This window comes from Zootoca vivipara, chromosome Z1 (genome assembly GCF_965207765.1).
Source record: "Zootoca vivipara chromosome Z1, rZooViv2.hap1.1, whole genome shotgun sequence".
NCBI lineage: Eukaryota > Metazoa > Chordata > Lepidosauria > Squamata > Lacertidae > Zootoca > Zootoca vivipara.
The window spans coordinates 46751063-46823151 of record NC_142583.1 but is presented as its reverse complement, the minus strand read 5'-3'; the positions used below and the strand labels follow the sequence as shown (position 1 = coordinate 46823151).

Here is a 72089-nt window from a genome sequence, read left to right as displayed (position 1 = left end):
CTCCGCTTGTCCGTTGGTCTGCGGGTGTCTAGCCGTCGACAAGCTGACCTCCACCTGCAGGAGGTTCATGAGCCGCCGCCAGAACCTGGAAACAAATTGGCGGCCACGATCCGAAATAACCCTTAAAGGTAATCCATGCAGTCTGAAAATGTGATCAACAAACAGTTTGGCTGTCTCTTCTGCCGAGACTGCCCTGGCACACGGTATAAAGTGACACATTTTGGACATGAGGTCCACCACCACCAACACTGCAGTCTTACCCCTGGACGAAGGCAGATCTGTGATGAAGTCCATGGACACCACTTCCCACGGCCTGTGTGGTGTGGCTAAGGGCTCCAGCAACCCTGGTGGCGCTGCTCTGACCACCTTCGCCCGCTGGCAGGTGGTACAGCCCCTTACATAGTCTCGAACATCTTCCCTCACCCCTGGCCACCAGAAGTGTCTCATGACTAGGTGAGTGGTCTTGTCCCTTCCAAAATGCCCCGCTGTAGGGTTGTCGTGCATCTGCTTGAGGACCGTACGTCGAAGCTGGGTGGTGGGTAGGTACAGCGCACCCTTGTAGAAAAGCAGCCCTCTGCGTTCTGCAAAGTCTTTTGCCTGCTCCCTCCCCCCTCTCAGTTCTCTGAAGATGCGGTTGGCAAATTCATCCGCTGCCGTCAGTGCTGTGAGTTCTGCCTCGCTCACCACTGCTGCTCCGCAGGACCATGCCGACGGGGGGAAAATGTGCCTTGGGGCTGGTGGCGCCTCCTCCTCCATGTACTCTGGCTTGCGGGAGAGGGCATCCGCCCTGACATTCTGCTCTCCTGGGATGTAGTGTATGGAGAAGTTGAAGTTCGAGAAGAACTCCGCCCACCGTATCTGCCGCTGGTTGAGCACCCTGGCAGTTCTCCAGAACTCCAGGTTCTTGTGGTCTGTGCACACCTGGATGGGGTGCTTGGCGCCCACCAGGAAGTGTCTCCAGTGCTGGAACGCCGCGTGGATCGCAAGAAGTTCCCGATCAAAAACTGTGTAGTTTCGCTCGGGCTGGGTCAACTTCCTGGAGAAGAAGGCACAGGGTCTCCACTCTCTGTTGGCGTCCAGTTGCAACAAAATGGCGCCCACAGCCTTATCAGAAGCATCTGTTTCAATGCGTAGGGGCGCGTCCTGAACCACGTGGAACAGGTTCTGGTCTGAGGCGAACACCCTCTTGAGGCTTTCGAACGCTGCTTGCGCCTCTGGTGTCCACCTGAACTTCTGCTTGCCTCTCAGGCAGTCAGTGATGGGAGCCGTAACTCGAGAGAAGTTCTTGATGAACTTCCTGTAGAAGTTGGCAAAGCCTAGTAGGCGTTGGGCATCTTTGCGCGTCCTGGGGCTGTGCCAGTCCAGGATGGTCTGCACCTTGTCCTTGTCCATTGCCAGCCCCTTGTCTGACAGCTTGTAGCCCAGGAAGTCCACCTCCTTGGTGTGAAACTTGCACTTCTCCAGCTTCACATACAGGTGGTTCTCCTTCAGGCGCTGTAACACCTCCCTGACGTCCTTCACGTGCTGCACCGGGTCGTTGGAGTAAATAAGGATGTCATCCAGAAAGACCAAGCATTTCCTGAAGAGTAGGGACCCCAGGATGTGGTGCATGAAGGCCTGGAAGCATGCTGAGCCCCCTTGCAACCCGAAGGGCATCACCAGATATTCAAAAGAGCCCAGAGGCGTGAACATCGTGGTTTTCCACTCATCGCCTTCCCGGATCCTGATCAAGTTGTACGCCCCCCTCAGGTCTAGCTTGGTGAAAATCTTGCCTCTGCGTGCCGCTGTCAGGAGATCATCCACTCTGGGCATGGGGAAAGCCACTGGCTCTGTCACCGAATTCAGCCGTCTAAAATCCACCACAAGACGGCGCTGTTGCGTGTCTTTCTTGTCCACCCAGAAGACCGGGCTGCCCCCTGCTGCCTTGCTTTCTCTGATGAACCCCCGCTTGAGGTTCTTGTCGATAAAAGCGCGCAGATCCTCCAGTTCCTGGTCTGACATGGCGTACAGCTTGGCTGGGGGTATAGTTGCCCCAGGCACCAGGTTGATCTGGCAGTCAAAAGGCCTGTGTGGGGGCAGGTGGTCGGACTCCGCTTCACTGAAGACCTCCTGCAGGTCCCAGTATGGTTTGGGTATCGCCTCACCCCCTTTGACGTGCATGGTGGCCACCGTGGCTATCGGAGGCCCCTCCCCTGGTTGGTGCTGCATGCAATGTTCCAGGCAAAAGTCCGATCCAAAAGTGATGCATCTCTGATGCCAACTTATGGAGGGGTCGTGGCGCGCCAGCCAGCTCATGCCCAAAACGATTGGGGGGTCTGAGATGGTGGTGACGTTGAATGCCAGTGTCTCTGAGTGCCTTCCAACCGTCATTCTCATGGGGGGGGTTTGATGAGTGATGGCCCCTCCCAGCAGCTCTCTGCCGTCAATGGTTGCCACGTGCAGAGGAAAATCCAGCTGCAGAAGCTGGATCTGGTGCTCTTCTGCAAAGTTTCTCGAGAAGAAGTTGGCTGAGGCACCACTGTCAATTAGGGCGAGGACCGTCAATGGATAGCCATTTGGGAGCGTGAGCGTCACTTCTAGAACCACTCCTGCTCTGGGAGGGGTGGGCTGGCTCTGCTCCTCTCTGTGCGGGTGGGTGGGCTGGGGCTGTTGTCTGCTGACTGTGCCTGGCTGCCGCCCCTTGTCTCCTGCAGCCAGGCTTTCCCGTTTCCCTGCTGTGGTGCTGCGTCAGTGGGGGAGGGCACAACCGTTCCCGCCTTTCCTTGCCACTCCCTGCGATGTGGGCAGTCTCTGACGAGATGCTGGGGGGAGTTGCAGAGAAAGCAATTCCCACCCCTTCCCTCCTTGCGTCTTGGCGCCGCTGGGGTTTGAAAAGCCCGCGCGCGCGCGCTATCAATCTGCATGGGTTCCTGGTCCTGACTGGCCCCAGGCGTGGCTTGAAAGGGTTGTTGAGGGAGTGGCTTCTCCTGCGACCGTGGGAACCAAGCCCGCTTTGCGCGCGTTGCTTGCTTGTCGCTCCATCTGGATTCCTGCCTCACCCCCACCGCCAGAGCCGCTTTGCTCAGTTGATCCATATTACTGGGCTTTGGACCTCTCGAGAGCTCATCCTTCACCTCCTCATGCAACCCCAAGTAAAACGCCGCTTGCATTGGGGCAGACTCCAGATCCCACCCCAATCTGTGCACCAGCATGGTGAATTTCGCCCAATACGCGCGAACTGTCATATTTCCTTGGCGTAAATTATGAAGTTCCTCCTTAGTCTGGTCCATATGACTATCGGACGAATACATCGTTTTCAAACCTTCTAGAAATAGTTTGACAGTCTTCATGCAAGGATTCCTTGTTGCAATTAACGGTCTTAGCCACTCCCTGGCCGCCCCTGTAAGGTGCTCCACAATAAACGCTACTCTGTGCTCATCATCAGGGAACTCATCGTGGTGCAGCTCAAGAGCATACACAATCTCAGTCTCAAAGCCCTGAAACTCCTTCGGGTCTCCATTGAACTTGCTTACTAGGGTCCCGGCTCTCCTTCCTGGCAGCACTTGGACTTGGGGTGCCCCTCCCGCCTTGTTTTTCTCTGCATCCAGCTTGTTTTGGAGGTCTACCGCCACCGCCCTTAAATGCTGCTCTTTTTCCTGGAGCTCTCTCACCTGTTCCGCAAGTTGTAGCCGGTCGTCCTGGACCTTCTTAGTCTCCTCTTTAGCTGCCTTCAATTCTCCCTGCGCCTGCAGCGACAGCTGTTGCAGTTCTAGCTGGGCTTGCTCAGCGATCTGCCGCCACTTCTCCGCCTCTGACACGCTCATCCCGGCAACTCCAAAGTAGCCCAAAAATGATTAGGAGGTTGCTGTCACAGTGGCCGGAGTGGACTACTTCAGAGTAACGACGCTACGCAGCTCTGCATTTTATTCTTTTATTGGTGCTGCGTATTTACAGTGCTCAAGTCATTGCTATTTACACGGAGCGATGTTGTCAGTCGGTTTCAGAACCTCCTAATGGCTTTTGGCGCGTCTTTCTCCAACACAAAAGCTTTGGCAGACCCATTCTCTTGCCCCTCCTCTTCCTGCGTAATTCTGGAGTTGGGGGGATGGGTCTTCCCCCCTTACTTGCCCCTTCCTGTCCCACCTGGGACCCTGGCTCCTCTACCTTGCCTGAGCCTCGGACACGACTTCCTGCTTCCCCACTGGAATCGGAACTCTCCCTGCTTTCCCCTTTGCTCGGGGACGGGCTTGAACTCAGGAGGGGAGGGACTTCGCGATATCCCCTGTCCCTCACACAAATAAACCCAAACAAGAGCTCATACCGAAAGGTCAGCCAAATAAGAACAGTTTGCATGTTTTCTTCAACAGACACCACAAGGTTTCATCACAAGTATTCTTCTAAGACCAAGGTCAGAGCTAAGAATGCCCTACACTAGCATTGCATAGATCAAACCTTGCTTTATGAAGTGACCCAAAGTCTGACCTCAGTGTCTTAGATTAATGGAAGAGGGAAAATTTAGAGAGAAATCAAGATAGCAGAGCCACAGATTATGATGGTAGTTGTTTTCCAGTAACAAGCTCTGTTATAATCAACATAACTGCTATTCAAAAAGAGATTTGAGGATTCTGTGGGGAGAAGCTTCTTGAAGAGAATTTAATCAAATTACTACAGTGAATATGTGAGCATTACATGCATGCCTAGGGTGGTTGTATCCTTTTATTTTGAAAATGTCTAAAATAAAGCACAAACATTTTTTTGGGGGGGCATGTTTTCCCCAAGCCAGTACATACCATAAAGAGCCTTAATAAGTCAATATGTTATCTGTAAATTAAGCTTCATTATCAATAAATTAATTTAAAATTAATGCTACAAGAACTACGTAAAGAGAGAAGTTACCTACCACAGCTTCTCCTTTTTTCATACCAAAACAGGTAACAACACCATCATGATCTCCAATAACAACCTTAAAAGGAAAGTAATAGGAAGTTATGTCTACATTACTCATTTAAGAGTGCAAAGGAAATACATTTATACGTATTTCAAAAATCTATAGAAATATAGAACTATATCTCTGTAATCCATACTTTTCCCAACTCAACTCCAAATGTGTATCTAATATTTCAACTTGGATGTTTCCTTATGGTCTAAAACTCAGTATGCCTAAGATAAATCCTTTTCTTCTCCAAATTGCCTTCCTTTCAGCAACTCTTCACATCCATTAATATCACCATCCTGCTTGTTGTACAAACACAAAGCTTTGGCTTCACCTTTAAATTCTGCATCTCTTTGATTTCCCATATTCAATCTGTCACCAAATTATGTTGCTTTCCCAATACAGTGGTACCTCGGTTTATGAACACAATTGGTTCCGGAAGTCTGTTCATAAACTGAAGCGTTCATAAACTGAAGCGAACTTTCCCATTGAAAGTAATGGAAAATGAATTAATCCGTTCCAGATGGGTCCGTGGCGTTCATAAACCGAAAATTCATAAACCGAGGTGTTCATAAACCGAGGTTCCACTGTACAACAAATATCCTTTCCTTTTGGGGCAATTCTCTCTATTACCACTCTGGTTCATTTTCAAGCTATGGCATACTTTGACAACACAAGTGTCTACTCTGCAGCCTTCCCACATAACAACTCAATCCATGCACCTCTATCCAAAGCTATGCTGCCAAATTTTCTACTTCTTTTGTCATTCAGAACACGCAATACCCTCCTCAAATTCCTACAGTGATTTCTGGGTTCTCATACAAATTACTTGCCTTTAATGTCTCCATTCCCAACTCAAAAAGTATAAAAACATTTTGCATTCATTCTTTCCCATCTTTTTTATGTTGTGTTCTTATGTTGTCTGCTCCACCATCAACACTTACATTACAAGCTTTTGAGGAGAATGGCTCTGTGACTTAGATAAAATGATATTTTATATGATTTTGTCATCAGAGTACAATTTGTGGATGTAATCCTTCCCAGACAGAAATATTTCAAAACAACAAATTTCCATACCTTTTGTGTGGCCTTGCGTCCTGATGCAGGGAGCAACTTCATGGTCTTCTGAGATGTCACTCCCACCTAATTGGGGGAGAAAAACATTTCATTATTAATGCTTCAACTCTTGTGGTATAAAGTGGATTGTCATGTACCACAATACAAACAATACAAAGTAGTTGTTTCAGGGACTTCCGGTTGGTCGCGACGCCATCGCGGTTGGGGGTCCGTTCAGCAGAGCGGACCTCGGCACTTTGGAGAAAGGGAATACCGCTCCAGCGAAGCGGATTCCCGTTAAAACCCCCAAGTCGAGCGTCTTGGGGCCAGGTTCGTCTGGCGGGCGTCAAAAGCGGGCTCTCCCCCCCGGGAAAGGCTCTGTTTTGAGCCCCCGTTAGCGGTGGGATCGGAGCTGCGACGCGACAGACATTAGATCACTAACTCCAATCTGCGAAGCTGCGGAACTGCGAGGCTACAGCGACCAATTCTCCCAATATTTGGAACAAAATCGTAAGTTTGGACTTTAATTTGGATTTTGATCTGGACAATTGGCTAAAGGCAAGAGACCTAAAAAACGGGAGTCAAGTCTCTACCCACTGAGGAACTGGGGGCAGTGTTTTAGCCCGAAGCCAGAAGAAAAAGGATATAGAGAATTTAAAAAACCCAAAGGAATGTACAATTCCCCCTCCTAAAGCAGGGTAAAGGAGGGGAAGATCGGAATAATGCAGACCCTGCAAAAATAAGTGAGATATGCGTAAGAAACACCTTCTCAACCCTGGAGTCGGCACCCCAGGAGAGGCAGCGAGATTCCTATGTGAGGGAAGGTTGACAGCTATCAACAATGAACGCCAAATAATTTGTGATGAAAAGAAAAGAGATATAGTGATTGTTTTACAAGAACTTTGGAAATTACTTTTCAGCCATGTTGGACTTTTCGGTATGGGAACTCTGATCCTCCATTGCTCTTTGTTCTCTTATCTCTCTCCTGCCCTTGTGTGAGAATGTCAACATCCGGGACATCTGTTTTCCAGAGGAAAGTGCTAAAACTCCTGGGAGACATTGTAACTGGGCAGCAACAGCTCAATGCACAGTTAAGAGATATTAGGGAACAATGCCAGGAACTGAATAAAGCTACCCATAATGGGCTTGATAGTGAGAAATCAACATTTGAAGACAAATTGCAAGAACATACAGAAGAGGAAGAAGAAAATGCCCAGCAAGAAGGAGAAAAAACTGACCAGGATCTAGGTGATGGCCCTGATCCTCTTGAACTGGAACAACAACAAGTGGAATCGATTTCATGGGAAATGTGGGAAAATGTGAATAGGCAAGGGAAAGAATGTGGGATGATGGAGGGGCAGAAGGAGGGGAGGACAAATGCATGGGTGGTAAAATGGGATAGATTGGGAGTGGGATGAAGATGTTTTGAAGTAAAAGTAGGCTAGAAAAGAAAAAAAATGGTTATGGAATTTGGACTGGGTTTATGGAATTTGATTTTGGAATTTGGATTTATTATGGAACTGCTGTATCAAATGGGGGAAGGAGTCCAGGAGTGATGAGGAAGTAATGAACAACTAAGGTTAAAAGAAATATATGGAAATAAGGAAAGGACTATTTTTATGAAAAATCCTTTTGGGGAGAAGAGCAGGCTAGGGAATTAAAAATATGATATCTGTTAGAAAAATGTTTTTATAAATTTTGACAATGGTATGATCTATGTTTAATGACGATGAGTAGGAATTTGCTTTCTCTTTTTTTTACAATGAAACTGTATTGAATGATTATGAGAAGCTATGAAAATCAAGGGGGAGAGTCGGGGGGAAGTCACATTTTTTGTTCTGTATTTCTTTTTGTTTTTCCTTTTGGTTAAAAGACATGTATGGACAGATAGTTGGGCGGTTGTCCTCCTCTGTCTTCCCTCATTGCCCCGGGGCTCACCGGTGGCAGGTGGCAGGGGTGGGCTTCGGGGGGGGGAAGGGGGGAGGAGATAGGCCCGGCTATAAAATGAAACGCCTTCGACCGTCCAGCCTTCATGGGACTCTCTCGTGGCAGGAGGGGGCTTGTGGGGGCGGGATGGAAGAGGGCGAGAGAATATGAAATGTATGTCTTGTTTTATTTTATAAAATTAATAAAAATTATTATAAAAAAACAAAGTAGTTATTTCAACATGATTAATATGAAAAGGTATATTAAGATTTTGTCATAAGTGTAGTGTTTCTAACAGCAAAATCAATACAAAAAAGGATCCTGTGGTAATTATGGTTATGGACATGAATATGGTTGTCATAAATTGTTATAGATTATCATAAAAGCACTTACAATACTAGGGAGTAGGCTGACCAAACACAGTGGAATTTAAATTCAAGAAAGCATGGATAGGGCTGTGCCGATATTGTAGCAAAAGCTTTCATGGACTGTCTTCACTTGCCACACAAACACATACACAGGTATAGAAAAACCTGTCAATAGTGCCCAAGGATAATGAAATGCAAGATATACTGACTGTGACAATTCTATGTGAAGCTAAAATACAAGTGAATACAGTGAAAAACGGTGGTTGTGTTATTACCAATTATTGCCCTTGTGTACAATAGCTGTGCCTATCATATATCATTTGAGCTCTATATAGTGATGCATGAAAAAGCAGCTCTAATAGTGGGGTAGGAGCACTGAAAATAAATTCACATCTGGCAACCAATGCACCCCCTTTGGTTTCAGATAGTACATGGGTAGCTGAGTCTAAAAAGCCCAGGACACAGATTTTCTTGGCCCTCTAGTAGCTATGGTGGCTCATTTCCCACCATGTAAATGTATTTTGCATTAACTCAATTCTGACCAAACTAGGGCTTCTGGTGTATATTTTGCTCTAGGGGGGATTAGTTTGGTCAGAATTGAGTATCCACTTCCAAACATATGTAATGTCTTCAGAGAAATCATGTAAGGTTAACTGCCTTGTAAGGGTTAACCATGAATCAGGGACAGGAAGTGAATTAATACACCTTTTACCACCTTCTCCTGTTGTATTTTATGCCTGTTGTGAACAGGTTTGGGAATGGCAAAATAAATCTGTTTGTTTATTTATTTATATACATTGCTGATGTGTTACTCCATCCTAGTTCTACAGAAGATATACTGATGCATCTGTTTGGAATCACTCCACCAATAATAAATACAATTCAGGTTTTTTTATATTTAACAGGACTTTTAAAAGCATGTCTGCAGACAAAAACTGTTTTCTACATTCTATTATTATTCCATGACGGCTCCATGTTTTAGTAATGTTAAAACACAATTTTTGTCAAGCAAAACGCAACAAAACCACAGTAAACAAACAGCTGAATATCCATTTATTTCAATAAAGGGATTGTGAAGAAAGCTAACAAATGCCTGACCCACACTCTCATCCTGACAAAAAACAAGCAAACCTGTGTGACACTTAAAAGCCTGCACACTTTAATCTCAAATTAACCTCTTCTGTGACATCACTTTTCTCAACGCACCATGTTGAGAGCTGTCTATGGCAGCATCCTCAATGACAGGACTATGGTGGTGGTTTTTTAACTCCTACATCTAAAAGCCAAGGGGTTGACAGGAGGGGTGAATCCGGATGGCTATTTGCTCTTAAATCAGAGGTGTGACACTCCAGATGTTGTTGGACTGTATATGACAGGCATGGGCAAACTCGGCCCTCCAGATGTTTTGAGACTACAGTTCCCATCATCCCTGACCACTGGTCCTGTTAGCTAGGGACGATGGGAGTTGTAGTCCCAAAACATCTGGAGGGCCGAGTTTGATTATGCCTGATATAGGAACACGTGTCAAACGATTAGTCCATCATCTAGCTTCATACTGTACTGTTGACCCTGACTGGCAGGGGCACTCCAAGGTCCCAGTATTTTCCAAGCCCTACCTGGAGATACGGACCATGCTGGCCCTTCTCCAACCCCTCATCTACCCTGACCCCTGGGCCTGCTGGCTGGAGCTGTGAGGCTGCAGAAGAGGCACCCGAGGGCCACAGGTGAGCCCGCGGCGCTCCTGCATTTTGGGAGGGCGGCTCCTCTGCCTTTGCCGCAAGGCCATTTAATTATTCGAAACGTGAAGAAGCTCTCCGCATCTCTATCACCGGTTAATTTCTGCCTGTGAAAGGAACATGTGTCCGCAACGGCGTCAGGGGGGAGGGGGAGGCGAAGAACGTCGCTCTCGTTCTCGCGCGAGGCGAAGCAGTGGGGTTCGCTGACTGACGCGCGATCTCCCCCCCCCGCCCCCCTCCACACCTACCTGCAGATAATCCACCCGGCTCAGGCCCAGGTCCATGGCGGCGAGCCTCCCGCGCTCTAAGAAAAGCAAACCGTTATCCCTCTTCCCTCGTCCCGTGCGCTGTTTTCACCACACAAACATCACAGCGAGGCCTAAAAGCTCCCGCTAGGCCCCCGCGTCCCCATGGTAACGTGGCCGGACTACGCGATTGGACACGGCCTGAAGGGAGGAGGCGGGCTCCGCTTTGAACGCGCGCCCTGTGATTGAGCAAGGAACGTGCCCATCTAGTTACATATTCATCCGCTTGCGGGATTGGTGTTAAGGCGAGGAGGAGTCGAAAGTCATCTAGGAAAGCAAGCGGGGACCCATGGCTACGCGGTGCTGCTCACCTCGCGGGAAAAGGCGAACACATCTTGCATAAAAACAAGGGAGGTCTTGCACACAAAAAGTGCGGGGCTCTCTGGGCCGGGCAGCAGAGCTGTCCCTGGGCAGGAATGTCCCTGCTCGCCCAGATAATGTTATTTATATCGCCGACTGAACCAACCATTCCGGGTCTCTGTTCTGCCGCCGCCCCGCGCTCTGGGCTGCTGGTGCCCTAGGCAGGTGAATCTGACCAGGGAGAGACGCGGCTGGGCACCTGGAGGGGTGGGGTGGGGTGGGGCCGGTGGTTGGTCGGGCTGCTGGAGGGGGAGATCGCGATGTCACAGGCATCTGCCACCCCAAGCAGGCGGGATTTTTAGAAGAGGAACGGAGGTGGCGGTGAGGAACACCGAGGGGAAAATTAAGAGAGGTCAAAGACGAACAGTCAAGGAGGTAATGATCAAGTGGGCTTTAGATACTGTATTGGAAAAACCATTAACTTAACAACATGGGAAGAATTATGGCGAAAGAACTGAAAATTTACAGCCTGTGAAGTATTGAGGGAAAACCTAATCAAGACGTTTTATAGATAGTACTTAACACCTACCAAAATAGCTAAAATGTATAAGACAAAAACAAATCTGTGCTGGAGGTATGGTAAAACAGAGGGGACACTTATACATGTTTGGTGGACCTGTGAAAAAATCAAAAGCTTCTGGAACACAGTGTATGACGAGCTTAAAAAAATGTTTAAGTATAACTTTATGAAAAATACAGAAGCTTTTCTACTAGGGATAACGGGACACAGGTATAGCAAGAGAAGATCAGAAAATATTCCTCTATGCCACAGGAGCGGCAAGGATCCTAATTGCTAAAAAACTGGGAAAAAATAACTTTTATATAAAAATATATATTTTAAGAAACTTAGACTGTCAGCCCAGCCTACACATGAAAAACTTAAATACTGTCCACTCCAAACAATCAGAAAAATATTGTTTCTATTCTATTCACTGAACTTCTTGAAACTTAGCACTGAAGGGGTTGATTCTGTATTCATAGGTTTGTAGAACAATAGGATTAAGGTCTTTTTCTCAACTCTGTTCATGTTATAACATTTTTGCTGGGAAGAAGAGGCATGTGATCTCTGTTGAGTCAAATTCAGTTTTGAGAACTGCAAAAGTAAACCAAGCACCTGTGATAATATCTTGAAGGCAGAGAAACTGCCCAATAATCTTACAAAAACCTCTGGAAGAGCATGACATTGTGAATGGATTAATGGAATTTATTTACCCCCAAAATTAAACATATACAACCTTATTCTACATAATTAAAAAACTAATCTTTATTTCATGATGGAATAACCTTTGGGTGGTAATATATTTTCCTCAAAAAGCATTTTATTTTTTAAAAAATCCAATTTAAATCAAAAAAATCGATTTAAATAAAAAAAATCCGATTTTTTTGATTTTTTTTTAAAAAATCATTTATTTTTATCCACCCTGGAAAAATCTTATTTATTCATAAAGGAAACAGTTTATAAGAAGTAAATAAGGAGGCCAGATACAGGATAAAGGAAGTCTTTTATTTGGTTGTTTATATTGTTGTATGTTATGCTCACTGTATGTTATGTTCACATTTAATTAGTGTGTATTTGTGTATTGGGGTGGGTGGTTTGTGTTAAGTTGTAAATAAAATTCCAATAAAAATTAAAAAACAAATTAAAAACAAAGGCAATTGTCACAACCACAGCCCAATACCATACATTTTTCAGCTTTGCAGGAAATAACGAACAGTTTTCCACAGGACAATATCAGTGCACAAATGAGCAGGTATGCAGCAGACATTGCATCTCTGGCTGGGGAGTTTAAACAGTGTTTTCAGGATTTAGCTGCTATTGAAAAGGAGATCAGCCTTTTCTCCTCTCCATTCTTTGTTGACCCAAATGATGCTCCAGATCAGCTGCAGCTCGAGGTCATTGAGGTACATCAGCTGTAGCTCGAGACACATTGTGACACTGAGTTACATAGTCGTCACCAACAGCTCTCTCTTGTGAACTTTTAGCACCAACTGGATAACAGCCGGTTTTAAGAGATTCGAACATTGGCTAAGAAAATGCTGAGCTTGTTTGGCTCAACATATTTGTAGGAGAAGACATTCTTCGCTATGAACTTTAACAATTTGCATTTAATTTTAATGGCTCAAAGAATGTCAGGCAAAATGGTTGGCCCTCACGTTATGTTCACTTCATCAAATCTGGCTCTTTGAAAAAAAGTTTGGACACCCCTGTACTAGAGGACCGCAGATCCATATTGGACTGATTTTCTTTTGTTCCCATGCCCTGCATTAAATCAATTCCTCAGCCCTGTAGTTCCAGGTCGTTTGCACCAATCCTCCATCCATCCATGCCCTTCCCCTCAATGTGCTTGAGCGTTCCTACTCACTACTGACATAGTATTAAAAATAAAAGAGTCAATAAAGTATGAATATTTTATTTAACAAGTACGCATCAGAGGCATTATTTAGAACAAATGTAACAAAATATCAGCCCTGCATAGTATCTTAAAATTTAAAAAATCATCTTTACCACATGAAAATGTATATTTTGACAGTTCACATTAGTTAGAAGTAAAAAAAAAATACTTCCTATTCTGAAAGCAAATATGCAAACTTATATAGGTATAGGTAATTTTAACGGCACTATTACTATTATAGCCGCATTTTTATCTCCACTATTAAACATTCAGTTGTCCATGCCATGGCTTGTTTCTTAAGAAATCTGATAAATCAAGGGGTGTGATCCAGTGAAAGTTAAGCACTTAAAAAGGTTAGTCCAAGTATCCATACTAGGAAGCAGCAGTGCAATCCTACATGTGCCCACTCCAAAATAAGCTCCAGTGAGTTCAATGGAAGCCATAGCTGCCAAGTCTCCCGCTGAAAAATACGGGATCAGCAGCGGCACGGCACCGGAAGTCACTTCTACGCATGTCTGGACATGCGTAGAAGCAACTTCCGGTGCCGCCGCTGCCCGGTTTCTGGTGCCCAGACATAGGCAGAGCAGCACCCGAAATGGAGCCTCCCTGGCAGGTAGGAATCTGGGGGATTTCCGGGATTTTTTTCTATTCAGGATAACAGCAGGAAATGCATTAAAATCCGGGGGTTTCCCGCGAAAAACGGGAGACTTGGCAGCTATGAAGGAAGCATGTATAAGATTGCAATCTAAGGCCCACTAAACTTTGGGGACTTGCTTCCAAGGAAACATGCACAGGATTGTGCTGTGTGTGTGTGTGTGTGTGTGTGTGTGTGTGTGTGTGTGTGTGAACATCAGTGTGAGAAGCACATGCCACTGAAAGCGATGGGAGTTCAACGTGCTTTGATTTTAACTGGATCATATGCAAAGTACTTTCAAGTAATCTTTCACTGAGCTGGCTGTATTTTGGTTACTACATCTCCCATCAGCATGGTGGAGGACATATGCCTTACAATCCTAAACATGTTTACCTCCCTAGTAAGCCGGTTTAGGATTGCAGCCCTAGTCTTCAGTGTTGTTTTTTCTTTGTTCAGTGCAAATGATATACATTTTATTGATAAAACTATTTGCAATGCAAGATTGTTTAGATACAGTTGCACCTTATTAAATAAATGCAAAGTATCCTTTATAATACACATTAAATAAACTGATTTTTTTTTTGCATGTAAATTCTTAAATCTTCTAAGACGGTATTTCAAATAAAGCTGTACATAAAGTTATTTAGTGCTAAAAATCTACAATACATTTTCAAGTATAAGTCACTCATAAATATTATTGCCAATACTTGTGCTGTGGTCAAAATCCAGGGATTTGAGATCATTCACATCTTGTTAAATTTGGGTTGAGTTTCTCACTGAGTTTATGGATGAGAATTGCCAACTCCTCTGTTGCTTGAGACTTGTCTTCGAGGAGTTCATAGCGAAGACTGGAAATATCTTGCTTAATTTCCTTCAGTTCACCTGTGTAATTAGTAAAAAGAAAGTTGTTGACACAGCTTACAAATACCAAGCATTTGACTTAGCTCCTGCTTGCAGGCTTCCAATGGGCATTTAGTTGGCAACTGACAACAGGATGCTGGAAAAGATAGCCCACTGCCCTGATCCATCAGACTCTTCTTATATTCTTAGGTTGTAAACCAATGCTGATGAATTATATAAGGAGCTGCTTTACACAAATTCTATTATGACTGCAAGCTTTACTCAACTATTCAGTAAGATTACTCAAAGCTTTTACTGTAGTCTTCTTTGAACAGGTGGGGCTGATAACAAGCAATGATGTGTCCTCTACCTGTTTGATTATTTAACTGCATTTTGAACACAGAACATGATCCAGCCACTTTTACATTCCTATTAATTTCAGTGGTTGAAATTAATGCTTTACATTCCCTCCTGAAATGCTTGATGCTCCCATTTTGATCTAATGGATCTTATTGGTGCTTAGCTTTGGTGAGATTCACATGAAAAATGCATTATCAAATGGAGTACCTCTGCTAAAATAATTTATTATTCAAATTTATGACTGTTTAAATACACTGGGTTGGAGCCAGCTTTTGTCATGCTTAGCATACACCACCTGCTGAAATTAACGGGACTTAAATCTGTTCAAAGCATGACTGGACTTAGATCCAAACAGTCTCTCCATATGGGCTATCTCAGGTAACAAATAAATGGTATTATTATTTATTTAAGAATGTGGCATTCACCCAAAGAAATAAACAACTACCAGACATTTAGAAGACATCTGAAGGCAGCCCTGTTTAGGGAAGTTTTTAATGACTATCGTTTTAATGTACTTTAACTCTTTTGTTGGAAGCCACCCAGAGTGTCTGGGGAAACCCAGCCAGATGGGCAGGGAATAAATAAATAAGGAATTGGATGGATAAGGAATTGGATGTTTGTAGATTACATGGGCAAGAAAGGCAGCATTCAAGCCAGTCAAACCTGAACTTTGCCTTTCCCTCAAATAATTTTTAAAACTCCAAGGTCATTCAATTCCATCAGCAAGCCCAATAATCCTATGTGTGTATAATTCTACTCATGCATGTACTAAATCCCATGGTGTTCAAAGGGTTTGCTATCAAATGCAATGCACAGCATTGCACCCTAAAAAGTGCTAATGGGAACTCTTTGTTCTAGTATGCTGGGTTGATTTCAACCATGACATTAAAAGTTTTAGTATCTTCAGCGCTGAGACACCTTTGCAGAAGCCCTGATTAAATCCAACATCAGCACTGAGAAGTATGACATTTGAGAAAAAGATGAGGAATCTCAAGGATGCGCAAAGGGAAGAATTCATAGCAAAATTCAAAAGTGTCCATTCCAATCAGTCCTCAATTTATATAACAGTAGACTAACAAGACATTAGAAACTGGATTGAAATAAATGTAACTGGGTCATTTTAAAGGACTGCAATTCACTTTTCTGTGTGTGTGGTCTTCATGTGATGTGTGAAAGAAATAAACTTCAACAAAAATCTAAGTATGCTTTTATTGTCTTGACGGTCTAAGATGCAACTCTCGTGCTTCTAAGCCAAAAATAACAAATAGCATTAATTGTATTTCCCATACTCTTACAAACACTTCATATCTTATAGCAGCAAAGCAACATCCTTGAGGTATTTAGGTCATGTATATTTTCTTTTTCTTATTAGCTAATTTTAGAAGAGAATTCAACTCATGTGGGTATGTTTTTAAAGGTCACTAGCACTGGCATTTGGGGTTTTAAGTATTTTTAGCTGCTTTGTCTTAAACTACTTTATTTTGTCAAATTCAAAAATAAAGCAGTTCAGAGTTTACAGCTCTACAGAATTAGTTTATAGCATTCGCATGCAACTATTCACCTTCACATTTGTTGACAGAAGTTTAATTTAGCTCAAGAGATTTTACAGGGAAAACATGTGCAGCTTGTCTCCTACAATAAGCTGACCAATAAAAAGAACCCCTGGGATTGCTTCCTCCATACAGATTTTCATGAGTTTGGACTGAGGCAGGTTCATGATTTTAAATATTTACCCTGGGAGCCAAAGAGGCAAGGATCTCTCTCACACATTCTCCAGATCTCTGGAGCGTGAGTTGGCTGCTGTAGGGTTTTTCTGCAGATCGAAACCTTCACTCAAAGTATTAATCCCCCCATCACATTATCTTTCATAACTAAAGACTCTAACCTATTCCAGTTTGGAATAGGAGATGGCTATCGGCAAAGCCTTCTTAAGCTTCAGACAGATTACTTCACCTGTGCCATTTAAATAGCTTCTGAGCCTCTCTCCTATTATGAGTACACATTTATGAAAGGCAGAAAGGCAATTTTAAGTATGCCTGCATTAAGTTTTTTAATCAGCCACATATGTACAAAAGTGGATTTACAATCTTATTTCAGGTTTCCTGAGGGTTTTTTTTTTAATGTCATCTGTGAATCAATGCATTCTATTTCAAGTGCATTTTTAGTCTCCAACCTGCCTTTTCCCCATAGTACACATTTGGGAATTACATTTTTAAGCATATTAACATCCTCCCTGTAAGAAAATGTGAGGGGAAAGTATTTTTAGTTCCACCAGTGCAGGTTTCCTTCACAGTCCCCCCTTCTCTGCTTGCTGTTTGTTTGTTTGTTTGTTTGTTTGTTTGTTTGTTTGTTTGTTTAAACCTTCAAGACACCAATTACCGTAAATCAGATAAGGAAACTGTGGCACTCTAGGTGCTGTGGGACTTCAGTTCCCATCAGCCGCAGCCAGCCTAGCCAGTGGTCAGGGTTTAACAGGAGTTGGAATCCAACAACATCGAAAGGGACACAGGTTCCCCATCCATAAATCTTTTCATGTGTTTTCTGCGTTGAGTCTGAAGAAGCTCACTTATTTGTCCAAATGTCATAAGGTTCATTATAATAACATTGCGGGGGGGGGGGGGAGAAGCATTGTCCTGTAAATAATCCTGACATCATACATGAATTCAGTGCAACAGATGGCTAACATGACACATATTTTGAAACACCTGTTTTTATCTTGACAATTTTAATGTTTCACTTTAAATTTTTGCAAACCACTTAGAGCTTTGTTTACCATCCAGCGGTATATAAAATTTGCTGAATCAATGTTTAAAAAGCGAATAAATGGTGCCTGCTTCAGCAAAGAGTTTATTTTAGTTTCTGGTGAACCAAGAATAAAAATTTTAAAAAAGGAAATATGTTTCTACAGTTGCTGTGTGACTTGCTCCCAAATTCTGCTAAAACATCTGGTAGTAACTATAGTTGAAGTTGTGGGGTAAAGGTAAAGGGACCCCTGACCATTAGGTCCAGTCGTGACCGACTCTGGGGTTGCGGCGCTCATCTCACTTTATTGGCCGAGGGAGCCAGTGTACAGCTTCCAGGTCATGTGGCCAGCATTACAAAGCCGCTTCTGGCGAACCAGAGCAGCACACAGAAACGCCGTTTACCTTCCCGCTGTAGCGGTCCCTATTTATCTACTTGCACTTTGACGTGCTTTCGAACTGCTAGGTTGGCAGGAGCTGGGACCGAGCATCGGGAGCTCACCCCCATCGCAGGGATTCGAACCGCTGACCTTCTGATCGGCAAGCCCTAGGCTCTGTGGTTTAACCCACAGCGCCACCCACATCTAAGGTAACCACCTGTATAGGTAGTGCTTTTTGTGTGTGTGATGGCAAAGGTGCCCAGTACTCATATCTTGATAAAAGTGCTGTGGGCAGCAAATTAAGAGGTGATGGTAGTCCATAAAAGGCACTAAGTGTACAAGTTACTGCAATATGATCGGACTCAGTAGTTACATTTTGGGGACAGCATTCAGAGTCTTCCTACTGTACAAGTAAATTTAGAAGTCTGCAGTAGCTCTTACCCTCATTGACTTCGTCATTTTCCTTGTCTACTTGTGCTTTCAGAACATAACGTTTTATAAGTCTCTTCATGATTTGCTATTGGAGAAAAACAACAACACCACAACTTTTTATCATTTCATGATGCTACCAGGCTTTGAATGTCATAAAGGTAACAGTACAATCAATTCTTTCTCACATACACAACTCACAGAGCCACATAGACTGGAAGGGATCCCGACCCTGCAAGACGCCACACAGAGCCATTTAATTCCCCTCCTCTGCCCCAACTAGACATGGATAAAAAGGTAAAGGAAAAGGACCCCTGACAGTTAAGTCCAGTCGCAAACACCACTGGGGTTGTAGCGCTCATCTCGCTTTATAGGCCGAGGGAGCTGGCGTTTGTCCACAGACAGTTTTTCCGGGTCATGTGGCCAGCATGACTAATAACACAACACCACATGCCTGGCTGTTTCAGTATATAGAAGGACCTTGAATATCTCTCGTACACTTATTTCTCCCTGAAAATATGTAATAACCAACCTTGCAACCCTTGGGTTCCCTCTGAGGGCTGCAACCCCTATTCACCACAAGGTGTCAGCAAAGGTTGCTCATTGAATCCCACCTTTTTAATCGTGAGGTGGGGCATTTTGTGCGGGAATGACTTCTTCAAGTCAAACCGCTCCCTCAAACACAGTGCCCCCCCCCCCATGCCAAGAGCCAAAGCGCCTGGACTGAGAAACAAGAGGAAGGTTATTACCATGAACAAGCATAGAGAAGGGGACAGTATACACTGACTGTGACAAAACACTTCCTGTTCAATTATGTTTTGGCACCGTGTCTGGGGCTTTGCAAGACAAGGGTTATGTACAGTAACTGCAATTTGATTACTCTGGAAAAGCCAGGCAAATAGGTTTTGTAGCAGCACTGGGTTTTTAAATTATTATTATCTACAACATCAATTAGAGTTAATGGTTTGTAGTAAAAGGATAAGGCGTCAAGAACTAGGATGGATGCAAGGCTCCTACTGATGAGTTTGTTTTCAGCTTGTCAATTGGTTATGTTTTAGGCTGTATTTTTTTGTTGTTTATATAATTATTTATTACATATATAGGTCACCTTTCCCTCAAGGTTCTCAAGGTGGTTGGGCATAATTCTCCTCCTCCATTTTATCCTTACAAGTCACCCAGTGAGCTTCATGGCTGTGTGGAGATTGAAAATCTGGTCTCCCAGGTCTTAGTGCCACACTCTTAACTACTATACCACACTGGCTCTCTATTTTTATCTTATTTAGTACTGTATTTATTGTATGTGAGCCTTCTGAGTGGCTGGGGAAACCCAGCCAGATGGGCGGGGTATAAATAATAAATTATTATTATTATTATTATTATTATTATTATTATTATTATTATGCACTTTGGTAGAAAGTCAGCCTATGAATTCATTAAGACAAACGTTTTCAACCTTTTTGAGTCCATGGCTCCCCTGACCAACTACATATTATACTTTATACCGGTACTAATGTCATATATCTGATGTTAGCCGCCCTGAGCCCAACTTCGGCCAGGGAGGGTGGGATATAAATAAAAGTTTATTATTATTTATTATTATTTCTGAGGCACCCCTGTGGGGCTCAGGAGCCCAGTTATGTCACCCTTCAGAGCTGGCAGCCCCTCACACCTTTTTGAACACCCTCCCTTGTGAAGTGTTCCCTCAGAGTCCTCTCCTTTCCCCTCTCCTTGGGAGTCCTCTGGTCAGCCGCTGCCGCCGCCCCAGATCTCAGAGCTGTGCCCCCTGCCCCAAAGAGAGGTATCTCCTTACACTGCCCCACAGGGGCCTGGGATTTGTCTGTCTATTCCCAACAGCAAGGGCTGGTGGACTGGCTGACAGACTGGGCTCCCTTGCCTGCTTGCATGCTTATGCCAAGGCCACTTCAGCTCCTGGCAACCAGCATCCCCTGGCCAGCCCCAGAGGCACCATTCACCCAGGGGGGTTGTAGCCAGCACCGCTGCAACAAACAGCTTTGCAAGCCTTTGGGAGGCAGAGACGCAAAAGGGCATCAGAGGAGAGAGGGAAGAAAAGAAGGACGGAGACAAGTGTTGCCCGCAGCACTCCTGACCATCATTCAAGGCACCCCAAGGTGCCAGGGCACACTGGTTGAAAACCACTGCATTAAGAAATCATAAGTGCGAAAAGAAGTTCCAAAAAAGTACATGCATACACCTCGAAAGGAGTTTAATCTCCCCCAAACAGCCCAACAAATGCTGAGCGTGAGCCATAGAACACTGAGTCTTACTTATAAAATACTGAAAGGGAAAATGAATGGGCAGAATGAACCACTCGAATCCCTTACAGTTTGCAGAACTGAATTTTGGAAGAAGGCAATCCTGCCTACATGGTTGGAACATTGGAAGCTGGAAGTAGAGCACTGGTGTTATGGGGATGAAGACAAACTGCCACGTTTTTATTTCAGGTCTTACTTGTAGTGATGGCAAAGGGACAACTGTCACAAAGGTTTCGGCAGAGGCAACATTATGGCAGCTCCACAGAGTTATCTGCTCTCATTGGCAGATACAACACAGAGCCAGGAGCCAGGGAAGTTGCCTCCTTAACGAATTAAATAATAAATAAGTCCCATTATAGGGAATAATGCAGCTAGGTCAGTACAGAGATCTTCATGGTGGTGGTGTTTCCACCTGTTTCTGGCTTCATTTGTAACCTTTTTGTCCGCTGAACAAAAAAACCAAGCAAACAAAAATGTGTTCACATCACATGCCATTTCTGTGAGTGGGGAGAAATTATATTTTTTTTCCAGGACTGTTGTCAGGAATTGTCAAGCTGGGCCAGTATTCATACTCCCCTCCCTTGTATGCAATCATAGCAGTCGCTGAAGAGCTGGTCTGCATTTCCAATTCAGAAAATAAAAATCCCACGTATTCTATGGCTCAAGGTCAGACTTATGTCAACAGGAGAGAGAAAGGGAGAGGGAGAGAGAGAAGGGCATGGGAAAAATATTTCATATCACTGTATCTGAATAACATGCTTGTGTTTGTTTATGCAGATTGGTATTTAAATTATTCATGTTCCATCACTCTCCTGGATCCTTTCAATATGGTCTATCTTGCATTCTGACCTTTTGTTAGAACAGTGTTCCGTAAGCTTAGCATTCAACACAACTGGTGCTTTAAAAAATGATGTTGATGAATCTGTTCTTTCAGCACTATAACTCATTTTTCTATGAACCCTCTTTGAGAAAGGCAGTCAAAAGCACATCCTATGCCTTACATTTTCAGTCTTCTGTGCCAGCTTTTGACCAGCCGAATCTAAGGTTTTACAACTGAAATTGTTCCATCCTCCATTTAATAATACAAATTGGGCTTTCAACACAATGTTGCAGCATACATAGTGTTTCTGTAGAATTCCAGTCAGATAGCATGCCCCTTTTCCAGAACACACCATTTTATTCCTCACCCCGATTTTCCAGGGTCCACCACCACCGATAGTCAATCAGGGTTTGGCAGCCTCTGAGCATTATCTGGTCTCACTAAGTTAAAAAAAATAAATGTTTTCCTGCTACCCATAAGGCTCCCCCCCTTTAAAAGCTGTTAGGTAAAGGTAAAGGGGCCCCTGACCATCAGGTACAGTCGTGTCTGACTCTGGGGTTGCGGTGCTCATCTCGCTCTATAGGCCGAGGGAGCCAGCGTTTGTCCGCAGACAGCTTCTGGGTCATGTGGCCAGCATGACAAAGCTGCTTCTGGCGAACCAGAGCAGCGCACGGAAATGCCGTTTACCTTCCCGCTGTAGTGGTCCCTATTTATCTACTTGCACTTTGATGTGCTTTCAAACTGCTAGGTGGGCAGGAGCTGGGACCGAGCAACAGGAGCTCACACCATTGCAGGGATTCGAACCGCCGACCTTCTGATCAGCAAGCCCTAGGCTCTGTGGTTTAACCCACAGTGCCACCTGGGTATGCTTATGTTCTCCTGAGCCTCCTAATACTTCCCTTTTGTATATGCGTGGTTGATGTGTTGGCCACACACTTGGAGAATCAGTTTTGCTTTTAGTATCTGAAATTTTGATGGTTCTAAAGGTTTTTTCATAATGCAGATATACAAAATGTACTTACTTGTGAATTAGGTCAGTTAATTAAAATGAACCAATCAATTAATTAACTGAACATTCCTAACTGAAAGCACTGTGGGCTACAGTTCAGGGGTGTGCAGCTTATCAGCAATGAATTTTCTGGCACATTTCTCAGCATTTTCTCCCGGCAGTTTCTGCCACACAACCTCAAAACTCACCCAAGTTTTAATAAGTCATTTGGGGGTTTGGCATCAGAGCAGCGAAAATAGCAGCAAGCAGGAAAATTATTCCTTCCGGCAAGCTCTGTGCTAAGCGATTAACAGATCTGTCACAAAATATTTATTTGTGAATTGGCAGTCCAACTTCAGAGCTGCATGGAAACTTGTAGTTTATTTAGATAATCATGGCTGCATGTACTGCCCAACTAACCACTCACCTGATAGCGTGTCGGCTGATTGAGAATGCTATTAAAGCTGTGTGATTCAAAAACCCTCGAGTTGGATTGAGAAAAGAGATTGAGCTAGGAAAGAATAAATCTAAAATCAGAATATTTTCCATGGAATTTGCAAATGTAATCTGGCATTGCTTTATTGCTACTGATTACAGAAATGTATATTTTTCAGCAAAAACATTCTGAAGGAAACAAGCTGAGCTCTGATTCCACAAACTATTTGTGCATGTATTTATTCTTAACTTCAAGGATGTGCTCAAATAAGAATATATATTTTACCTATTCTCTGAACTGGAATCAAGTATGGAAGACAAATCCAACATTCCACACACTTAAAGACTAGCTTGCACTGGCTACAGGGGCATAATAAGGGGGGGGGCGCCCCGGGTTCCACTCTGGGAGGCGTAACAAGATGGCCCCTGCCTCCCCCGCAGCTGTAGAGCGGCCAAGGGCGTGTACAGTCTGTATGGGTGCCTCTCGCGCACAGTCCATACGGGCTGCTGCACATGCACACTCCATACGGGCTGCCACTCGCGTGGCAGGCCATACAGCCACTGCGTGCGAGCGGCAGCCCGTACAGAGTGCGCACGCGCAGGATGCCACACTTGCGCTGTCCGTACAGGCTGCGCCCGCCCGGGTGCCAGAGAGGGTTTCTCTGCCACTGACTGGCTAGTAGCTCCCCAAGTGCTGAGCTTGTGGCCAAGCTAAAGAAAATTTGAGAAGTAAAATAATATACAGTAATGTTACTAATTTAAGATTAACAACATATTAAAATAAACAACAGTACAAGGAATACTGACAAAACTGAAACTAGGATAAGGAGCTTGTTATTCTCACTGTTAATCTCTCCTATGCTTCAGCTACTTAATTGTTTAAAGTGATATATATATGCAGGGCCGTCTCAAGCGTATCTGGCACCCTGGTGCTGTGGTGCGAAGATCCCTCCAGCGCCCCCCCCCGCCCCGTTTCGCAGCGCGGCTGTCTGCTGGGTGTAGCACGGCTGCCGCAGGCAAAGCTGCGCGACACCCCCTTGCCGGCCCAGCGCCCTGGTGCATTGCACCACCCAGCCTTGCCTTAGAGCCGGCCCTGTATATATGTCTGCACGCAACACACACACACACACACACACACACACACACACACCGGGCCAGGCCAGCCCATTTCACAGCCTGAGGCGAAACTGGAAGTTTCTGCCACTGCCCCTCTGCCAAAGCCTCGCAGCAGGGACAGTGCACTAGCAGGGGGGCCACCCTGCAGAATTGCACTGCCCAAGGTGTGCCAACTCTGATATACATGCATCCCCATAAACTATTCCAGAGACTGGAAATCTGGTTTTGCCAGAAATTAACCCTGGAAAGAAAAGGTATGTTGGAACTGAATGAGAGAGGATGTTTTCAATAGCCCCCCACACACTCGCAATAGCAAGGTCTGATTCTGCTAACTCACCCAATAATGCCAGAGGGATTGCATGACAAAAGGGGTTTGCTGAAACGGGTAAAGGAAAAAGGCCTTATTTGTTTGCAGTGCCCCATATACATCTGTTTTCTAGTGGGGCACAGTCAGTTTCCCATGATATAGCTTAGAATTCAGCTCTCACCAGCCATCTCCCTCACATGGGGAATTTATGTCTCTATGTGAGACTGGATGCAGACATACTTTGGTTGTTTTTGTTATTCCATATTTTGGTTCTTCCCCTACTATGTGGCCCTCTGGATGTTACTATACTACTCCAATGCTTATCAGCCCCAGTCAGCATGGCTAATTATCAGGGATGATGGGAGCTGTAGACCAACAACACCTGGAGGGCCATCCATGGAAAAGACCCTAGAATGTGATCAGCAATGCATACTTCATCGGTGCAAACCATTACTTAGAGTTCAAGAAAGAGCAAAAGCTTAAAAAAATAATGTTCCATGAAACAGAGCGAGTCTGATTTGCACTTACCCTGGATTTTGAGTTGCCTATTCCCAGTTCCATATCCTTCTGCAGTCTTTTCCGCCTGCACTTAAATAACTTAATGATCCTTATAAAGAAATAAACAAAAGACTTGGGACTTGGGACAAGGCTGAATGGAGGCGGCAGGGTTTTCCCATCATCGAAGTATGATAACCAGAGCTTGGAGCGAGCAAATTTCCACTCCACATCACTGTCATCCTACATTGGGAACAAAGACATGTTCATTTATTTATTTATGAACAGCCTTACTCGACTGCAAGTTATTTTTACCCCAATTTTCTGTGCAGGGACACACAAAGTGCCTTACTGGATTAAAAACATGAACAACAAGCAAGCAGTTTCAATTATAAAAAAAGATGAGAAGAGAAGAGGCAAGAAACACAAACATCTAGTAGGAAGAACAAAGGGCTACACTTTCTCCTCTGTCTCCTGGGTAAAACAAGGTTTACTGAGAAGCAGGGGTGTGATCACACCACACCACACTCTGATCTTCAGGATTACAGAGTCCTCCCCTTTCTTTACCAAAGTCCCTCAAGCCATACTTGTTCTCCAGTGACTTATAGGAAGTATCTTGCAAGGAAGTGGCAGTGTTTAGGCATTCCAGTGGTGCTCACACTTCAGGTGTTCTCTGGTCATGTTCAGTAAACATTCCGGGGTGGGAGGAAGTTCCGCAGGAATGAGCACTGTAACTCCACATACACACCATCCTTGTTCTGAACACCCTCCACAAGTTGGAGGGCAATCTTCTGAAGTATAGGGTCTCCTGGTTATGTGCTGCTACTGCTGGCATTAAATATTCACTTTTCTTTGGTCAAAAGTTCACCTTTTCACAATTCTCTCAGTCTCATCATCAACATCTTTACCCAGATGTACTGAATAAAATGAGACTTACTTCCTAATAAGTATACTTAGGATTGCAACCTGTTTCCTCCCCCCCCCACTATATTCTATTACTCCCAAGTCCTTGAATCTAGTCTTCTTCTTTTCAGTACTTGGGACAAAACATTGGCTGATATCCAAAGAGTGACTTACGTACTTCCACGAATTTAGCCATGCCTACCGTAGTAGGATTTTTTAAAAAACAAACAAACCACAAGCCCCATGCCAGAACACAAATTTCTTGGGGAGATTCTTTCAGTCTGAAACTCTATTGCTCTGAATAGAAACCCACAGTCATTCAAGAGCTGGATAATGCAATACAGAGAGTTATATTTCTAAGCAATAAAAATAAACGTATTAACAATGCAGAGTTATTTGGATGTGTTCCCCACAGCTAAACTGAAGTAATGATCAGAGGAGGTTCACACTGTAAAACACCATTGTTTGGAACATATGAAGAGTCAGAGTTGTATCAATAAGAGCGTTGGATTAGGACAGTGGGGACTGGGGTTCAAATCCCCATGAAGCCACGAAGCTCACTGGATCAGCATGAGCCAATCACTCTCTCTCAGCCTAACCTGCTTCACAGAATTGTGAGGATAAAATGCAGAGGAGGCAAAACATGCATGGGGCAATAAGTACCTTAGAAGAAGAGTGGGATAAAAATCTAATCAATAAAATTAGAAAGCAGTCAATTACTCTGAAAACATACTGAACTTTCTTCGAATTCCCCAGGATGCATAACATTCTTAATTATTCAGAATACGAAAAAATAACACTACAGATCTGGAAGTTTCTCTTGAGAACCAAGATTAGTGGAGTTATTTGCCAAGCATGCCTACATCTTATTTACATGTAAAATATACTATTATCTATTTCAACTGCACTGTTTAGAACATAAACATCCAGGATGATATGATTAAATTTTTTAATGATGTGTTTTGCAGTCCTGCTGAATAAGGCGCTTTCTAGAATAAAAAAATGTGGCTATCAGTAATTGATTAAGTAACGTACATTAGCCCTCTTTGAAAATCTGACACCCTGCAGATGTTAAGTACAGCCTTGGCTGTTTTAGGATAAACACCTATGTATTTCTAATATGCACCTAGGATTAGAACCAAGCTTTAAATATGGTAAGCAGAAAAAGATGCTTAGGTTACACACTGAATAATTAATATTTGGAAATGCAGTTTAGTCATCATAACACACTCTCAGAATGCCTTTTCGCCAACTCTCACCAGATATTAACCTTTTTAAATAGGGGAGGAGGGGAACTGGCAAAAATTGTCTCACACCCCTTTTTGTTAGCAAGACTCTCTGCTTATTAGAGATCCTTCTGTTCACAGAAATGCATGTTTTGATCCAACCTAGTATACATGGATATATCTTCAAACTGAAATTGACACTACCTGGATCTTAGCAAGTGAGCCACCTACAAAAGCTTATGTTACAATAAATTGTGTTTTAAAGACCCTTTAGTATTTGTTTTCATATTAATGTAATCAGCAGCACCACAGAGTCCTGTTGACACGGCAAAGATGACTGTGTTGATAGAATGTGACATAATTATTTATCAGAATCACAAAATTAATTATGTGAGGTGGAAGGGGGGTGTCTATGTTGCTACAGTAAATCTCCTATTTCCCGGGACTCAGGTCATAATAATTATGCAAATCAGGCACATTTGTATTGATTCAATTTTGGAAAACATGTTATGATTACAGAGAATTTGAAAATCTAACCTTTGATGTCACCCATCACGGCTTCTCCTATGTTCTTATTAACAGAGAGATGATGTATAATTATATTCTATGGTTTTAATTTTCACTTGTAAACCTCCCAAAGGATTTTTTGTGTGATGGGGCAGTATCTAAATGCTGGAAATAAATATGTACAGAAATGGAGTGTGAAGTTATCTCAGTATTAATTTTTATATGAGGGGCCTGCAGTCACAAGAACCCATTGAAGTATCCAACAACTGGTATTCATAAGCAGGTAAAAAAAGGTAAAGAACCCCTGGATGGTTACGTCCAGTCAAAGGCGACTATGAGGTTGCGGTGCTCATCTTGCCTTCAGGCCGAGGGAGCCGGCATTTGTCCACAGACAGCTTTCCGGGTCATGTGGCCAGCATGACTAAACCGCTTCTGGCACAATGGAACACCATGATGGAAACCAGAGCGCACAGAAACTCCGTTTACCTTCCCGTCACAGTGGTACCTATTTATCTACTTGCCCTGGCGTGCTTTCGAACTGCTAGGTTGTCAGGAGCTAGGACAGAGCAACGGGAGCTCACTCCGTCGTGGGGATTTGAAAAACCGACCTTCTGATCAGCAAGCCCAAGAGGCTCAGTGGCTTAGACCACTGAGTATGTATGTATGTATGTATGTATGTATGTATGTATGTATGTATGTATTAATAAGCATACTGTACATTTTATGACTATCATGCCTAGTAGCCATTGATAGCTTTATCCTCATTTTTACAACACTTTATACGTGGGGGCTGACAGTAGCTGAAGAGAGGAAGAGGAAATGGGAAACCTTTCCTTCCATAAACTTTCTTAAGTTAATATACCTTAGAGTCTAAGCCAGGCGTAGGCAACCTTCAGCCCTCCAGATGTTTTGGCCTACAACTCCCATGGTCCCTAGCTAGCTGGACCAGTGGTCAAGGATGATAGGAATTGTAGTCCAAAACATCTGGAGGACCGAAGGTTGCCTACGCCTGGTCTAAGCAGTTATGGTAAGCTGAGAAACAGTATATACAGAACAAATCTTTGCAGGGTGGGTGGGCAAAATAAAGCAGAAGAAAAGTACCCACCTCAATTTCTTGATAGGAGCTGTTAATCATGGCAATCAGCATGTTGAGTAAAACCACAACCATTGTTACGTTGTATATTCCATACAACACGTAGCCAATATTCTCAATGAATTTGTGGTCATATTTGAGAACAACTGATGTGACCTCCGATAAGCCAAAAATTGACCAAAATAAGGTCTTAAAGCTTTCTTCAACTCTGTATGGGAAAAAAATGGTACGTTAATGAATTCAAATATAAATACTTGTAAATTATTTTGTTGAAAAGTAAATGATTCAAAGATCCTAGTGCAGACATTTAATCAAAACAAGATGCTCGCAACATAAAATGTTTTCAGATTTGATTCCCCTGTGACTTTTTTGCATATTGCCAATTATGTTTGCGGGTGAGCTGTATTAACAGAATTAAGTTTGACAGGGGGAAGTGGTGGTGTAATGCCATTTTTAATATCCTTGTACACCAGGATGCTGCCTTACAACTTTTATTAGATACTTGTTTAATAAAGTAAATGGCATCATCTCTAGAACTCCCTGCAAACTGTGCAAAAATTAAATGAAATATAGTGCGGAGGCATAGCTCAACTTGTCACAACAGTCTTGCACTTTTTATATATAAAAGCACCAAAGGTACATGTATGTGCATGCACAGCTATTTCAACATAGCACAGAGTGATTCTCATAACAGTTGCTTGCTGTCACAGGCGCGGTAGCGGCTACTCTAGAGTAAAGACTCCTCACGACGTTGCCTTTTCATGCTTTTATTCAGTGCAAACTATTTACAGTGCAGAGTCAGTACTATGTACATGTTGTCAGTCTGGGTCAGAACCTCCGAATGGAGATACCCGCGTTTTCCTCCAACAAAGTAGCCTGGGAACATTGAATCTCCGCCCCCGGCGCTTTTTACGCAATTCCGGGGTCGGCGGGAGCGGTCTTTCCCTGCTTCCCATTTCCTCTCCTGAGCGGAGCAGTGGCTCTGCTACCCTACCTGAGCTGTGCCTTCTACTTCCTGATTCCCCGCTAGAGCCATCCCCCTCCCCGCTCCCACTGGCGCTGGGAGATGAACTTGTGCTCAGGATGGGAGGAGGCTGTCTGTAGCTGCTCTCCCTCACACTTGCTTTTATGAAAAATGCATGATTATTATATGTCACTGCATATTATAGCATGCACTGTGGACACACATGTGCAATATTGCATGCCCCAACTATAAATGCATTAGTCAATGAATGGTGTAGATTTGGCTATTTTTTTGCAGCAAAAAATCCAATTATTATATGAGTGACTGTATGGTATACCATTCTCAATCTGCTGTGCATTCATACAAATCTTCAATATCACATGCCCAGAAAGCTTCATTTTTTTAAAAAAACCAAAACCATAAGAATGTTAAATAGTTTGTCTAACTACATAATGCACCTGGTTATGCTTATATAATAACTGCAACTCAAATACATTCAGTAACATTTACTCTCAGGATAGGCAATTATGGGTAGGAAGGGACAGAGGAGAAGCTAGAATCAGCTGAATCCATTCAAATGAACTGAGTGACAAGTTATTGTGATGGAGGTGCATGTGTAAACTAACTTGTACTGTATGTAAACTTCCAGCAGCCTCGACCACAAAGAGGATGCAAAACATTTGTCCTTTTTTTTCATAAGCATTACTTACGTCGTAAATGCTGCGTTTACTTTGGCTCCAAGGTAATAGGAGTACAATATGAACATCCCAATCATAAAGGCAAGGAATACCATAATAAAAAGAACCATAAACTTGAAAATGTCTTTTACGGTCCTTCCAAGTGAAATCTGCAATGGGCCAAAACTCTCATTTGCAGGCAGGATATAAGCTATTCGAGAGAAGCTAAGCACAACAGCTATTGCATAAAGACCTTCTGATATGATCTGTGGATCAGATGGAAGCCATTTATCTCGAGCTGAAAGAGAGAGACATAAATGAGAAACTGTTGCTTTCCGTATTTTTTTTAATTGCGTGTTAAAAAATATGTATCTGACAGTTCTATATTCATACATCTTGCTAAAGATACATATTTATAGTGCTGAATAGATATTTTTGAGTAATTCGAATTCACCATGACCTTGTAAGAGAAGTTGATCTGGAGGAAATAATTCATGACTTTGCGATGGAAAAGGCCAGAAAGCTTTAAAGTGATTTGATTTACTTATCAAATGTTTGTAGCCACATCAAAATTTCAACAGAATAATATCTTTATTTAGGCTTTTTAAAAAAATAAAAAAGCTGTAAAACAGATACCTAGCTTTGTAAGACTTTTCTTCAAGCTGGATGTTTTGTTAAAACAAAAATAGGGGGGAAAGGAGAGAGTTGTTTGAGGGCATGATAGAAGAGATCCAACGGGGGAGATCAATGTATTAAATGTAATTGCAGAAGAAAAATCAAAACTTTTCTTTCATGATTTGTAAGGTCATATGCAAGCAAAGCAGTAGCATTTTTAGGAGGAGGCTTGTTTTATAAGTTTTTACTGGGCTCAAAAAAGTAAAGGTAAGGTAAAGGACTCCTGAACCGTTAAGTCCAGTCAAAGGGAGTCAGGCTTTGTCCACAGACAGCTTTCCGGGTCATGTGGCCAGCATAACTAAACAGCTTCTGGCATAACGAACACCATGACATTTGGGTGGTTATATGGGATTACAGGTGCAACTCACCCAGTGGGGGAGAGCTGCAACAAGAGCATCCTGGCAGCGGCATTGCTATTAATGTACGTTTCTGTGTATTGGGCGAGGTTTTCTTTACTCAAAAATCACATCAAAAAACTGGGGTCGTCCAACATGGATAGTGGCATGGGGGGGAGCAAGGAGCTGCCAGCCATCCGCGGCAGTGTGGCTTCCCCCGATGCTGCAGCAAGCAGGGAGCGATCTGTGGGGGGTGTTTCCTGCCCACAGCTGCATGCGGGGGGAGCTGCGCACCGCCACCCAGTCGCTGCGTGCGGGGGCGCTCCCTGGATCATTTCCCATGCGCGAGAGCGTCGGGGGAGGTTGCTCAAATTCCCCCAATGCTGCTGCACGCAGGAAATGATCTAGAGAGTGTTTCCTGCGTGCAGCAACTTGGGGGGAGAGGCTCAACAACTTTGGGCCATCTCCCCTCATTTTCTGAAAATTCAGTCCCCAAAAATAGGGGGGGCGGGTCCTTATACATGGGAGCGTTCTATAGATGGAGAAATATGGTACTTATCAAGAGGGGCTGTGGGGCTGCGCTGGTAGAGCCAATCTACTCTGTCCCTCCCAGTAAGTAATAGCAATGCTGTTGCCAGGATGATCATGTTGCAGCTCTGCCCCACTGAGTTAGCATGTCCTGTGATAATCCTCATGCTATTTCTTTAAAAGGATGCTAGCCATTTTAATATATTAGAGACATGAAAACATTTTTTTGACTTGCCGTAAGTAAAATATTCTATGTTTGGTGGAAGTGTGACTTCAGAGAGGTCAGGCTCTTGAATGAAGTTGTCCACATACTGCTGTGCTTTTGTAGCCTGTAGAAAAGCCAGTAGCCTTGCTGTGAAAGCGGCAATGAAAATAGACAGCATCCCAAAATCCAGAACATTCCACAGCTGCAAAATATATTCCCGGGGTCCTTCAGTCCAAAGCTCCTTGCACTCGGACCACATCATGCCTAAAAACCAGAAAAGCGATAAAAACACAGTGAAGACTGCAGACCGCTACACACTTACTTGGGAACAAGCCGCTGAACTCTGCGAGACTGACTTCTGAAGAGACATACATAGAATTGCACAAGTGAAAATGGTTTAGGTCTTTCTTAGCTGCTTTACACAAGGTATGTCATACTTGAAAGCCACGTCCATGCAGATAACTGCAAGTGCAAGGATCTCACCTGTCACACCAGATTTATGTATCATAGGCCCATTCTGCAATATTACTGGCGCATAGCTGCCAAGTTTTCCCTTTTCTCGCGAGGAAGCCTATTCAGCATAAGGGAAAATCCCTTAAAAAAAGGGATAACTTGGCAGCTATGTACTGGTGTAACAGACCTCGTGAAATGTTAGCACGAAGTGGAATACAAGCAAGACATATAAATCTGCATATCTAACCCAAACTCACACTCAGATTATCTGAACTCTTATATTGATTACCAGACTTAGGCTAGTCCTGCAGGAAAGTGAGGGAGGTAATCTTCAGCAGCTGCTTGACGGAAGTATTCCAGCCTCCCACCTGAGCACTACCTGTAAAAGTAACACTTCACTATTCTCACCTGCAGAAGAGAAACTGCTGCTCAACGTTGATGGATTTATTCCATTCATTCATCTAACCTGGGAGCAGCCGAGTCACCTTAAGGTGACAGGGAGAAAAGGAAAAAGAAAGTATATGTGGTGTGGTGGGTGTGGGTGTTTATGCACACTCATATGTCTAATGGAAAATTCATCTGCTCTTCCTCCTTTAATGCTGGTGTCTTCTGCACATCAGCATGAAATCTTCTGGCATTCTATTGTGCTACGGGAACAGACCTCCGCAAGTTTAGATAGGATGCTCATTTTATATGAACTTGAAGAGGATGTTAATGAATTTGAAAAGGCAGGTACCGGTAGTATTTGAATAAGACATATGCAGAATAAGACTACTGGAGCAGCACACAAATAGACTCGTTGAAATCAATAGATTTGTCTAGCTCCGGTTTATTTTAATGGCTGTACTCTGAATTTGACTTGGTCACAGCCCACAACTTTAAAATTATTTTTAGTCCTCTGCAATAAGGTCTCAGACAGAGCAAAATAAAAATGCCAGAGTTATTTTAAAGCTCTAAGGATCAGTGATCAAGGCAATTGACACTCCCAGGCTATGGGGAAATGCTGTGCAATCTCCAGAGTTTATTTAACTAAACTCTGAGATTTTCAGTTCAGTCTAAATTAAGAAACACAGCCATTATAGATTTGGCTAGCTCAGGGGTGAGCAAACTTTTTCAGCAGGGGGCCAGTCCACTGTGCCTCAGACCTTGTGGAGGGCCGGACTATATTTTTTTTGGGGGGGACGGACGAATTCCTATGCCCCACAAATAACCCAGAGATGCGTTTTAAATAAAAGCACACATTCTACTCATGTAAAAACACGCTGATTCCCGGACCGTCCATGGGCTGGATTTAGAAGGTGATTGGGCTGGATCTGGCCCCCGGGCCTTAGTTTGCCTACCCATGGACTAGCTGATCTATCTGCCTATCATGTTGCTTCTCTCATCTCTTTAAGTTGCAGTGAGATTTATTTATTTACTGGAGCAAGAAAGACTTCTTCCCAGATCCCTTGGGTATTCAGCACATATGCTGTAATTTGCATTGAACATCTAAGGTCACTGGGAAGAAGTCTGATGCGATTTTTGCAACAAAACCTTACACCAGCTCTTTGTTTTAAAAAATATACGTTTTACAACTAGCACTCTCTAAACCAGAGCTTTCCAAACTGTGTGTCACGACGACACATTAGTGTGTCGGCTGCAGTGTGTAGGTGTGTCGTGCGAACGCTCCCTGCACTCCTCCCAGGGTTGGAAAGGGGTTTGTTTAACCTCCAGTTTGCTAGTAAAACTGAATTACTGTGTCGCGAAATGCTGCATGTCTAAAAAGTGTGTCACCACCATGAAAAGTCTGGAAAGCCCTACTCTAAACCATTAATGGTGCTTGGTTTTAATTAGTTCTGTTTGTGAGATCTCTGCCTAGAAATCTACTACTGGAGCAGCATACAACAGCGATGACAGAAAGCAGTTTTATCGAAGAATGCAACAGAAACTAATCAGGTTGACACTGAGATAGAGAGCCTATATACATACCAAGCACCCATACCATGATCAGCATCTCTGTCCAACTGAACTGAGTGGTCTTAACCCTAAAAATCTGTTTAGGGTAATCAGTAACTGTCACGTTGGGTAAAACTGTGACCCCTTCAAATCTGTCTGAAGCGTTGAACACCAGCAGACCCAAGAAAATAATGAAGGAGGCTGCATGCGCCACAAACTTCATAAATGGACTTCTGAGAATTTTTCCAAGCTGAGAAAGCAAAGGAGAATATATTTGTTTTTAAGCGATGTATGCTTTCACTCTCAACAAACATGGCACATGCCAAAAATGCATATTTAATGCTAAATTTCAATTTAGGGATACTTCTTTGCAGTTTAGCTATTGTAAAGCCATACTTAAGAATCCTTCGCCTAAATGACTGTTGTATGTTTTCATGCTTTGATAAACCATTTTGGAATCACAGTTTGATGAAACGTAGCACCAAATTGTTGGAAATCCTATGCAAAAAGTTGAAAAGGTTTTGGAAAGGTTTTGATTCATACATTTTTATTGCTCTGAAGCTACCCCACACACTGTTGCAATCTCTGAGGGCCTTCTGGGGGTTCCCTCCCAGGGAACCAGGCAGAGGGCCTTCTTGGTAGTGGCGCCCACCCTATGGAACACCCTCCCATCAGATGTCAAGGAAATAAACAAGTATCTTACTTTTAGAAGACATCTAAAGGCAGTCCTGTTTAGGGAAGTTTTTAATGTTTGCTGTTTTATTGTGTTTTTAATATTCTGTTGGGAGCCACCCAGAGTGGCTGGGGAAGCCCAGCCAGATGGGCAGGGTATAAATATTAAGGTAAAGGTAAAGGGACCCCTGACCATTAGGTCCAGTCGTGACCGACTCTGGGGTTGCGGCGCTCATCTCGCATTATTGGCCGAGGGAGCCGGCGTACAGCTTCCAGGTCATGTGGCCAGCATCACAAAGCCGTTTCTGGTGAACCAGAGCAGCACACGGAAACGCCGTTTACCTTCCCGCTGTAGCGGTCCCTATTTATCTACTTGCACTTTGACGTGCTTTTGAACTGCTAGGTTGGCAGGAGCTGGGACTGAGCAACGGGAGCTCACCCCATCGCAGGGATTCGAACTGCTGACCTTCTGATCAGCAAACCCTAGGCTCTGTGGTTTAACCCACAGTGCCACCTGCGACCCTAAATATTATTATTACAGTATTATTATTATTATTATTATTATTATTATTATTATTATTATTATGTCAAGTAAGCAGCATTAACAGGAGGTCTATGAGGCCACCAGTATGTTGGGTAACATATACTGATCCTGATAGTGTGTGTGTGTGTGTTTTCTTTTCATAAACTTATATCCTACATTTCTTCCATCTTTGAGCCCGAGGGGGTATTCATGCAGTTCTCAGGTTCTAGGATTGACCAGACTTTGTTAGCTTCAGCAAGATGATGTCCTCGTGTGCCTACAGATCATACTTGATATGAGAGAAGAGAAGAAGATACAAGACCTCTTCCCTAGGTCATCCAAGCACAGCAGCCACAACCTATTTTATTTAGTTTAGAAATATATTATAAATTACTAATCTTCAGCATTATTTTATTTCCATAGAGAGTGTTACTTCCTTTTAATAACAAGAGTATTCATGCTCCAAATTCACCTGCCCAACAGAAGTACAGGATAAGAAACTGTAAAACATTACGGTGTAACGGAAACGAGTTATCACAATTACGTTAACAATAGCAATCGTTTTGTTTAAGCAAGGTATCAAGAGAAACAGGAATATGGCCTTCAGCACACGACTGGGTCTCTCAATTCAACAGAGGGCTTTCTGAAATGAAATTCATATACACACCAAAAAAGCCAAAAACAAAACCTTGTACCCTGCTACATGGTGCAATCCAGTACCCAACGGCAAGAAATGGGAGGCCCAGTGCTACCACCAGCACAACTAGACACTTGATCGCTATGGCCTGTTCCCGTAATCCTGAAAGGTTTTCATACCAGATGGTCAACAGCTGTTGCTGACAGTTTGGATGGGCCACAAACTGTGGGGAAAACAGAAGAAAAAGCAAGTTACACAGATACTGAAGCACATGTAATTAATGCACTGCAGGGTTGGTGCATCTATTGCAACAGCTCACATTTTCCATTTCTTAAGAATACAGATAATGCAAACATTAACATGTTAATAGAAGAGATATTTCAGTTTAGAGTTGAGAGAACCTTTTAGTTTACGTCAAATCTTTATATAATGATGAATAATTGTGTGTCACACAACTATTGGGACACTGGATCATGTTACAAGCATATTCCTACTTAGACAGAGGAGCCACATGCTGGAAATCATGCTTCTCCCTCTCTTACTATGCTTGGGATAAAGCCTTTATTCTTTTTAGTGTGAATTCACAATCCTCTCCTGTGTACCATTTCCATGCATAAATGCTCTTAAACAAAACAAAAAAAGCCACTTTAAAATGGAATAAAATGAACAATGGTGAAAGAGGATATAATAATTTGCCTCTCCATTAGGGACACAATTTTCACATGGCATGAAATTCTTTTGAACAAGCGATCGCCCATTTATGGTAACCCAATATATAACTTCATGTTTGAAACTGAATTATACCCCAATATAGCCACTGTGGAGGTGTTAAGAAAAGAACAGGGAACAGAATAATAGGTAAAGTAAAAAGGTAAAGGACCCCATGATGGTTAAGTCCAGTCAAAGGCAATAATGGGGTTGTGGCGCTCATCTCGCTTTCAGGCTGAGGGAGATGGCGATTGTCCACAGACAGCTTCTGGGTCATGTGGACAGCATGACTAAAGCACTTATGGCACAACAGAACACTGTGACAGAAGACAGAGCACACGGAAATGCCATTTACCTTCCCGCCACAGTTGTACCTATTTATCTACTTGCACAGGTGTGCTTTTGAACTGCTAGGTTGGCAGGAGCTGGGACAGAGCAACAGGAGCTCACCCCGTTGCGGGGATTTGAACCGCCAACCTTCTGATCGGCAAGCCCTGGGCTCTGTGGTTTAGACCACAACACCACCTATGTCCCCTTGAACAGAATAATACAGTGAGTAGAAATAGCTCTTCGGATCCAGTGGTAGCTGGTGAGATGTGTTACTAGGTCATATCACCAGTGACCACAAGATAGTGAAAGGGATTTTAGACACATTCCTGTCCTTGCTGTTCGGCGATTGAAACTGGCTGTGGATGTGGCAGGTGCCACAACCAGCGCTTTGCAACCGCACAGTGGCTGAGTTGATGGTAACCACAACATGAGCATCACCTACTGAGATCTTCAAGTTAACCATGCTTCCCAGAAGGTGCCTCATTGCCACTTAATGGGAGGAGGGGAAGTGGCAAGGTAGCAGGGAGGCCAGGCAGTGTGGGCACATGGGCAGGTGCACTGGATTGGCACTGCCTGTGAGCCAACTTCCCCACCACTCATTCCTCCTTCTCCTGGCAAGTGGTAGCAACACAGCTGCTGGGAATCAAGCATTGCAGATCGGCCCCGCCAGGTGAACGACTTCTGTCATGCGTTTACATAGTGCTATCTCTACTATGTACCACCTCCACTGTCAACTCATGTCAAACGTGTATGTGGGGAATTTCCCCTCCCCCTTGTAGCAACCACAGTTGGATCCAAACTACAGGGTTAGATTCAAGGAACCCTGGCAGAAGGAAAATGGCCAATACTGCTGTTCTGCAGATACTAGGCATGGGTGGACTCATTAGAGAGATTCAGTATGTCATGGATACAGTGGTGATGATAAATTAACCGCAGTAACTGGAGACTGCTTATTATGTGCTGTGTGTGTGTGTGTGTGTGTGTGTGTGTGTGTGTGTGTGTGAGAGAGAGAGAGAGAGAGAGAGAGAGAGAGAGAGAGAGAGAGAGAGAGAGAGAGAGAATCGGGTCCTCCCTAACAAGAGGGCACATGTTGCGGTGTGACCTGGCAACCAGACCCTGTGTTGTGGGTGGAAACGATTAGATGGCCACAACACCCTATTAGAGGTCCCTCAATGCTGGGTGCAATCAGTGGTCTGGCCATCCCTATGCAATGGGTATTCCGTTAAAGGAATCCAGGGACTCTATGGTTTGGCCAACCCTGAGAGGGGTTGTGCCCATGCCTGAGTCCAGGGGGACATCTGGCTAGTGGACTGGCTTGACCCCACTATCCACTTTGCCGGGTGTTCACCCAAGACTGACCTACGGTGTGCCCTGGGTTAGCGCTGCCTGCAAGGGTGCAGGGAGCTAGTCGAACCAGAGCCTATGCAACCACTCACTTGATTGGAATCAATAAAGTTGTGGCCTAGATTCCGCCAAAAACCAAACCAAAAATTTGAGTCTTGTCTCAATTTATTTGGGGAAGGTTAAAGGGCCTACACACACACACACACTGTGTTCTCTCTCCAGGATGAACAGCATTTTGGTTTAGCTATGTACAAACTGCTATCATAGACACATATGGAATTAGCACAGTGCCGTAACAACGTATGACAGAAATTCTCATGCTTTTGCTTTAGACACTGGCCTGTTGCGTAAGAGAACGAAATCTTTGTGTTTACCTCCACTTTTCCCAAACAAGCTCTAGTGATGGATATAGAACAGCTCTTCTATGAGTTGAAGAGCAGCTTTGAAAGGCCATTGTGCAGTGCTGCAACACATGTTTGCATACAGAAAACCCCAGATTCAGTCCATGGCATCTCCAGGTATGGCTGAGAAACGCCCTGGCTGAAACCCCGGAGAGCCTGTTGCTAGTTGGTGTAGATCGGAGTAGGGAACCTTCTCTCTCCCTGCCCAAGAATCACATTCCTCTGGGGTAATCTGTTGGGGCCACATGCCAGCAGCAGGCAGAGTTTACCAGTACAACAGTGATGCCACTCATCTCTCACTATTTCTGTCGCTCCTGTTCACTCTCCCAGCAGCTTCCCAGCAGCTTCTCCCTTTCTTTCTCTCTCTCTGTCTCTCGCCACCAAGAGAGCTGCTTAGGGATGGACAGGCTGCTCTCATCAAGAGGGTTCCCCTGCACTCCATCCTGCTACTCCATCCATTTTGGCTTCCCCATCCCTCCTGGCAAGTCCCCTTCTTCCAGCCTCCTACCACTGATGTGAATTTAGATCAAAAGCGGCATACTAAATGGTTCAAAGCAGCTTTCTCTGTTCCTATGAATCCAACCCAATTTATATGACAAGAAACAAGCAGCTACAATCCCACACAGGAAACTTAGGTTTATTGATTCTACTGAAATCAATAGGCTTAAGCACACCTTACTCTGTGCTTCATTTCCCAGTGGTAATTTGACTGGGCTGTGTTAAAACAACTATAGACTCCGATGGCACCTTAAAGACCAAGAAATGCTAGTTGACTAGAACATTATCAGATTCATTATCAATGTTTGATCATGGTCAATGTATCAAAGCAAAGTCCACCTGGAGCAATACTACCGACCAATACAATGAGGGCAAACAAGGCAGATTGTAACGTACCATTTCCAATTTTGATTTTCCTGATTAATTACATGTGAACTGGAGGAATCTATATACTGTATTATGAAAATTAGAAAGACTTCAGGCTCTCAGTATGTATCAAGCACCTGTATATACACTATAAATCACATGGGAATTCTCATTGGAGAATATTTATGATTGCAAAAAAGACTCCTCCTAATTATGATGTTGCCGATATAACTCCATTAATTGTTTTTTTTAAGCTTCATTATCAGCTACTAAAATTATAATAGCAACCTATTCGCATGTTGGCACTGCTCTTGAATCTGAGGCATATTTCTTAAAAATAATATTAAATTACAAGCTTCCCCAAATAAGCTATTTCAAGCTTTATAAAGAAAGGCTCCTGAATGTACAGATAGTTATCACCATACAATTTTATGTTATTATTAGGTTTGTTTATTTGGCATGTTGCAGAGTTGCTAACATCACAGTAACACCTCCACAGGCTCAAATGAGATTGGAAACAAGTTTTTTCAGAAACTAAAAATATTAACAGTTGTTCTTTCTTGGTGCAAGTGGGAATTTCATTTTAAATGTCCTTCATATACCGGTATGTGATTAATATTTTTCTGCTTAAAATGCAGTAGTTGTACATAAAGGAACAGAACAAAACAGGCAGCCCTTTGTACCACAAAGGCAGGAGGCCAATAGTTTCCTGATATGTGGGCCTGCAACAAAATGTTGTTGTTTGAACTGCTCCTATTCAGAATGCCAGCCAACTAGCCATGTTCTCAATTGCCAGTCAGCATTCCACAGCCACCGAGCATGATCATGGGGAACACTTTTAAGCAATATGGTAAGCTAGGAAAACATTGTGGTTTTTTGCATGAAAATGAGCAATAAGTACCCAGAATTCTGAATATGAAAATGCCAGCAAAATTTGCTTTAAAGGGGGTTGTTTTTTAACTTAGGTTCAGCGTAGGTGAGGCTATTATTAGCCATTTACACAATATAATCATAGAATCATAAAGTTGGAAGAGACCACAAGGGCCATCCAGTCCAACCCCCTGCCAAGCAGGAAACACCACCAAAGCATTCTTGACATATGCCTGTCAAACCTCTGCTTAAAGACCTCCAAAGAAGGAGACTCCACCACACTCCTTGGTAGCAAATTCCACTGCCGAACAGCTCTTACTGTCAGGAAGTTCTTCCTAATGTTTAGGTGGAATCTTCTTTCTTGTAGTTTGAATCCATTGCTCCGTGTCCGCTTCTCTGGAGCAGCAGAAAACAACCTTTCTCCCTCCTCTATATGGCATCCTTTTATATATTTGAACATGGCTATCATATCACCCTTTAACCTTCTCTTCTCCAGGCTAAACATACCCAGCTCCCTAAGCCGTTCCTCATAAGGCATCGTTTCCAGGCCTTTGATCATTTTGGTTGCCCTCTTCTGGACACGTTCCAGCTTGTCAGTATCCTTCTTGAACTGTGGTGCCCAGAACTGGACACAGTACTCCAGGTGAGGTCTGACCAGAGCAGAATACAGTGGCTCTATTACTTCCCTTGATCTAGATGCTATACTCCTATTGATGCAGCCCAGAATTGCATTGGCTTTTTTAGCTGCTACATCACACTGTTGACTCATGTCATGTTTGAATCTTCAAGACATTTGGAAGGCATAAAGATTAGTTTTAAACTAATGATTAAGGGCTCATCCACACTTACCTGCACTTTAAAGCTCTGAGTGCCACCCCCCCTTTTTCTTTGCTCTGGAGCTTTGCCCATGAAAATCCACTCTTTAAAGCTGATTCGTAGCAAACAGCAATTCGGGTTTTCCACAGATTGCCATTTGCTCTGATTCAGCTTTAAAGAGCAGGTTTTCATGGGGAAGCCCCAGGAGCAAAAAAAAAAAGTGTTTTTGTGTGCTCAGCCATTGTGCTTTAAAGTGCAGACCATGCCTGGAAAGTGAGAAGGAAAGGCAAGCATGGATAAGCCTTAAAGTAGCATTCAGGTGCAAGTTAACTTCTGCTATATATACTGCTGAATTAGCTAGCATTGGCAGTTAAATTAGTAAGCATTCACAAAGTAATTAAAGAGCACCTGCACCAAAGATAAGGAAATTATGTTAAAACTCTGAATTTACTAAATGTGCACGTTTTGTTATATAAAGCCAAAATCAGAGATGTGGCTGAGTTTCACACTTGAGCACATGCCTCAATCTTTCAGCATGCATAAATTCTTCAGCAAGTCTAAAATGACTTTAGATATCAACTTTGGAGTTTTAAACTATCTATTCTTTGCAGCTGTGATGGTGTCAGGGTAGACATCACTGGGTACCTGCCAAGATACACACCCTAGCATTCCCCATTTCCACTCCCTTGAGTCCCCTGACCCCTTTCTTACTGTGACACAGCACATAGTTAAACTGTGGGATTTTCTCCCTCTAGATCTACCGGTAGTGATAGCCACCAACTTGAATGACTTTGAAAGGAGGATTAGGGTCCACCTGGCCTAGTATCCTTTTTTGAATACTGCCTAGCCACATACATGTCTTGGGATGCTCTGCCAAAGACACTCTTCTTCTAATTGTGAAGGTTATGGGGCAACCCAGCCAGATGGGTGGGATAAAAATTATTATTACAGTATTATTAATTATTATTATTTGCTAATTAACCTCCATTAACTTGTCTAAGAGCAACATGTTCATATCTGGATGTTCATATTTTAGCTTAATACGTCAAGATATGGACGAGCCACTCATGGCCACTTCACTCCATCCTTTGCTAACAGACCAAGATGTTTTCCAGTTAGCTATACTTTCCCATTTCATGAACCATACCATGAAACCATGGTTAAGAACGAGCTCGACTTATTTTACCCCTTTTATCAAAATTTATACCCTTAAATATTATTTGGAATTCTCCTCTGAAATCTTACGAAAATTCCTACTGGAAGATTCCTCAAGCCCAGTATCATATGATGTGGCCAAATTCTGCACTTTAGCTATTAAGAAACGTAAATCTCTTCTACTGAATAATATATTGCAAATTCCTTTTGTGTAACTGTTCTGCTTCTGGTGATGTTATTGCTGATTTTTTTGTTTGGAATTATGGTACTTTGTATTGCTGGCTTTTGCTGTAATAAAACTGAACTGAACTGAAACCATGATTAACTGCTTTGGAACATGCAAGGAGACGAAGCCATGGTTTGAAAATGACTTCATATTCACGCTTATTCTGAAGCCATTATTTGGTTCTGTTGAAGCAAGAAACTATACCTAACATGAATGTTTCCTGGTTGGTTGGTTGGTTTGCTGGCTTGCCTGAATGCAAGGTCAAGGCGGCTGCATGTGAGGGCACAAGGCTCAAGGTTCATTCCTATCTCAGCTTATTAAACAAATATATGATCATCGGAATGCAGCTATTAATTCTAATTTTAACACAGCATCTCTTAGGAGAGCTGGAAGAGCGCAGAATACTTGCTTCACAAATATGAAGAAAAATACTGGCAACATGTTTCCAGTCATCCATATATATTTTTTCCCAGCTGGGCATTTGTACAAAAATAATAAGTAATAAGCTATAAATAAATAAATTCAGACAAGGGAACTCAGTGGAAGCAAAGAAGGCAAGAGAGATTTGTCAATGGGTATTTCTCCTTGAAGCACATTAGAGCTGATTCTAACCATTTTCTTTTCACTTCCTTATAACCCCAAATCTGTACTTTTAAAATTATGCTATCTCTAAAGTAGCACCATTTGCATCAATTACTGCACTGTTTTTTTTCTTCCTAACTTCTCCTTCTCCCTAAACTTTTCAAAAGACTATGAACAAATAGTCTTCAAGTCACTACTTATTCTAATACTTAACATCTTCGGAATTTCTGTTGCATTGCCTCTCACAAAAGATGCCTTCAAGTAGTATATTTCTTATCAGTCTCTTTGCTAATCTTAGCACTATTCTTAAGCCAGCTTCCATTTAATTCAGCATGTGAACAAGGAGCAGATCCATTGAATAAGAACAAACTGGGTTTTACACAGCCACTTCCACAATACAGGAGACTTCCAACATTTTACAACCTGATAACAACCAGCTGAATTTCCCATCCAACGAAGCCATTTTTTCCTTTAGTCCCATAACCCGAAGACTTGAGTAAAACCGTGTTTCCATTTTATTTTCCTTTATGGCTAAATCCTGTCAAAACCTAACAGGAACTGTCCCAGCAGGCTGCATGAATATTTTGAGAAGAATATAAGCCTAATACCTGAGCATTATCTGTATTTTCCATTTAAAACTTACAAAGAAATCAAGTTCAGAAGTCCTTATCCTTGCAAACCCGAGTTCTCCAAATAAAAATCACTAGAAAGGCAGCTTGCTTAGCAAGTTTCTGTAAATCCTCTGCAACTACAAAGCGAAGCTTGCAGTACATTTCTTCCAGACTTCCAATGTACGTAAAATATATAAAGCATATGTAAAATACTAAATTGTTAAGCCTAATATAAAAAAAACTACAAAATGCAGAAAGTGGGATAGATCAACATGATAAATAGGTGATGTCAAATGACATCACAAGATTGAATTACAGATGGAGTTTATTAGGAATGACTAATGGGTCAATTGGAGGAGCTTGGAGGACTGAATTAGGTCCACAGCCTGGAGGTTCTCCAACATGGTCCTAAGTTTATAAAACCAGCAGATCCTTAAAGATCCAATGTTTTTAAAAGCCCAAGAGAACCTAATCAGTTTATTTGTGTTCAAAGGGCACATGCCTTGGAAAAAGAGAAAGATTTGTTTTGTTGTGGTGCAGAATAAAAATCACACTTGTGACTTTCCAAGTTATCCAGGGAAGTTCTGCACATCAGTCTCCGAAGAAATGCCACAGAAGCATTCAGAAGCCAGCCATGCACTCTGCAAAGCCTGCACTGGACCCATAAATTAATTGCCCCCACTGGCACCGTGAACAGTTGAAGCATGAGCTCAAGATTAAGTTTCTGTAGAGTGTAGGAATCACAACAACACACCTGTCTCAAAATTAAAAGCTCTTGTAAACACAGAGATTTACTATATAAGAATTGGATAGTGTCAGTTTCTTTAAACCCATTGTTAATTAATAAATCCTAGATTATTTTTATAGTTTGTGATCTATATAACTGAAAATAGTCAAGTATTAATCAGGGATGAGTTTAAAGAAACGCTATCCAATTTATGCACTGCAGTCTTACTTACGGTAGTAGGTTGGCTTTAACAGGTGGCTCACTATAACACAATGTGATTTATAACAGAAGCTGTGAAAAAGCTTGCTGTTACTGGCAGCATGGCCGCCAAGGCAGACCTATTCAGATGTAAATAAATGTAGGCGTCACTTCCTTTCCGTAGTCCTCTAGCATTTGTGTTTTATTACTTCTCAGAGGTGATGACCCAAGATGATTGTCCGTAAACATTAACACCCAGAAAGCACTGGCTTGAAAGTTTTATAATATAAATTTTCTGTTTTCTATATAAATAAAATGCCCTTGGAACAGAATTTGCTTCTGTGGCTATTTTAAAGACTTTTGTCAGTGGAACCCCCAAGAATATACTGTACATCTATCATATCTCACGTCATAGCAGATTCCTATGTAGAGAGACTCTAACTAAACATTATCGTTCCAAGCTTAAAATATGCTTCTTGGAGGTGGAGCTAGCTGCTCTGGCATCTGGAGCGGCGCACATGCTATGCCTGTGGGGGCGGGGCTGGGGGCTAGCGTTCCAGGGGGACGCCACCCACAGCAATGTCACCCCCCTCAGGGATGACACCTGGGTTGAGCCGCACCCCCCTTTCTCTGCCAGTGATGCTTCTAGAAGGAACTAACAAGGCCTGTTTCTGTGCGCATCTGATACATCACTTCTGATCTGCAAGCAACTGCCTGTTGTGGCTATTAGTTGTAAGAGCAGTAACAGCTTTCAAAAGGTGAGTGCCATTTTTAATGTACTCTGGTGCATCTACTTCCCGTCCATATTACACTGGCACTACACACAATCCAGACAAAGTGAGTACTTTTTAGTGCTGTTAATTTAAATGGAAGACACAAAATCAATGGGACACAGAAGAGCTTAAATTTGGATGGTCAGCGGGGGAGAGGGTTGAGTGGAATGGCAGTACAGTTAAGAACAACATAATGATATAACATCATTTCTATTTACAGAATGATTTCTCCAGTCTTTTTATTTATGCTGAAGATGGAACAACAAGTGGCTGTTTGTCTCTGGATGTTTTAATGGATAACATGCACATGCGTGAGAACACTGCATCACAATAATTGACTCGTGTATGACAGTCCCTATTATTTTCATTGCAAAATGCCAATCTCTCTGCTGCCTTATTGTGAAATCAGTTTGACATTAGTGAATTATTTCTGTCCAGAGGACAGGACCCATATGGTGTTTACAATACAGCCCTGTTATAGTGCTTAAGGTTCTTGATGCAGGCAGTTTGTGATGCAATGCACCCAGTATCATACTGTCTAAAAGAGACAGTCACTTACCTTTTTGACTTCATACTTAATTGCCAGTTTGACACGACTCAATGAAGCTCTGTGCCTTTGTGTTTCAACTGGCTCAGCCTCCAAATCTCCATTTAGAATGGATTCTACCTCTTCAGAGTCTCGGCAGAGATCAAGGACGCCAACCACAAAATCCTTGCATTGCATAGACAGCTTGCGATAGTCATTCTAAAAAGCAGACAACAGTTATTGAGTCACATCCATTCATGTGGAACTGATTTAGTAATGTGCATTTATTTAGCATATGTACATTCTGCAGATGACTGTCTAGGCTGGATTGCACATTTCTGCCCTCTTTTTCGTACATGGTATTCAAACGATACTTTAATATCCATAGAAACACAGATACCAATGAGACAGGGAAGAAAGACAAATGACTATGCAGGTCCTCAAATTAGTGTATTATTAATTGTTATGATTTATTCCATTTACTGTGGCTTTCCACAAAAGCTGCATCAAAATGGCTTACAGATCCATTAAATACACAAGGCTTGAAAACATTTAAAAAACAAATACATAAAAGAACGGTTTATCTAAAAAGTGCTCATGCAGCAATGAACCTAACACCACCCAACTGAAAGATGAGCAGGTCAAAAAAAACACTGTGTTATAATCCAAATTAATCCACCAAAAGCCTAGGTAAAAGCCTGGCATCTGAAAGCTGACAGTGATGGCGCCAGGCATGTTCTTCTGGGGAGAGCATTCCATCAATGGGGACCAACCACTGAACAAGCCAGTTCTTACCACCCTCCACACATTTCTCAGAAGGGGCACACGGAGAGGTAGGTTCACAGGAGGAGTGTACAGTAAGGGATGCTCTCATATTTGGTTTTGGTCCAAGAGGACCAAAGTAATCAAGAGCAGCAGTTCATGGGGCAGGATGCTAGAGCATTCCATATGGTGGGTACAAGTCAGTCACTTTATTATCTCACCTTTCCCTTCTGTTACTCCAGTTGTCAGTCATTTGTCTCTTACATTCCACGGCTCTCTGTAAATCTGTTATTACTGTCTGTCACCTCTGAAAAATGGTCCTTGTGTTCAGAAACTCCTTAGCACGCCATTCTCATAGTATTCTTTTCAGCACCGTGAATTTTAGTATTTAAGTCTTGAGCCTGGTTGCTTTCACTACAGACGTGTTGAATAGCATTGATAATGTACCTCTCTTCCCTGACCCATTTTAGAACTTTGCTTTGAATATGTTCCAACTTCCTCCTTATTCTCCCTTATTTCCCTTATTTCAGAAAAGCAGTTAGGGTTGCTATCCTATGCCACTTACATGGGAGTAAGTTCTGTTGAAATCAATGGAGCTTACTTAGGTAGTAATATCACTATGGCTACACCTATGACTTCAGAAATCATCATCTCCCTGTCCTAACATTACAGAAAGCTGAGGACTCTAAAATTAAGGAGCTGATTTCATTTGTTTCCTGCCTTATTAGTTGTGACTTCTTAGTCCCTTGAAAGCCTTGAACTATAACCTGCAAGCGGTGGATTCTTCCTGCAAAAAGATTAGATCAGGAAAGCGGCCTGAAGCCGCTCAGCAGGTGACAGGCGCAGTGGAGGCGGCCCCAGGCAGCACCAGGGGCGGTGACGGGTGGCAGGCAGGCTGGTCAGCAGCGCCCCCTCCATTTTGGCGCTCTAGGCAGCTGCCTAGTTTGCCTAAATGGACGCACCGGCCCTGCTTGTGAGGGAGTGGCCTGAGGGGTCCATTGAAAGAGGAGATGAAGCTAATAAGCACCTGAGCACTTAAGCAGCCCTTTTGTGTCAGGACTTGGGGCAACAAGCTTGCAACCCGCCCACCCACCCACCTGTCAGAGGAGGGAAGCCATCCTTCAAAGCCTCCCTGTCGGGGAGCCAGCGGAGAAAGCTGGCTGGCTGCAGCTGCACCTGGGAGAGTCTCCCCACCTTCCTCTACGGAAAGGCAGCGGCAGAATCTGCCTGCCTCCTCCAAATCAGCGGCCCTACAGCTGGGAAAGAGGCAGTGGGCAGACCACTTGGAGTAGCGCGGAGCCTGCACACACCCAAGCCACCGTATCTCTCCCAGGAGAGATGTGTGGCTCGGGCACACTGCAGGGCCCGCGGTGAGTACCACCCAGCATTTTGTCACCCCCTTCAGTGGTGACACCCAGGGCGGGCCGCTCCTACCACAAACCCCTTCCTCCAACCCTGCTTTCAACACACACAAAATCGCACACACGTTTAATACAGGAAGAATCATAGCAGCATTTTACTATATTTCTTTTTCTTACTACCACATATGTTGAATCTAATTCTGAGAGAGAGAGTGAGTGCTTGTGTGTTAAAGGTGTACTTTTGAGTCTAGTGCCACCCACTGCTGGACTATACCTCGCCCCCAGGCAACTTTCCACCAAGTTGTTCTCGAGCAGAAAATGGTTTTCTACCCCATGAGCTAAAGCAGGCATCCCCAAACTTTGTCCCTCCAGATGTTTTGGACTACAATTCCCATCTTCCCTGACCACTGGTCCTGTTAGCTATGGATCATGGGAGTTGTAGGCCAAAAACATCTGGAGGGCCGCAGTTTGGGGGTGCCTGAGCTAAAGAGAAATTAGGACTGAGAGAGAGAATTCCATAGAGAAGCAGCTATGTCCCCCCCCCCCCTAGGGGGGTGGGAAGCACTTCAGTTTCTTTTTCCACATGGCTGCTGGTCTCACTTTCGTATGCTCAATTTATTATAAAGCTTAGTACCAAGTCTCAACTAAGCAATTACACAAACCTCGGAGTGCAAATGGTATTATCTGTAAAGCGTCTAACACATTTTAAACTTGCTCTGCAAATAAGAACACAATTATGACAACTAGCTGTGATCTCCCTAGAGAACCGTCCTAAAGAGTGGTTGAAATTAGGGCAGCTTGCTCACTTGTTAGTGACACCGATCTTCTTGTCGGATTTTTGCCGTTGTTTGCATTCTTCCATAGGAGTTACACCTGGAAACCCAGGCCAGCCACTTCTCTTCTCCTTGGCCTGGGAAGCTGTTTGAAAGCACCCCTTGCTTTTTTTAAAAAAAACTTTTGCTACCGAGTTAGAGCTGCTCTAACTCATATGTATAAGAATAGACATTACAGTATTGGGTAAAGCATGGGTCAATAATCACAGCAAAAGCAGCATGGCATGAGGAAGGACCATAGCTCAGTAGCAGAGTGTCTGCTTTGACCAGGGCCGTCTCAAGCAGGTCGGGCGCCCTGGCGCAGAGATCGCTCCGGCGCCCCCGCCCTGGTGGGCGGGCGCAGCACCCTCCTGCCAGCCCGGCGCCACCGAGACTACACCTAGAGCCGGGCCTGGCTTTGAATCTCTAAATAGGGCCGGAAATGAAATCCCAGGGAGCTTCTACCAGTCAGTGCAGACAATACTGAGCTAGATAGACCAAGAATCTGCCTAAATAAAAGGCAGCTTCCTATGTGCCTTACATAGACATTTTAGCAAAAGGGAAGAGAATATAGTGTTCGATCTATCCAGATATGTTTTTTTCTGATTTTTCTAGAAAAAGGCTTCAGTTCTAGCTGGTAGAATTATTATTATTTTAAAGTCATTGTTTTAATGCGTGTGTTTGTGTGCGCGCACATTACTATCTTTGACAAGGATACAGTAGTCAAAGTGGATTTTAAATATCAGGAGTGATACAAGTCATGAAAAAAAATCTCAGCGTGTTGGTATTGCTCCTTAATCACTCAAGATTTTTTCAGCATTATTCAAGTCCAACCAATCATGCCAAAGCATTTATAAAAGAATGCTTAAAAATCTTGACAAGAGATAATCTAATGAGCAAGAACTGCTGTTCTTTTAACAAATTAGAAGTTTTAAATTTTTGCAAAGTTGCAATATCCTTAATAGAATCAGCATTTCCTCACAGTTGCCAACAGTCCTAAGTTAAGAGCCCTGGAATTCATCTATGCCAGGCATGTGGGGATATGCAGCATGAGAAGGCAAAAACCTATTGCATTTGCTCTGCCTCAAGTGGTAAGTGATAAGCCTGATCCATTATAGAATGGAAAATCCTTCTCTGTCCCATTTTAGCCAAAGACTCTGTTGAAGAAAGCAACATCCTGGACAATCAGATAGACCAAGACAACCAATTAAAACCCGTGATTCTATGCTTTCTTGCTGTCTCTCGCTTTGCTTTCAGTAGGTATGCTCTGTTCAAAGCTTTTGGCATTCCGATAGCATTGAACAGGCATTTCTATCTCAAGTCCTGTAGGCAAGGTATTATCTCATATTTGATTCTCCTCTCAGCACAGGACAGGGTAAGCAGCAGACAATTTCATTCTCACTTCCATTCAGTTTCCCCTACTGAAGCCAAAATTAGTTCTATATTAGACCAATTGCATTGCTTCAGGCAACAGCATTTCGGAGCCATAGTTCTTCCTAATGTCATGGTTTCAGATTTATCCCTCATACTGGTCCACGCCACTTATCTCCAGCTGCCACCACCAGACTTTACATTGCAAAGCCTTTCCCCACTAGTTATGAGGCAACGAATGACTGTGCGCCTCAAGCAGCCACAACACAGTAGTCCCTTCTCTATCTTAACATTTGCAAATAATGCATATCCCAGATACATTGCACGAGAAAGTTTTGAGACCTTCTGATAAAAGCCGTCCAAAATCCTTAAGGATACATATTGCATGGCCAGGCTGACATTGTTTGTTGCAAATAAATGTATGTTTGTTGCAAATAAACATAAGAGGTGTTTGAAAACTTCCCAAAAAGTTATAAAGAAGACTGAGGTTTTGCGAATGGGCCCTTTAAATGAGATAGTGGTTGATGACTCATCCTTGTTGCTAATTAGATAGCTTTGTCAAGTTTGGATGCTGATAGGTATTGGTGTCCCATTCAAAAGACAAGGATTAAGTTCTGCTTTTTTTAAAAAAATCTTTATTTACTTACTAATTTTTTTATCCAGCCCTTCCTCCAAGGAGTTCAGGATTTCCCCGGCCTGCAACACAGTTCGTCAAGGCACACTAGTTAAATGGGTTGACAACAGGCAACCAATATTAGTGGTGGAACTGGGTTTTATAAATAAAGCAGTAAGATGCCTTGAGGGGCTGGGTTCTCGTAGTATAATGCAATCCATCAGTGTAATGGAGCAACAAAGACAAACAAACCCCACAAAAACCTACAAAGTAACATTAACACCAAAGCCTGAAAAGAAAGACCAATTTGCCCCATACGTATATACATTAGTGGCTTACAAAGTAGGCCTAGCATTAGGGGATGCAAATGATCCCATTCTAATGCTCCCATTCTTCATCCTTGAACAAGCACAACAAGCTCTTGAATCTGTGCCTTGAATCTGTTAAAGACAGATCTATTTCTTTCTTCTGGAATAGATGGGAGATTCCATCGCCAGCTTTACTTAGCCTTTAATTGATAGTAGAACTTCCAAAGGATTCCTATGCCTTCAAATGATATGCACTGGAGGGTGTGTGTGTGTGTGTGTGTGTGTGTGTGTGTGTGTGTGTGCATGTCAGGATTTTACTTTTTCTAACCTATCCCGTTGCTCGGTCCCAGCTCCTGCCCACCTAGCAGTTCGAAAGCACATCAAAGTGCAAGTAGATAAATAGGGACCGCTCCGCGGGGAAGGTAAACGGCGTTTCCATGCACTGCTCTGGTTCGCCAGAAGCAGCTTTGTCATGCTGGCCACATGACCTGGAAGCTGTCTGCGGACAAACGCTGGCTCCCTCAACCTATAGAGCCAGATGAGCGCCACAACCCCAGAGTCGGACATGACTCTACCTGATGGTCAGGGGCCCCTTTACCTTTAACCTATCTTGAAGACTCTTCCCAAACAAATTTACGTTAAAGAATACAGTCGTACCTTGGTTTTTGAACAGCTTAGTTCTTGAACATTTTGGCTCCCGAACGCCGCAAACTGGGAAGGGACTGTTCCAGTTTGTGAACTATTTTTGGAAGCTGACTGTCCGACGGGGCTTCCGCGGCTTCCAATTGGCTGCAAGAGCTTCCTGCAGCCAATCAGAAGCTGCGCTTTGGTTTCCAAACATTTCGGAAGTCGAATGGACTTCCGGAATGTATTCCGTTCGACTTCCAAGGTACGACTGTATGTCATTTAAAGACTATAACATGCAGTTACGGTCTTAAATTGCTACTGTATGAGCTGGAATCATTTGCTCTGTTGGTACATAGTAAAAGAACGGTATAAGAACAAACACAGGTCTGATGATATACCATTTCAAACAGGGTTAAAAGGCCTAATTCAATATAGTCAACCACTTTTTCAGTAAATGCTGCAATTTATGAGTGCAAGTCAAAGCTGACACATCAGTATTTGGGTGCTGCCACTGTTTGCTGGGGCCTATATCTCTCCCAAACAGTCTTTGCCAGAAACTTTTGTTCTATTAATAATATGATCTATGATCAGTTACAGTCAGTAAACTACAACTTTGATTAACTGCATGCTTCATGAGAAGCTGGGATAGTAGAGCCAAGCCTTGAAAGAGTTTATTATGGCCTGTAATAGCTGCACGTTCAACTTCCAGGATTATAGTCTTCCTTCAAACAATATTTTTGTAACTTCAATAAGTCAATTTTATCTGGATGCAGAAGATCTGGATCCAGAAAATAAACAGTAAGGAAGAAATGTCTTTCTGCACTACACAACAAGGAATAATCTTAGTGTTTCAGTACAATGTATAAAATAAAGATTCACAAATCTGCAATTTAATAAATTGCTGTGTTACAGGATGCATCGCAACAAGATGAGGTGATTTCCTTGGTATGAGGTTCTAACACAAAACTGTGTACAGTAAATGAACAGAACGATGAAGTAATTATGTATTTAACTATTCAAATCCGTATCTAATGCCATGCTTACAAAATATGCAACTTGCAAAAAAGGCTAAATCTAATTTTTCACCGCACTTCCATCTACAATGGAAGAACCAGTGAAGGAGCTGAAATGTGCTGTAGCAGATATTAAGTTGTACGTTATATCTGGCACTGCAGTGTTAAATACCCACATAACCATATACCATCACCGCCAGCCCATGCTGCCCACACACATTGATCTCTTTAAAACTCTCTCTGCTCGGAACAGGCTTGTAGATTAATGCGCCTTTCGCCTCCTCGCAATAATTTAGGGAAACGTTAATTAGAGAAGCGGAATCCAACAATGACCCAGAAGGACCCCATTAAAATGTTTGCTGCAGCTGGATAAAATTGCCATTTGTAGAACCAATTTTGTTTACAATCTGCATCCACTGTCTCAGTTTCTTTTTTCAGAAAGACCTGCTTCAGGATAGGGCTATCCTCTGTAACTGTATCAGGCATTTTAAGAACATGGGCATCATAGAGGGGCAGAGCAGAGTAATGCTTATCAGAGTCCAATTAATGAAAAATTTGGAAAAAGAGAGACTAGTGTCAGCATGCTATGACACCATTATGTGTGTAGATGATAATCAGATAGAAAGGAGGGACATCTGGATAGATTTTAACAGCTGGCTCTTGGCACGTGAATACATTTCTGGCAGATGAATGAGCGGTGTCCTTCTGAGAGGGAAATGACAAATGTGCATAGCTTTTATAACTTGTAAACAACATTCTAGAGGTGTGAATAGAAACAGGAATACTCATTTAGGACCTAGCACTTGATTTTTTCCCCTGGTAGCTCAGATGACATTATTTCAACGGAGTGCACTTTAATAAAAACAATTATGTTCTGTTACAGTGAACAAACCTGTTTTCATCTATTCCAAGGGGAGTATTGCATTTTTTTTTCTGATTACACCCGGCACTTATGAAGTATTTTCATTTAAAGCAAAATGGTGTTTTTAAAAAACATACCAGACATTGCAGCAGCTATATTAACAGGAACAGATAAAGTGAGGGGGAAATAAATGTGAAGTGTTTTAATCCACCGAAGCCAATGCAGCACGCAGAGAAGGCCCAGAAAAAAAGAAGAAGCCTTACCTTGAATTCTTTTTCAATATTAGCCAGTTTAGCAAGCTCATTACTGAGTTCTAGAGCAGTGAGAACCGGGTCTTCGCTAGACAGAGATAAGTAAGCAGGACTTGCCAATCCCTTGTATGCATTTATCCTTGACCTGGAATGGCTGAAAGAATCATGCTTTTGTTTCTCAGTACAATCGTTGCACTTGCAGAAATAATCATGAGGTCTCTCTATCCTTGCCCCTTTCATTAACAGCATGTGCACCACCTCATACTTCTGACAATGGGCTGCTAAAATGATGGGTGTGATGTCTGGGGAGAATCGGGTGCCATCTTCATCGTAAGAATAAAAGTCATCGTCCTGGAGTTCCTGCTCACAGGGGCTCAGCGTCAGCCGCTTGCTAGCTGCAAACCCAGGATGATTCAAGATTGCTTCCACAATCCGGACATACCCTTTGCTAATTGCAAGCAGCAGGGCATCTCCTATCCGTGCCAGATTCTCCTTCTTCAACAGAAGTTCTGTCACTTCCAAATGTTCATTCCCCACAGCGAGCTGCAAGGCATTTTGGCCCATATAGTCGACACAGTTGACATTCAAAGTTTTTGACTCTTCCAGCATTTTGCGTACCACAGGGATGTTCCCATACTCTGCCGCATCCAGAAAGCGCTCTTCCTCTGCCGTAAGACTTGTGCCCCTCTCATTGAACATAAAAGCTGGACCTCTGATTGCTTGCCGCCTTCCCTTTTCCCTCATCACAGTCATGCGTCTCAAAGAAGGGCTTCCATCAATGGTCCTAATGAGCAGAAACAATACATTTGGAATATTTTTTATAGCTGTCATTGTTTTGGAAGAACCTCTCGAGAAATCTACACTCTTGGGCTAGAGTGGCCCAAGTTAAATATGCATACAATAGGTGAACACAGGTCAATCACAAAAAAGAATCCACACTGCACATCTGGATTAATTGATAATGACCGCTCCCCACTTCAAACAGGGGGCACTTTTTGCGTGGCCGCGCACAGCCCCCTGATCCCACACGATTCCCGGCAATTCGGCCTGTTTCACCTCCCCAAGGTGGAATCTGGAGGTTCCCACCCAGCCTCAGACAGTAAACCAATCCCAGCTGGGAAGATGTTGCCAGGGGAGTCGACCAGGTAGGGTTGGGACCGTCCTGCACACACAATAGAACAGGCTTCCTCAACCTCAGCTGTCCAGATGTTTTTGGCCTACAACTCCCATGATCCCTAGCTAGCAGGACCAGTGGTCAGGAATGATGAGAATTGTAGTCTCAATAGAGGGCAATAGAGGGTGGAACTTACCTGGGAGTCGGTCTCCCCACATCTGAAAGTTTAATAAAGTTGTGGCCAATTTTAATCCCATAGCATGTTGTCATGAGTCATTATTCCACTCGGGGGTCGCCAGGGGTCAGGGGATCTCTGCCTGGCCAGGCAATAAGAATTTAACAACCACCTACAGAGCAACACCGTTGCAGCTCACTTAGAACAGCAGGCAGTCATAGCAATATCCCTTGCAGTCTTGAAGAGGCATAGCTTCTTATAGACCACCTTCCGCGTTTTCCATTTTCACAGACCCAAGCACAAGTTTCTGGACCACTGATCACTATCATCCCTGAGTGGTAGTCATGTTGGCTGGAGCCAATGGAGGTCGAGTCCAACTGCATCTGAAAAGCTACAACTCCCTCATACTTACAAGGCCGTGCAGAAAACTTCGAAACCACAGGCTTTCATTTCCTTCTTCCCTTGCATCCTAGTACCCACCTCACACGGGATGGAGAATAATAATAAATTCAGCAAATGAAACTCAGTTTTATAGGGCGAGAACATTCTTCTAAATGTACAGTACAGTGTTTTGTCAGCAGAGATAAATAGCCCAATAAATATATTGTGACAATGTCATATATTTGATGTGCCCGATATGTTTTCCCAAAATAAATTACTATTAGAAAGTAGCTTGTATTTCATTGACAAGACTCTTGCCTGGCATTTGAAAAAGCATTTTTCCCCCTGTGGTCCTGCATATCCAGAGTTTGGGAACATATATAATCAAATAAAACAAGGAACCAAGATGCACCATAATTCCTGCACAACCAAATTGGCTATTGAAGTTTGAGAATTTAATGCCGATGTTGTTTTAAAATCTACTTACTGTGTAATGGCGGTTGCTTGTGATAAATTTCCTGGCAGGAGATTGCATGGGGGGTAAATTTCCTGGCAGGAGATTGCATGGGGGTGATAAATGTTAGTTATTATTGAAGTATGTTTGAAATATATGCTTACTAGGAAAGTAATCCTGAGACCTTCAGGAATAATGCAATGTTTAAATAAAATAGCAATGATAATAATAATCAATGTTAATGAAAATATTGTTGCTGTAACAGTTCAAGAATTAGACACCAAAACTCACTATGCCAGAGTTAAGCACTTTTCAGTCCAATCAATTTCAAAGGGAGAACACTTGACAGTCCTCCCAAAATCAATGAAACAAAAATGTTATTAATTGTAGCAGACAGTAGGTTAATTATTCTATCCTGTTTGTCCTTATCAACTGAGAGCATGGAAAACTAGCACCTAACAACATGTGCAACAAACTCAAACTGTCATACATTCGTTAACTCAAAACCAACAGGTAAGGTAGAAAGCAGAGGTGCAACCACAGCCAGCGTGGCCAATGGTCAGGGATGATGGGAGTTGTAGTCCAAAGTATCTGGAGGACACCAGGCTGAGGAGAATGCTGGAGTGCAAACACTGGGTAGCAGGCAAACTCAGTTATTTTGCTCTGAAAATGACAGCCAGCATGTTTTACAATAATGGTATTTCAATCAATCTAAATTTTAAACACAATGGAAATCACAAAAGATGCAAGAGTGTTTGATTCACACAAAAATGTGATTAAAAAATTATCCTAGCATGTTTTGAGTATCATAAGGTCTTCAACCGGGGGGGGGGGGGAATCTAAAGTGCTCATTAACATTACAATATTACAAAACGCTTTCTAAAAACACCTGCCACTAACAGGCTGAGTAGCACACTCTTTGAGACAAAAAATTAAAAAAAAATTCCTTCCAGTAGCACCTTAGAGACCAACTAAGTTTGTCATTGGTATGAGCTTTCGTGTGCATCTGTAGAAGTGTGCATGCACACAAAAGCTCATACCTATGACAAACTTAGTTGGCCTCTAAGGTGCTACTGGAAGGAAATTTTTAAAATTATTTTTTGTTTCGACTACGTCAGACCAACATGGCTACCTACCTGTAACAAACACTCTTTGAGAGTTTGTGAATGGCTGCAGTCCTCTTTTTCCACCCACCTCTAACCTGACCCAGTTCTAAACTAACTGCAGTAATAAAAAAAAGTTAAAAACCAAATTTCCTCCTAATGATTTCCTGTCAGATGTTAATATCTATTATTAAAAACATTTGCTAGAAGGGCAATTATTAAAAAATAACTTGTAAAAATGGGGGTTTCTACAGAAGTGGTTCATGTTAGCATGAAAGGATGGAGTCCTGGCATGTTAGTGTGAGACCATGATGGGAATTTTTTCATCACTGGGTAGGTTCATATTCTTTTTCAGTACAGTGGTACCTCTGGTTATGAACAATCTGTTCTGGAGGTCTGTTCTTAACCTGGAACCATTCTTAACCTGATGTACTACTTTAGCTAATGGGGCCTCCCGCTGCTGCCACACCACCAGCGTGTGATTTCTGTTCTCATCCTGAGGTAAAGTTCTTAACCCGAGGTACTATTTCCGTCTGTAACCCGAAGTGCTTGTAACCTGAGGTGTTTGTAACCCAAGGTACCAATGTATTCCCATTCATGTGTTTCACAAAGAGACACACAAACAATTTATACAGTGGAACCTCGGGTTGCGGACATAATCCATGACGGAGGAACATCCTCAACCCACAGCGTTTGCATCCTGAAGCGCCACGTCTGTGCAAGTGCTGGCGCGATTTGGCGCTTCTACGCAATTTAGTGCTTCTGCGCATGCGCGAGCAGCAAGAACCCGGAAGTAACCCGTTCCGGAACTTCCGGGTTTCCCCACAGTCTGCAACCCGAAAACACATAACCTGAAGCGGCCGTAACATGAGGTATGCCTGTACTTCCCATTTATCGAGCCCAGTCTTTCTTCCCCTCCCCCCCCCAAACAAATACTGAACTGCTGGAAAAGTTGGAGGAAATTTTTTTAATCTTAGAATATGTTTATAATTTGAAACATTTTGTAAAGAACATCCACTATGACGCATTGCAGCAAACTGAGACAAAGTATACAATACTAGCAGCGCCAGCCCTGACATTAGACAGTGGACAAATGACACCTAAGGCAGCAGGTGCTAGGCAGTGGGGAGTAGCAACAAGTTGTTGGGATGAAAGAGCAGTGTAGGCCAAGAAGCCTGTCCTGAGCCCTCTAAAACAGCCTTAAAGGTAAAGGGACCCCTGACCATTAGGTCCAGTCGTGACCGACTCTGGGGTTGCGCGCTCATCTCGCATTATTGGCCGAGGGAGCCGGCGTATAGCTTCCAGGTCATGTGGCCAGCATGACAAAGCCGCTTCTGGCAAACCAGAGCAGCACATGGAAACGCCGTTTACCTTCCCGCTGTAGAGGTTCCTATTTATCTACTTGCATTCTGACGTGCTTTCGAACTGCTAGGTTGGCAGGAGCTGGGACCAAGCAATGGGAGCTCACCCCATCACAGGGATTCGAACCGCCGACCTTCTGATCAGCAAGCCCTAGGCTCAGTGGTTTAACCCACCGCACCACCTGGGTCCCTATAAAACAGCCTTAAGAGGGTGCTGTTCCATCATCAGTGCTGAAACAAGGTTTGAATGGCCTGCCTTGCAAACTTCTGAAGATGGGACTGGGGAGATGTGGCGCCACCTTATCCTTCACTCAAGGCAACAACATGACTCAGGTTGACCCTGAAGACTCGTATGAATAAGCAGCAATATTGCCTGAATGTAAAAATGCATACCATTAGCAGCCTTTTTTTTTTACCTAAATATTCGGTTTTAAATTTAAAGGCTATAGGGTGCTGTTTAACCCCCCCCCTCAAACTTTAATGGAAGTTTGGCGAGTTTGAAACCATTTGCTACTTACAAAGCTAAACCCAGCAAAACATACCAGAATATATAGCATGTATAATGGCAGCTGTAGTAGTTCTTGAATGTGCAAACTGAAAAGCTCTTAAGTTCTCTTCTGCCACCATCCAAATTCAGAATTGTGTCTTGAATTAATAGCCTTTGGCAAATGCATGCAACAGATGCTGAATTCGTTTGATACTCCAAAGAGGGACCTAGCAAATCAGGAGTTGATTATTCACCTTTTAGTTGCAGCTAGTGCGACAATAGCAAAGCTCTGGAATGGTTTTAAGTGCACTAATGTAGATGGTTGGTATTGTTAAGATTTGGCAAAGAGCCCTGTCGGAAAAGCTTTCGCATCAATGGCAAGTTATTAGGGGGCAAATAGAGAGAGATCCATTTGCAACCATATGGTTCCTTTTTATTGAATACACTTACATACAGGAGCACAGTAGAGCTGTTCCAGCACTACATACGTCAGTAGGGCTATTATGGGGAGCTCTAGGTAATGGAAACAGACTTTGTTCTTGGGCCCACTGGGGTCTCCAATTTCTGTTCAACGAAACAAAATGAATGTACTTTCTTTCTCTTTGATTACCTGTGCACATTGTTAAGATCTTGATAATACTATATCCACTTAAACTGAGGGTGATTTTTGGTTTTCCTCCAACCTGGTCTTCATTTTTCTCTGTGAGGTGGGTGAATAGTGCTGCTTGTTTGGGGTTGTACTGAGGGGGGCAGGAGTTCCTTCCTCTGTCTATTCACATTTTAGAAGGAAAAAAAACTTTCAATAAAGAACTATATTATTAAAAAGTTCATGCATACAACTGAGATGGGAACCGAAACGTAGAACCATTTGCCACACTTGCTGGCACCTGGCCCTTTAATTAGGCCCAGATACAAGCATGTAGGCACTAAGCAGGCAATGAGGAGACGACATCTGGACATTGCCTGGAGCAGGCATCCCCAAACTGCGGCCCTCCAGATGTTTTGGCCTACAACTCCCATGATCCCTAGCTAACAGGACCAGTGGGAATTGTAGTCCAAAACATCTGGAGGGCCGGAGTTTGGGGGTGCCTGGCCTGGAGATTCTACCCATGGGAGAAAGGTGGGAGTGCTCTCCATCAGCAGGTTGATGGCAGTGAAGGAGCTCATCTTCTGTGCCTTAGGCAGAAGGGAGGGGAGGCAGGAATGATATAAAAAGACAGAGAGAAGGTAGAAAAGCCCAATAGAAACACAGGGAGCAGGTTGGTCAAGTTGGAAGCCTGAATAAGGTGCACGGAGACTGGGGGGGGGTAGTTCTTGCTTCCCTGTTGGAAGGTCTTCTTCAGGCTGTTCCACTAAGCTCTATTGGGGATAACCTAAGAACAGAGTATGCTTTCTCTTGGGGAGGCATAATAACAGCCTGGATTTAACCCTCCTAAGGGCACTGAGGCACAAGGCCCTTGTTTTGGGGAAGAAACTTTCCTGAAACTCGGAAGCATCTCTGGAAGGAACTGACTGTCCCTGTTGTGTGGGACAAAGCATAACCTGAATGAAGTCCGATATAGAGCTGACCTGATGAGACTTGGTGCCATTGTTTTGACATTTTTGGAACATGCCCCCCTCCTTTTGACTGCTCCTTCCTCAGGGGTAGGGCACCCAAGGGAATACAGGAAAGAGCCCCTGTTCCTTTAAGGGCATTTACTGTTCTCTAAACTTGCTCTGGTGTCATATTCACACCCTAGTGATATAAACAAATGTACAGTGAAATCCTGTACATATCGCTTCAGATGTAAGTGCCATGGAGTTTAATCGGGTTTACTCTCAGGTAAGTGGGCAGAGTGTGGAAGCTGTAATTCTGGAAATGAGTTGATACAACTGTCATAATAAATCCACTTAGGGGGAAACTACGTTCCCAGTGCAGATGAAAGTGGCAGGGAAACCTTTTAAATAAATTAATAATATCCACATAATGTTGGCAATGGGAGCCTTACTGGGATTTGTGCCAGCTGAAAGCCTTCCTGCACTGAGAGATGTTTTCAGGAAACTTTCTGCAGCAATACTAGGGAAAAACTCCCAGAATAGCAATGCTCACTTACAGCCTCAGAATTTTTTTTCCTTTTAGGTATTTGCATGGATATCTGTACACATCAGAATCAGGAGGGCTTTTGTTGCAAGTTAATTAGTACTGGATTTCGTATTACCTTTAGCCACACTTGCTTTATTAGCACATGCTTCACACTGCGGAGCATATGAGCTTCAAATTACAATGCAATTCAAAAGGAAAGTACCTACTTTCTAACAAAAACGGGGCTGCTGGCTTCTGTGTACCCCACTGCAAAGTAGCTGTGAAATACCACATGACGGAAGTCTGCTTGTATATAGCTTACACTTGGGAAGAGTCAAGCAAGTTTCTTCTACAATAATTTATAGAGGGGCAGAATAAGAGCAAGGAACACTCCAAACCAGGAATGTGCACACGCCCACAAGTCCCTTGGTTTCTGGTGTCCTGTTGCTTAAGCACGTCCTGTTAGGTTGATTAATTGGGCTCTAGGAACAGCATAGAGCAGAGTTACATCTGCTGCTATGGCAGCTGGGTGGGACAGACTGCAGAAAAAGCATTCCAGTCAGCAACCTCCAACATGCAGAGGCCGAGGGTGGAATGAAAATGATGCTAGTGTTATTCATTCCATAGGGCTTTTAATGGCAGTCCTCCTCTACTCAAACCATCTTAGAGAATTGCATTATTGTCCATCTAGATAATTACGATTACTATTATATCATCAGTCCACAGCCTCAGTAAAAAAAAAAACCCCAGGATGACATTGTAGCATGTTCTGTGAACCACCCTGATTATTCTGTGAACCACCCCGAGGCTACCGGGTATAGGGCAGTATATAAATTAAATAACATAAAACATAACATAACCAGGGGTGGGAAACCTTTGGTCCTATGCATGTTGTTGGACTCCAACTTCCATCAGCACAGCAAATAATGAAGGATGATAGGAGCTGGAATCCAGCATCACTTGGAGGGGCACAGGTTCTTCATATCAGACATGTATCATGCTCTAGGATGTTCAAAGCACTACACACACACACTCTCTCTCTCTATCTATCTATCTCAGTAAGCTTTGCAGCAACTTTTCTAAAACTTGCCAGAATTGCTACCCTCAGTGTTATCATCATAACATTACAGATGGAGGACTAAAGTTGAGACAAGAGTGGCTTGGTGTGGTTTTAGACAAGTCTTACAGCCGAGTGATAATTTAATCTGGGCCATCCAAGTGACAGCCATCATTTTAGCCACTATGCTGCCCCAGATTGCCGAAGGTAAATGCTTAACTCTTGAACTGGGTTTTGCATGTTCCCTTCCTACTGCATAAGGACAGAAGAAATAGGTTGCAACTTGCAAGTCTTAGTATCTCTAAGAGAGGAAGCAATGTACAGCACAATGACCTAGCACCAACATCGCCCTGCAGGCACGCAGATCCCAGGAGAGAGCAACTGAACTAGTTGGCCTGATTCTATTTGGATCTGGTGGCTGGGAGCCTGAGCGCAGTGTAGATCCCACAGGGCTGTACTGTATAGGCATGAAGCCAGTGCATGGCAAGGAGATACACAACTGCACTGAACAATTGCAATGTGCCAAAGGGTCTCTTCTGCCAAGCATTGCCACAGTTGCTGTTCCCAGAGACAGAGGAACTATGTTAGAAGATGCCTGACCCACCTACTGCGTAAGAGTATTTAACTGGGAATTGCAAAAATTAAACAGGCAGCCTCTTACACATTAAACTGTGTGTCCTACCACAGAGCACTGGGCCTTCCTCTTCACTACCTTCCTACTTATTTCTAGCCCAGTTTCTTTCCTCCCCCCCCCCCCATATGTAATGTGAAAGCCACTCTCATTCATACAAACATACACACTGATACACATTTAGGGCGGGATACAAATTCAATTAATAAAAACAATTCCTATGCACACATTTTCCTTTCCTGCTAACTGGTTTTCCCTTCCTCCACAGAACCCATGCTGCTCATGCTGAGCCGGTCTGAACTCTAGGTTCCGTAGCGGTGCCACTGTCCAAGGTATTTGTGGCTTCAGTTGTTGTTGTTACAGAGAACCAGCCATAACCATATGAAGCCAAATACAGAGAAGATGGACCACAGCTCTGTTGTATAGCACATGTACTACACACAGAAGGTCCCAGGCTCAACCCTTCACATTCCCAGCTAACATGATCAGGTGTTTGTGACCCAAAGAGCCACTGCCAGAGTGGACAACACTGGGCTGGATGAACAAACGATGCTAAGTGGTATAAGGCACCTTCTTATGCTGTACCAATGTGGTACAAAGACCAATGCGAAGAGCTGCCATACCAGGTTTCAGAGACCAATTTAAAGATCTGTGCATGTATGAATGAGGCTAGGCTTTTATTTAAATAGTAATTTTAATTTTCTATTACCCAAACTCACTGGGAGCTGCATGAACTACATGCAGGGGATTTACTTCCAAACAAACAAACAAAATGCTTAAGATTGGGCTCCATATTTCGTGTGGATTCCACTGCACAGCAATTATGACGGAGCGTGGGGTGGAATCAGAACTGCTTGTATGAATCAATTTTAAGTTATAATTGGGGAGATTCAAACAGCTTTCCTCCTTGACTTAAGGAGGTGCACAGTGAAGTCCACCCTAAAAAAAACAAACCCAAAAAACCCCACCTAATTTTATATTCTGGGTTTGTCGCCAGCCTCAGTTTAATTAATTGCCTCTTTAGAAACACTGTATTTTATAACTCAAAACAAAGATCTCGTAACAGAAGCTTTTCATAAAGTGTACACTGAAACAGAGTTATCCCCGAAGACTAAAATACTGAAAAGTGAAAGCTGGCTATGTCCCACCATAAACAGAGAAGATAATGTATGTATGGCAAAAATGTATTCTAACTCAAGGCATTTTATTTCTTTTTAAAAAACCATTGGGAAGAAATGTATTATTGCTCCACAAACAGGAAATGAAAATGAATTGCTGGCATACATTTAATCATAATCTTTATCTCCCCTGGGTATGAGATGGCAGGGCACAGGAAGTGGTTGGAGTGGGTGTTTGAGAGAATAAGCCATTATGGGAACGGAACAAGAGCAAACAACAGTTGGAATCAGGGAGGGGGATATAAATGGGAATGTGGTTAGTAGGAAACCTTGCACTGCTCCTCTTATGCTGATAGATGAGGAGTAAAAAATTAATACGCTTCTTTCTTTACTTCCATTTCCCCTCTTTTGCAATCTCATGTCTTATTTCACTTATGGTATCTCCATACATTAATTGTTGGAGAACTAGAAATGCTATGGTAGGCCGTCCAAACTTTCTCCCTGTAATGCTACGGGGATAGTCTGGAAAATCTATCATAACATAATACACTTACATCTGCAATAAAATAAAATAGTACAAGGGCAAAAACAACAACCCGAACACCAAGTACATTTCATGGCTTACTGCTGTGCGCATTCTAACAGCGCTAGCAGACATTAGTGTTGCTCTAAACAGTGTTAGAAAATCATTTTCTGTGACTGGCACGCATCCAGTTGCCACCACGTGGAGATTTCTGGGTGCCAGGTTGGCAACTAACATCTCCATCTGGCTGGCCCCACCAGCTTTCTTAAGCAGGTAAGCAAAATGGCTTATTTATTGCATTTATGTCCACTTTTTCATAAAGGGTACATGGTTCACCCCTCTCCTCAGTTAATCCCTACAACAACCCTGTGAGGTAGGTTAGGAGGCTGTGACTGGCCCAAGGTTACCAGTGAGCTTCATGTCTGAGTGGGGTTTAAACCACAACCCTGAGGTGAAGAGTCTCATGCTCTACCAACTGAGCTATCCCAGATCATGGACATTGGTCTGACTTCCCAAGTTCTATGATACCACAAACATAGTGCTTCACAGAAGCACTGCTAGAATGTTCTGGCAAAGGACTCCCCCTAAACAGAACATAGAAAGGCCTTTATATTGTGAGTCCCTTGGGGATACTTTGTACAAGATAGGCCAGAAGTCTAAATACAATGAATATTGAAAGCCATCCTTCCCTGTTTGTACATTTAGTAAAGACCATACATAGACTACCACTTAAAAATAAGCTCCAGACAATAGCAAAAACTTCCAAATTAGAATCTTCTTTTAAGTGTCCCCCATCTCTTTTTCTTTTCCCATTGTGACATTCTTCACTTTGACAAATTTGTTTGGCCATGTGAAAATACAAAAAAAAGGTTGGAGGAAAGGTAATTTATTTTTTTTACTGGCAGCAGAACAGAACCGCTGCAAGACCTGAGCTGACACAGGAAGTGGAGCTTCTCAGCAGCTATTCTAGTGGTCTGAGAAAAACACCCCTGACTCATCTGGGTCTATTAAACAAATGCTTTCAATGTCAATTAAATGTATGCAGCAGGATATTAAAGCATGCTAGACTGAGCCGCTGTCTCACATTTCCATAAACTCTTCTCGCTTGGACATTTAAAATGTTCCTTTTTATTAGGATTTTATAGCTATTTAATGCAAATATTAATAAAAGCTTTCTTGAGAATGCATGAAATCAGAGAAAGAAAGAAATGTTTTAGGTTTTGTAAAAAAGGTCAGTGATTGTTAAGCTTCTGTACCCAACAGAAACTGCCCAGAATGTTCCCAATTCTATGACCGACTTCTGGAAAAAACAGTGTGTGTTTTTTAAAGGCAGGAAAGTAGCTCAGCAGCAACTTTGCAGGGATTGCTATGGCTTTGTGAGACTACAAAGGACATACACCAGGGGGTGCTGAAGAAAATTTCTTCCAATAGGAACATAGGAACCAACTTGTTGGTCCATATAGCTTTGTATTGGCTGCTGTGACTTGCACCAGCTTTTCAGGGATTCAAGGAGGAGGTTTCTCCCAGCCCTATTTGGAGATGCTGGCGAATGAGACACATACTTTCTGCATGCCAAGCAGCTGTTCTACCACTGAGCTATGTCCTTCCCCAAGTTCCATGGGGGTTGGTGGGCTATGGGGTTTAAGAATTTATGCATAGCCATTTCTAAATTCTGCCTTTTGTCTTCTGGTCAGAATATCAAGACAAACTGAAAAAGGAAAAGGGCTACCATAAACATACTGCAGTGCACATTTAGGAAGTCAATGGATTTACTTCTGGGTAGGCATGAATAGGACTTCAATTGTAACAATTTCCAGCAGGGTTATCAACAACTGTTTTGTTAATTTCCTCTGTTGCAGCAAGACAGCAGAGAGTCTTGTAGCACCTAAAAACTAACAAAGTTACAGTTAGCTTCATCAGGTGTATGCAACGTTATCCTGATATATATGAGGGTCAGGGGGACAGAAAGCAATTAGGTCTGTGAGGTCAGAAGGAAATGACTTGCAGAAAATACAGGCGTTAATAATTATACTATCGGCCTATGTTAAGTTTATTTCCATATGTACTGTCTGCATTTCACTCTTCCTCTGAACACACTGTTTACAATCCTGCCTCTTCCATATATATCTAGAAATCAGGATAACACTTCATACATCAAGCTTAACATGAGTCAACAGTGAAGTACAGCAGCAAAAAAAGGCTAACGCTATTCTAGGCTGCATCAACAGAAGTATAGTGTCCAGATCAAGGGAAGTAATAGTCCAGCTCTCTTCCGTCTTGGTCAGACCACACCTGGAATACTGTGTCAAGTTCTGGGTGCCACAATTTAAGAAGGATACTAACAAGCTGGAACGTGTGCAGAGGAGGGCGACCAAAATCAAGGTCTGGAGGTCAAGCCTCATGAGGAATGGTTGATGGAGTTGGGTATGTTTAGCTTGGATAAAAGGAAACAGAGATGATAGCCGTATTCAAATATCTAATGGGATATCACATGGAAGATGGAGCAAGCTTGTTTTCTCCTAATGGATTCAAGTTACAAGAAAGGAGATTCCAACTAAACATCAGGAAGAACCTTCTGAGAGTAAGAGCTGGTCTCTCCTTCTTTGGAGGTTTTTAAGCAAAAGTTGGACTGCTTCCAAAAGCCCCCCAGGGAGGGCTCTGCAGATGATGCCTTAAGGGCCAGAGACTGGTGGTGGGACACTGAGAAGCAGTCATCAGTCAACTTGTCATGGATGCTTTAGCTGAGATTCCTCCATTTCAGGGGGTTGGACTAGATGATCCTCTGGGGCCTTCCAACTCTACAATTCTATGATAAAGTGGACTGTAGCCAACTAAAGCTTATGCCACAATGAATTAGTTAGTTGTTGGTTGTTAAGATGCCACAAGACTCTTGGTAGTCTGTGAGTCGGAAAGGAAACATGCTTCTATCAGTGGCTAGTTCCAGAAGCTCACCTGCCTAGAATCCACTTTCTCTGGTTTGAAATAAAATCCAAGGCCTGTGGGAACCAGTTGTGGTTGCACGGTAGTGTGGGGAAAGGCACTGTGTCCTTTTTCAATTATTGAGGAACTCTCAATTGTTATTTCACATCTTCCAGGCTTCAGTGAGCCCTGGCTCAAATTAAGCTTGGCACCTGTGCTTACTGCATGCCAACCATCTCTGACCTCAATATTTTTCCAGCTTCACATTAGCTCTGGTGAAACAGAAATCCATTTTTCATTCCACCAAGAGACATTTTCTAACCTCACATGTCAACTCTCAAGCACTAACAGAAATGATCCCATTTAGAATTATTCCAGCATCTTTTCTGCCTGAGCCATTTTCTCAGCTGTATCCTTCACTTTCCAGTCCCTGACATCTATATTCCATGGGTGTGCATCCAGACCTGCAATTTTTCACTATGCGACATTAAGAGACAGGAAATCACACAAGAAGGTGAACTAGTCTGTACTAACCACTGCACTCCGTAAATCTTGGCTCCTGTTTAGAGCTCCATTTCTCAGTTGTCCTACTCATTGTTCATCACAGAGTTCGTTGTTCGTTCCTTTGGCTGGTCCAGCAATATTTGCAGATACATTTGTACATTATGTGAGTTCTCAAGCAGGGCATAAGAAACAGAGGCCGGCGTAAGCCATTTTGCTGCCTGGGACAAAGGTCAAGATGGTGCCCTTGTCCATTATTTAAAAATATTTATATGTTGCTTTCCAGGCAAAGTGTGCCTAAAGCAGCTTAAAACAATAACAACTATAAATATAAATATCAATATTGTTAAAATAAAAACTAATGTAAGATAAAGCATTCCTTGTTCAGAAGCCAACTGGACTGGCAATTACATCTTATATTAACACAGGCAATGGGACAGCATCTTCCACCACACCCAACGGCAGCAGGCTAGTGGCAGGTGCAGGCCAAACTGCACGGCACACACAGCTTCATCCTCCCCACAGCCCTAAGCATCTGCCAGCTGAGGCAGCCGTCTCACTCTGCCTAATGGTACAGAGTTCCTGAAGACCACCTGCCCAGAATCCTGTTAGATACCCTCAGTACATACAGGGAGTGTGCTCCCCCCATGTGAATGCCTGGGGAATCCAGAATGACTAGCAAAAACCATGGGCAAGGGGCAATGACCATGGTCCTAAATTAGTCACCATAGTTACAACCACCCTTGCAAACCAAGCACCCACTTCATTTCACTATTATTTTTTTACAACTTTATAACCCACCCTTTTAGAAAGTTCTTTGACTGGTTGGGGACAGCTTATCTGAAAGTGCCCCAGATCTTGAGAATCTTCCTTCTTCTTGGCAATTGTCCCTCCCTTTCTCCTTCAAAAAGGGCACCTCCCCATTGCTGTACGGTGAATTTGAACCCATGCAAGGAGCAGCTTTTGCTCATTTCACCTTCTAAATTCTTTCAGAAGAAACTAGGCACAGAGACTTCCATGGTCTCTCTCAAGTTTCTCCTCCCACACACGTGTTCCAACTTCCCCCTTAGCAAATTGCAGCAAATGGGGGGGGGTAGGAATAAGATGAATTAGCATAAAGAATGGTCCTACTAGACCAACCAGATGTTCATGGGAGACCTGCAAGCAGGACCTGAGAACTGCACTCTCTCCTCCTGTGGTTTCCAGCTACTGCTATTCAGAAGCATACTATCTCTGAACAAGGAGGCAGCTGTATAGCCACCACTGCAAGTTGTGAAGGACAGAATTATCCTCCACGAATTTCTCTTTCAAAGCCATCCGTGTTGGTGGCTGCCTCTGCCTCTCGTATGAGCGAATTCTTGACCAAGTTAGTTTTTGCTCTGGGTGATACCTTTAAAATGGAGTCAGCAATTCTGTAAAGAAAAAAAGTGCATATTGACAGAAAATGCAGAAAGATTCATTTTCGGGGACAAAAGTGGGCTGGAACCAGAGTGCTGCAGGTACAGACACACTCAGTCCAACTCCCAATGCAAACTGCAAGAGCAATCAGCGGAGTGGGTGAGGAGGACTACACTCCAGAATGCACAGAACACAGAATCCCAAACAATAGTAGTAACTAACAACTATGGCAGGCAGGAATTCCTGCACCCACCCACACCTAATGTCTATCCTTTCTTGTTGAATAAAACAGTTCACTTTCCAACTCAGACAGGTATTTATTGTGGCATTGCATTTTGCAGCATGTGTATGCAAATAATTGGTGCCAAAATGCCAGCCCATATCCTCACCCCCATTTAATGTGGATTTACCCTTTCTAGAGAAATTCAATTATTATTACTATTTTTTTTTAAAAAAAAAACACCTGTCGTCAAATTCAATGACTTCATTGCGATAACCCATTTACAACATGGAGCCCTCATGTGAAAACACCCTGTCCAGTCTTATGACGAGACAACTCTTGGTAGCGTTATTTTCTCTCTCCGCTGCTAGCCTTTTAAGCTTTTCGACCTGGAGCCCAACCAAGTGCGATCCCCTTTAACCAGATCCTCCCTGGACGACAGGCAACAGTTCCTGGTCCTGTTGCCTTGCCACCGTCTCCTCGGGAGTAGGAGGAAGAGCCCCCCTCTCTCATAAACCCAGGAAAGCTGATCCGGGTCGCTTTGTCGCCCAGGATCCAGAGGAAGAGAAATCCCAATACTTTGATCCCCAACCCTCCCACGGGGATGAACCGCGGATCCCTTCCTGCCCAAAGCTGGGGGCGCTCCCCGCCCCCCAATCCCTCGTTGACCTAACCCACGGGGAGGTTGTCTCGGGGTGGGGGGCGCCGGACTTACATGCTGCCCAGCATTGGCGAGGGCGGGTAGCAGCCGTAGGTTTCCCGGTGGGTTTTCACCGCCTTCTGCAGCTGCTGCTGCTGTTGGAGGGGCTCCAGCCCCCCATTGACTCCCCTCCAGCCCCGGCTGGAGGGCTGCTGCTCTGCTTCGGGCGCCCCCTCGTCCTCCCAGTCGTCGCCTCCTTGCTGCTGCTGCTGCTGAAGGGGGAAGGTCACTCGGCTGCCCTGCTCCTTGGTCCTCTTGCCCTTGCTGGACATGCTGGCGTGGACCCGCGGCCGCCGCGATGCTGCTCTGCAGGCGGCGCCCGCCCTTTCGGGAGCTACTGGCTGGTGCCGGGCAAAGGAAGAGGGCGGGCGGCAGGCAAGCGCTGGCCAGCCAGGGAACACCCGGGCAGCTCGAAGGGGCGGCGGAGCTCTTCGCCAATCAAGGCGAGAGGCTCCCTCCCGCCTTCCCTCGCCAAGCGGCTGCCCTGAATGATGCTGCTGCTGCTGCTGCTAGTCCGAGAGGCAAGCGCAACGCGAGCATCTGAGCGTGGACCGAGGGAAGGGAAGGCACTCCAAGCGGCGGAAGCCGGCCGGCGCTCTGCCTCCTCTCTCCTTTTCATTATCTCGTGCTAGGACAGGCTCATTACTCAGGCAGGCAGGGAGGGACGGAGAGAGGGAGGGAGCCAAGTCAGCAAGCATCTGAGAGCATCAGTCCTTTAGCAAGCAGAGGGAGGAGGGAAGGGGGGGGAGGAGAAGAAGTGTAGCCACTTTGTTGACAGGCCAAAAAAAGGGGGGGGGAGCACATCTCTCGCCTCCGCGCACAAGCCCCCAGTTGATGCTGGGGCGTTTGAGATCCACAGGGCGCTGCTCTAAGAGATGCAACTGCAGGTGCATCTTGGCTGCTCTGTGCTCTGGGTTAAGTGCTCTCCTCCAAGTGGAGCAAAACTCACTCCGAGGCTTTAATGAATGCTAATGGGAACAGATCACCCGCCTGCTTATCGAGGATGCCAACTTCCAAATACGCCGTCATCTGCCAACGACAAGGTCCTTCTGCACTCTGCTCCAGACAAAACAGGGCAGCCCCTCCCTACGCAGAAGAGTAAGTGGGCAGAAATCGGACCTCAGAAATGGCAGTATTATTATTATTATTAATAATAATAGTGGGAGGTCATTTTAATCTCCCCAAAGCAGTGCGCTACTACTGATCGTATATGGCCATACTTAACAAAGGAACTTCAAAGGGAAACGCCAGCATGAAACTGATGAATTAACATTTATGAAGAAGTTCCAGTGCTTTTTTTTTCCTTCTAAAAAATATTTCTGGGTACTCTCATTTTGACTCAAGAAAATCACCATTTTATAGTTCAAATCTGGAAAAATAAATACAGTAAATGGACAAAAGTACAAAGATTCACAAAATGTTTAGGGGTATGTGTACCTCTGCGTCCCCCCAGAAATAAAGCACTGAGAAGTTCATTTCCATCATTTTTGGCCAGAATAGCAATAATGGTTTATTATTATTATTCCATAGCATGTGTGAATTAGCTTAACAATGCTGGGGTGTCAGT

At 43.4% G+C, this 72089-nt stretch overlaps 2 protein-coding genes across 2 annotated transcripts in view; both read right to left on the bottom strand.

The window, feature by feature from the left end:
• BBS7 (Bardet-Biedl syndrome 7) overlaps nt 1-10516 on the bottom strand; it is a 30316-nt gene extending 19800 nt beyond the window's left edge. Inside the window, exons 1-3 of the mRNA XM_035113327.3 lie at nt 10247-10516; nt 5990-6055; nt 4880-4942 (exon numbers count right to left, since the gene is read on the bottom strand). Coding sequence (XP_034969218.1) covers nt 4880-4942; nt 5990-6055; nt 10247-10282 — 165 coding nt within the window. The 5' untranslated portion in view covers nt 10283-10516. The remainder of the gene's footprint in view (nt 1-4879; nt 4943-5989; nt 6056-10246) is intronic.
• Nucleotides 10517-14143: 3627 nt separating this feature from the next.
• Nucleotides 14144-71020, bottom strand: TRPC3 (transient receptor potential cation channel subfamily C member 3). The gene is made up of 12 exons (XM_035113198.3): nt 70538-71020; nt 54331-55102; nt 46372-46557; nt 36266-36430; nt 34409-34625; nt 32018-32251; nt 30278-30542; nt 28616-28811; nt 24908-25117; nt 22949-23032; nt 18453-18528; nt 14144-14572 (listed from the first exon to the last, which is right to left on the bottom strand). Exons 1-12 carry the CDS (start codon nt 70792-70794, stop codon nt 14430-14432), a joined length of 2805 nt encoding a protein of 934 aa, XP_034969089.3. The 5' UTR covers nt 70795-71020; the 3' UTR covers nt 14144-14429.
• Between the last annotated feature and the right edge of the window lie 1069 nt (nt 71021-72089).

Bases quoted from the DNA above. Each gene is read 5' to 3' on its own strand.
- TRPC3 (XM_035113198.3), bottom strand. From the start codon at position 70,794: ATGTCCAGCAAGGGCAAGAGGACCAAGGAGCAGGGCAGCCGAGTGACC. The intron at 18,529-22,948 runs GTGAGTGGTTAG...TTTCTCCAATAG, and splicing joins ATCAGCCGACACGCTATCAG to CAAATCATGAAGAGACTTAT. The intron at 14,573-18,452 runs GTAAGAGCTACT...CTAATTACACAG, and splicing joins AAATGACGAAGTCAATGAGG to GTGAACTGAAGGAAATTAAG.